The 72,089-nt window shown below is 46.3% G+C and overlaps 1 protein-coding gene across 1 annotated transcript; it reads right to left on the bottom strand.

Annotated features, from left to right (window-relative positions):
- Positions 1 to 34,507: 34,507 nt before the first annotated feature.
- LOC134928361 (threonine--tRNA ligase 1, cytoplasmic-like) lies at positions 34,508 to 58,305 on the bottom strand. Its single transcript, XM_063924430.1, has 2 exons — positions 58,194 to 58,305; positions 34,508 to 34,919 (listed from the first exon to the last, which is right to left on the bottom strand). Exons 1-2 carry the CDS (start codon positions 58,276 to 58,278, stop codon positions 34,771 to 34,773), a joined length of 234 nt encoding a protein of 77 aa, XP_063780500.1. The 5' UTR covers positions 58,279 to 58,305; the 3' UTR covers positions 34,508 to 34,770.
- Between the last annotated feature and the right edge of the window lie 13,784 nt (positions 58,306 to 72,089).

Here is a 72,089-nt window from a genome sequence, read left to right as displayed (position 1 = left end):
TTAATGTAGGTAAAACTTATAATTAATTGAAAATATGTAGTAAACTACTTACCTTTTATTCTGGTGTGATATAATTGAGAAGGTGATTAACTACAGATCCTTTCACCCAACCGGTAACCTAAAGAGAAATAATACGTGAAGAAGGATTGTTTAATTAGTATATTCAGATAACTATATATATATATATATATATATATATATATAAGTCGTATAGACAGGGTGTTCCCAAGTTTACCCTGAACCTAATTCAAGTTTATTGAATAGGAAAAATACTTGGGTGGAGGCACATTATTTTAATGAATATATATAGGCATAGATATAGTCAGATAAAACCCCAATAAATCAGGGTTACATTTGGAGGCACTGCTGAGATCTGAAGCAATAGATGGAAATGGAGCTTATAAAAGGAGAAGATATATATAGCTGGTGTAGAAGCAAAGGTGTAGAGGCACAGAAAAGTGTCAGCATTTTGGGAAATTTTATGGAAATACTAGATGAAGATATTGTCAGTGAAGTAAAGAAAATGTATGGAATCAAACAACCATATATTGTGGATAAATGGAGAGGAGTTAATGATGAAATATGTGCCATTCTAATTAGTAATGATAATCCGCTTGATGCTTCTGTAATCCCAGCTAATATTTTAATTGAAAAGGCCCCTGGTAAGAAATGGAAAGTAATGTGGCCTGTGGAGAGATATGCGGAAGGAGGGGAGAAGGCCATAATTAAGGAAGATAGTAAAGGAGAGAGTACTAGTGCGGGATGTTATACTAATAATAGTCAGACAGCTGAAGAAGAGTCTGGAGGTAACGAGAAAATAGATCCTCAAGTTGAGAATGTGATGGATAAAGTGGTTAGTCATTTTGAACGCTGGCATTATGAAGGGGGTTATAGGAGACTGAGAATATTTTCGGGAGTAAGTCCCGTTCCTACAGGAGAAGAGAGTTATGAAGTATGGAGAGAGGCAGCTATACAACATTCAGAGGAGTGGAGATGTCCAGAGCATATTAAACAACAAAGAATTGTGGAAAGTTTGAGGGGACCCGCGATGGGAATAATTCATGCTACCAAGAGAAGTAACCCAAAATCCACTTTGAAAGATTATTTTGAAGCCCTGGACTATTCTTTTGGAACTCTGGAAGATGTAGGGGACCTTCTGTCTAAATTAAATCAAACTTATCAAGAGCCACATGAAACCCTCACCAATTATATTTACCGCTTAGACAAAATTCTCTACAAACTTCTGGACAAAGGAGGGATTAATCCACCCGAAATTGATGAGAGGAGATTGAAGCATATTTTAAGAGGGGCCTTGACTACGAATCCTGTAGCGCAACGTTTACGGTGTAGTTTGCCCAGGGTGCCTGCTCCAACTTTAGGTGAATTAATAAAAGAAGTAAAACTAGAAGAAGTACAAATTGAAAACCGAGAGAAAAACTTAAAACGGGTTAAAGTGATTGTTCCTACCCCTGAAGTCTCTTCAGTAAATGATCAATTGTTAAAGCTAATAGAGGAACAAAATAAGAAATTAGATCAGCTTATTTCTTTACAAAATACACCATCGGCCCTGTCAAGAGTTTCATCTTCTGGTCGGGGCAGAGGATTCAGTAGGAGACCTGTGGATAATTCTAATATCACTTGTTTCAAATGTGGACAATTAGGACATCGGTCTTTTGAGTGTAGTCAAGGTAGAAGTTTCCTTTCACTCCCAGCTACAATTGATAGACGTCAGCCTGGACCGTCGGAAAACGTAGAAGGGAGGTCGATGAACCCCGCACCGACTCCCAACCCATAATAGTCTGCACAATGGGGAGTACTCAGTGGCCTACTATTATTCCAGATGGAATGATGGGGCAGGCCCCTCTGATGACTGTGGTAATAAATGGACAACCGTGTACGGCTTTGCTTGATAGTGGATCTCAAGTTTCCATTATTTTTGAAAGCTGGTATGCTCAATATCTATATGACATTCCCTTGATGCCTTTTGATGGATTAACTATTTGGGGATTAAGTGAACAGAAGTATCCATATCTAGGATATGTAATTACTCAAATAGAATTTCCTCAAAAACAATCTGGTTCTAATGACACATTACCTTTTTTGGCATTGGTGTGCCCTGACTCCCCTGGAGATAAAGGAGTAATATCCGTAATTGTGGGCACTAATTCAAATTTGTTCAAAATGCTATCTGATTGGTGTTTGGAGCAACAAAAGATATATACTCCAGCATCCATTGGTGTCCAAGAGATAGATTCGGGAAAAGTCCACCGGGTGGAGTGTGATGTAAACCCCACCCCCTCATTAATCCCTTTTACTCCATGTGACCCTGAAACGGAATTTATTAATAGAGTTTCCGAGTGTTTTCAGAACAGCGATATTACTATGGATGAGAAAAATCAATTAATTTTCCAATTCATGACTAGAAAGACTGTTTTTTCTCTCCATGAATGGGATTTGGGCACCGCCATTGGAATAGAACATCGCATACACCTGACCAACGAGGCCCCTTTTAGAGAAAGATCTCGCCGTCTGGCTCCCGCTGATTTTGATGACGTCCGGCAGCATTTGAAAGGATTATTGGAGAATCAAGTAATTGCTGATTCGGATAGTCCTTACGCATCTCCCATTGTAGTAGCTCGAAAGAAGAATGGAGATATCAGATTATGTGTGGACTATCGTACATTAAACAATCGTACCCTTCCTGATCAGTACACAGTACCCAAAGTGGAGGAAGCCTTAGATTGTTTGCAGGGCAGTAGATGGTTTTCTGTTCTGGATATGAGAAGTGGTTATTATCAGATACAGATGCATCCTGATGACCGACCTAAAACGGCTTTTATTTGTCCTATTGGATTCTTCGAGTTTCTAAAGATGCCACAAGGGATAAAGGGAGCCCCGGCCACTTTCCAGAGAACCATGGAACAAACAGTCGGGGACATGTGCTATAGAGAAGTCCTTGTATATCTAGACGATCTTATTGTTTTTGGACGAACTCTGGAAGAACATAACAACCGATTGTTGAAAGTTTTAGACAGGCTACAGAAAAGAGGCTTAAAACTATCTGTTGACAAATGCAAATTTTGCCAAACCACCGTGAAATATCTGGGCCATGTTGTTAGTCGTGATGGAATCTCTACCGATCCTGATAAGGTTGCGGCTGTACAGAATTGGCCACGACCCCATACTTTAAAAGACCTTCGATCCTTTCTAGGCTTCTGTGGGTACTACAGGAGGTTTGTGCCACAGTATTCCCGAATTGCCCGTCCTTTAAATGATTTAACGAAAGGATACCCTTCTCACCACCATAGACAACCAAAGGATATTGGAAACAATCATAAAGACTATCACAAGCCAAAAGAAGCTTTTGGTGACAGATGGACTTCAACCTGTGAGGAGGCCTTTGAAAAATTGAAATTTCATCTAACCCATTCTCCTGTTCTGGCTTATGCGAATCCTGAACTTCCCTATGAATTACATATTGACGCTTCGTTTGAAGGAATAGGGGGAGTTTTATACCAACTACAAGAAACTGAGTTAAAACCCATTGCCTATGTTAGCCGAGGTCTATCCACAGGCGAGAAAAACTATGCTGTCCATAAATTAGAGTTTTTAGCTTTAAAGTGGGCGGTAGTGGATAAGTTCCATGATTATTTGTATGGCGTACATTTCACTGTGCTCACGGACAATAATCCTTTAACCTACATTAATACTACAGCTAAATTGGATGCCACTGGGCATAGGTGGTTAGCCGCCCTTTCTAATTACCAGTTCTCATTAAAGTATAAACCTGGCATACAGAATATTGATGCTGATGCTCTATCCCGACTTCCCCATCCTCTTGTTGTGAGTACAAATGATGATTGGGTGGAAATACCTGCTCCTGCTTTTCAAGGATTGTGTCATCAAATTAGGTTGCTACCCAGTAGTTCCTCTGGAGCAGTACACTCATTGGGAGCCACTGAAAATTCAATTCCTTCCATGTACTGTAGGATTAACACTCCTGAGTTAGAAGACTTACCACTCATTTCTAAAGAGCAACTGAGAGAGGATCAACATCAGGACCCAGAGATTGCTATTGTAATGGAATATTTAAAAGATTCTAAAAGAAGGTTGGGAGGTAATGTTTCTTTCATCAGCAAAGCTTTACTGCGGCAGAGAAAGAGATTGGTATTCAAGCAAGGAATTCTGTTCAGAAAAACTATTACAAGAGAGGGGTATGATAAATATCAACTTGTTCTTCCCAAAATTTATATTCCTATGATTCTCCATTCTCTGCATGATAAACATGGACATTTGGGTGTGGATAAGACCTTACACCTAGTACAAGAAAGAGTATACTGGCCTTATATGAGTAAGGATATTGAATACTATTGTAAAACTTGTAAGAATTGTGTTCTGAGAAAAAAATTACCCACCCCTACAGCCACCATGGTCAGTTTAAGTAGTTCTGGGCCTATGGAATTGATCTGCATTGACTATCTATCATTAGAAGGGCCCAATGGGAGGAAAAGTAATATTTTGGTAATCACTGATCATTTCACACGTTATGCACAGGCCTATGTTACTCGGGATCAAAAAGCTTTGACAGTAGCCAAGACCCTTTGGGATCATTTCTTCGTGCATTATGGACTTCCTGCCCGCATTCATACAGATCAAGGAAGAGACTTTGAAAGCAAGCTGATTAAAGAGTTATGCATCTGTTGCGGGATAAAGAAGTCAAGAACCTCACCTTATCATCCACAAGGGGATCCGCAACCTGAGCGATTTAACAGAACACTGCTCAATATGTTGGGAACATTGGATCCCAAACACAAGCTCCAATGGAAACGTTACATCAATCAACTTGTTCATGCATATAATTGTACTCGAAATGAATCGACTGGTTATTCACCTTATTCCCTTATGTTCGGACGGGAAGCACGATTGCCCATAGACGTTTGTTTAGGCCTTTCTGTTTCCCCAAAAAATCCGTCTACTTATAATACTTATGTCAACAATTTAAGGAAGGAGTTAAAAGCTGCTCATGAAGTTGCTCAAAGAGCATCCCAACGACATGGTGATAAGAATAAACAGCGGTACGATGCTAAAGTCAAAGAACACGTGTTACTTCCTGGTGATCGAGTTCTCTTAAGACGACTAGGGACTCCTAGACGACAAAAATTATCTAATCGATGGAAAGAAATTCCCTACAGAGTACTAAAGCAATTACCCGACATTCCTGTTTATCAACTGGTACCTGAGGATAAAGATGGGCCCATACTAACATACCACCGCCAACATTTGTTGCCCATAAGTCAAGATATTTCTTTCATGGTGGAAAACAATAGTTTAAGTAGCCCCAGAGATCGAAATTCCAATAAAACCATATCCAATCCTCCAGATCCTCTCCAAACTGATAGTTCCGAAGCAGAAAGGATCGATCAGGGATTTTTCTATAAAGAAGTTCCCATTAGCATGAGTGCTGACATAAATGAGCCCGTAGTCAGTCCTCTTACTCCATCCGATTCTATACTTGAATTAAGAACCGAACCCTGGAATATAAATGAACCTAATGATCCTCCCTGGGAGGATACCTCATCCCATCTTAGTCCTGAGGGTGAAGTAACTACTCCTTCAATAGACATAGATATTAATGAAAACTTCAGACCTCAACGAGAGCGAAGACCCCCTTTGATTCTCACTTATGATCAGCTGGGACAGTCATGCAATGAACCTCGAGTGGTTTATCCTAGCATAGTATATACTTGGCCTTATTTTGGTTATATGGGAAGTCAATCAATCCCTATGTGTTAAATGTCTAGCATACAGATTTGACAAAGTGGTGATCTGGGTTTTTTAGAAATTAGCCATTCAGATCACCAGGGGGAGAAATGTAACCTTTGGTTTATAATTATAATAACAAATGTGTGGATATCCAGCACTGGTTGTATAGCTCGATATAAAGACCATAGTTATCTAAGGCTATATTTGTATATATATCTATAAATATGTTACAAGGTGGATATAATAGTGTCCTTTACACTAATATGATAATATTGCCTGTCATGGTGTAAATATGTGAAAGTAATGAGGTAAATTGTGGGACCCTTTCTATTATTATTAATGGAGGGTGTTAACTTGTTATAATAAATGTAATGACTCATTTACTTGTTCCCTTTGCTCTGCTTGGTTATATGATGTCTTTATTGACTATATAAAGACCCTTATCACTATAGATATAAAACCAGTACCCAGAAGGGCACGAGACACCTGTGGAGGGGGGCTCGTGCTGTCGGCGGGAAAAGAGAGCATTCACGAGGACAGAACATGCTCTCGTGGCCCTTGGGGCTCCTGTATAAAAAGGGGAGCTGAAGCGCTGAGAGGGACTTGTGTGTGCGCCTCTGAGGGAGACACAACTGCCTCTCCATGCCCGCCGCTAAGAGCTGTGCTGTAAACATTGGCGGCGCAGTGGAGATGGTGTGGCTCCCTAACGAGCGGAAGCACACTGAATAGAACAAGATCTCCAGCGGCTAGCGAGAGCCGTGAAGATCGGAGAGCCGGGGGAGCGGATACCGGTGCGGCTGGCGGGAGCCGAGAAGAAGCGGAGAAATAGCAGTGACTGGTGATAGCAGCGGCGGCTGGCGGAGCCGTGAAGATCAGAGAGATCCTGGTGAAGCTGTGACCGTCCAGAGCAGCGGCGGCTGGCGGAGCCGTGAAGATCACAGAAATCCTGGTGAAGCGGTGACCGTCCAGAGCAGCGGCGGCCGGCGGAGCCGTGAAGATCAAAGAGATCCTAGTGAAGCGGTGACCGTCCAGAGCAGCGGCGGCCGGCAGAGCCGTGAAGATCAAAGAGATCCTGGTGAAGCGGTGACCGTCCAGAGCAGCGGCGGCCGGCGGGGCCGTGAAGATCAGAGGGATCCTGGTGAGCGGTGACCGTCCCAAGCAGCGGCGGCCGGCGGGGCCGTGAAAATCAGACAGCTGGGAGAGCAGTGATCATCCGGAGCAGCAGCGGCTGGCAGAGCGGTGAAGATCTCAAGCACCGGCAGAGCAGTATCTAGAGTCGGTAACTAAGACAGCATCCAAGAATTAAGGCACTGTCCACCAATGAGAGGCTATGTGGGCAGCGCTATCCTCATCTGATGTTGTGAGTGTCAGGAGGCATTCATGGAAGACAACAGAGGTCTGTAACTGTTAATTATTTATAAGCACTCATTCACTATAAACATTAAGCCAGGCACACTATACTGCTACATAGCTACTGGAAATACCATTGACTTTAGTTATCAGCTACTCTGGTGTATACTGCTCTGAACTAAATTAACTCTTTATATGGCCAATTAATACAACAGGCCATAACACTGGAGCTTACCTACCCTCTGTTGGGAAAAATAACTATTTATAATTTTACAAACACAAATGGATGGCTCCTGTTATACCAGGTTCTTATAACAATGGTAGAACTATAACAGCTCAGGATGATTTAACTACAGCAAGGATCAGATTTAAAGCACCCAGATGCCACTGGCAAGTCTAGACAGTGAGGACACAGCTTGAGTCTTTTATGGCAACATTATTATAAAGTAATGTCTTCTGGATACTTTGTTGAAACAGCAAGAGGAAATGTTTTATTAGTTTACTGAATCATCCTACTCCAGGGATTAGTTAGCTACAGTTACCATATATTCCCTTAAAACAAGATTGGTAACAGAAACTGTTACATAAGAGTGTCAGCTGCATTTATTTAAAACAAAGAAGACAGGGATATATCCAAGATACCACTACTCTAACCAGGATATAGATATATCTATATGTGATTCCGTACAGAAACCAAACAGAAAACTGTTATATATGCATATATAATTCTCCAAATCTTTCCTAACGGAATAAGGACTTAGGATATCTAACTTTTGCATTGAGAAGAAGCCAAAACTCTGAGTGGACCATATTTAATTGTTGGCTTATAAGGGTATATATGTATATGGTTATTTAGTACCTAATTTATTATTAACTGCAAGGTTATGTATTTTTGTCAGTACCTTTAATATAACGAATTTTCGGAATGTATATGAGATGTAAATTAATCTTTGTAAAGTATAGTATCGTATTAATATATATATCTATATTGATGTGAGTTGTTATTAATGTAGGTAAAACTTATAATTAATTGAAAATATGTAGTAAACTACTTACCTTTTATTCTGGTGTGATATAATTGAGAAGGTGATTAACTACAGATCCTTTCACCCAACCGGTAACCTAAAGAGAAATAATACGTGAAGAAGGATTGTTTAATTAGTATATTCAGATAACTATATATATATATATAAGTCGTATAGACAGGGTGTTCCCAAGTTTACCCTGAACCTAATTCAAGTTTATTGAATAGGAAAAATACTTGGGTGGAGGCACATTATTTTAATGAATATATATAGGCATAGATATAGTCAGATAAAACCCCAATCCACAGGGTTACAAGCGTTGGAATCCTAGGGGTGGTCTTCAGGTTGCCAGCTGTCGGGATCCCGACGCACAGTATACCGGCGCCAGAATCCCGACAGCCGGCATACTGACACTTTTCTCCCTCTTGGGGATCCACGACCCCCCTGGAGGGAGAATAGATAGCGTGGCGCGCTTGCCACGCTGTCGGTATGCCGACGCCGGTATGCTGGTCACCGGCATATCCTACTACACCCGAATCCTAGACTTTGCCATGCATCCATTACCTGGGAGACACACTTTAACCACAGACTGTAGATCTGGAAACTCCGGTATTGAAAACTAAATAATGAAGTCTTTTTTAGCTGAATGTAACAGACTTGCCGAATCTCCCAGAAGGTACATCCCATCCTCTTTCTGGTGAAGTGGGCAGGATAATACCTGAAATCGTAGGTCCATATGGTGCAAAAATTACACGATTTGCATAATCTTAGCACCCTCCCTTCCTCATGGAGCCGCGATTCATGGAATTTGTTCGCGATGCGGGCAGGGCCTAATTAATAACATGAGTATCCGACCCGGCCACCCGAAGTAGCCAGCTATATCTTCTCTCCAGGATTCTCCCAGATAGAAGCAATACAAAGTGGCCAAGTACAGTATGGAATGTGACAATCAGAGTCGTTCCTCCCACGGAGGAGGGAGAACCTCATCTGAGGCAGCACCATCCAAGAAGTGCAATAGACCCCACATCACCTCCAGTCTCCCCAACACACCTTTCCTTACTTACTCTGTCGCTCCGGTCACTGAGCGCAGGAGCAAGCCTGGTGACTGACAGCTATGGGGAGTATGGAATAGGAGAGGTAGTACACATCCGCTCTAGCCCCTGTTAGTCTCCCTTCAGTATGTCAGTCACTGAGTGCGGGAGCAAGCCTGGTGACTGACAGCTGAGGATAGTATGGAATAGGAGAGGTAGTACACATCCTCTCCTGATCCTGTTAGTCTCCCCATGTCAGTCACTGAGCGCAGGAGCAAGCCTGGTGACTGACAGCTATGAGGAGTATGGAATAGGAGAGTTAGCAATCATTCTTTCTTGTCCCTATCAGTCACTGCAGTCACTTCTGCAGGGAGGAACAATTTCAGACAAAGGGGGGAACAGAAAGGTGAATCACTTTAAAAAAAACAACTATCTTTGTCTCAGATTCAAATTGGTGTATGATAAAGAAATATGGTTAACCCTTTACTGTAAAATTTAAGGCATTTATGAGCCATTGAGAAATTCTGTGACCATACACAAGCTCAAAGCTGCAGCTCAAATAAAATGTGCCAAGGGCCCAGGTAAAATGCAGATAGGTTAGACATAAGTGGCTTGGACTCTGAAAAATCCAGCAGAACTGAATTTGAGCAAAAATCTTGTACAAGGTCATAAATTATGAAACATCACCATTTGTGGTGGCGTGACTGGCAGTGGATTTTTCATTGATGATGAATGTAGTGATTTGACTTGTAGTAGTAAAATGGCAAACTTACCATACACTAACCACAGTGGCAACGAAAGGCTCTGACCATGGCCACTATTTTTTGACAGGGAATTAGTAGAAACAAGCCCAGGTCAAAAGTGAGTGGCCAACACGGTCATGCATGTTCTGCAAGTTCCCAAGCACTAGCTTCTTCCTTTAAGGAGGGGTCTATTCATGAAGCAGTGAAAAGAGTGGAGAAGTGAGCCTGTGGAGAAGTTGCCCATGGCAACCAATCAGCTGCTCCATACAATTGTATAGTATGCAAATTATAGATGCTACTTCTGTGCTGATTGGTCGCCATAGGCCATAGGCAACTTCTCCACTGGCTCACTTCTCCACACTTTTCACTGCTTCATGAATAGACCCCTTATTTATTACCATGCAGGTTAACAAATGTGACGATATTGCCAATAGCAACCAATCAGGTTCTTCAATACTCGAATAGGTGCTAGGTAGAATCTGATAGGTGCAATAGCTCCACATATGAAAACCTGCATGTCCTCCTACATGTAGTACTAGTAGTATGACTGGCGTCAGCTCCAAAACAGACATACTGTATCCATAGCTTAAAATAACACTAAGGCTGTGGAACAAAATGAGTGTCTGCAGAAGCATCATGAGAGAGTCCCAGGGTGTCTATGAGTGGCATGTGTGCATCACATGGTACTCGTTATGAGAGGGTGAGGTTTGATTGGGCGTTTTGCTGTGGTTGTGACTCATCATCTGCGGTTTTAAGGTATATAAAAATGATGAACCACACTTTTCCTCCACAGAGAAGGGGTTAAAGGGCCATTTCAATTAAATGCGATGATTGTGATGTGCCATTCGGGAACGGCCCATCACGGTCAGCGGCATTGCACCACAGAGAGATGTGCAGAAACCTAACGATGTTACAGGCAGGGGCGTCTTAAGAGAGGAAGGGGGCCTGTGTGCACACTCCGGCTGGGCCCCCTCCTCTCCACGGCGTCGTAGGCTCCAACAATATGCTGGAGTCTACTGCGCATGCGCAGGTCTCCCGAAACATGGCGCTCGCCATGTTTAGGAGAAAAAAGTCTTAATGCGCGTGCACGGTGGCCATTGTTGCTGTGTTTTATGCTGCGATGGCTGCCACTGCAGCGCTCGGTGGTCGACTTTGGAGAGGTGAGTATGAGAACAATGGTGCAATGTGTGCGGTGTGGGTCCCCCCCCTGGACCCAGGGGCCCGGCTGCACCGCACACATTGCACCCATGTCAGAAACACCAATGGTTACTGGTACTGTGATAGGCAAACATGCGCAACTGACCATCGGGGTAATGTTTGGTGGCATATTGCCATTACTGAATCAGCACCCCAAAATACTCTGAATTAATAAAATGGAACAGAAAGGTAATCTTTTGCTAATTACGGAAGGCAGAAAACAATTATTGTCCTATACTTTAATTGAATTGATGTAGTACAATACATTAGACCAGTAGTTCTCAATGATAATTAACCTTTGTCAACGTTTAAACAAACAGCATTCACACATGTGTAACATAAAACCCCACACACTATGGGGGTAATTCAGAGTTGATCGCAGCTGCAAATTTGTTAGCAGTTGAGCAAAACCATGTGCAGTGCAGGGGGGGCAGATGCAGAGCCGGCCCTACCCAATATGACGCCCTAGGCAAGATTTTGGCTGGTGCCCCCTAGCACCAACGTTAGTTCCCCCTCTGACCCTGCACCCCTTTCCCAGCACCATCACCCCTCACCCACAGCAATCCTTTTTTTGGTTTTCCTACCCCCTGTAACTTAAATAAGAACAATGTGCACATTCAGCGCACAGTCCAAAAAGGTATGTGTTCTTGCTGGGAAGGGGTATGGCCACACAATAGAACCCCCAATTCAGTACTGCAACTTTGTTCACAATTATCATGCGATAGTGTCCCTTATTCACATTACATCACACAGTAGTACCACTTTACCTTATATACGTTACTCCTCACAGTAGTGCCCCTCATTCACATAAGATCATACTGAATTGCTCCTTATTCACATTACACCACACCATATTGCTCTTTATTCTCATTACACCACGCTATATTGCTCCTTATTCACATTACACCACACCATATTGCTCTTTATTCACATTAGACCACACAGTAGTGCCCTTTCTATATGTTACGCCACACAGTAGTGCACCTTATACACATAATGCCACACATTAGTAATGCATTTATACACATAATAACACACAGTGATGCCCCTTACACATGACACACATTATTAATGTCCTTATAAACATAATGCACCTTACACACTATGCCAACCCTTATTAATGCCCTTATACACATAATGTCCCTTACACATATGACGCACATTATTAGTGCCCTTATAAACATAATGACACACATAGTGCTCTTTACACATTTGCTGCACATTATTAATGCATTTATACACATGAAACGCATAATGACCCTTACACATATGCTGAATACTATTGCACAACCAACCCACTCACACACACACAGCACTCACACGGCCGCTAACATTGTGACCTCTGCTTCTGCTTGGATACAGATGTGTCCTCATAAATCTTGTCTCCATACACCATGCAGCAGGAAATGCCTGACGCGAGTCAACTGGTAGCTCTGCTAACGTCGGGTGCCTGTTTTTGATGAAAATGTATCTTATTTGCATTGCTATGTGGCTAGGATGCACAAGCAGCTTCTCCTGATATGTGGCATGCCTATATACTGTGTGTGACTGTGGCTGTATCTGCATACGAAATGCTACACACAGAATATCAGCAGAAGCTGCTTGTGCCCCTAGGCATACCAGATGCCCTAGGCAATTGCCTAGTTTGCCTATACCTAGGGCCGGCTCTGGGCAGATGTAACATGTGCAGAGAGAGTTAGATTTGGGTGGGGTGTGTTCAAACTGAAATCTAAATTGCAGTGTAAAAATAAAGCAGCCAGTATTTACCCTGCACAGAAATAAAATAACAAACCCAAATCTAACTCTCTCTGCAAATGTTTTATCTGCCCCCTCCCTGCAGTGCACATAGGTGGTCATTCTGAGTTGTTCGCTCGTTGCTGATTTTCACTATGCTGCGATTTGTTGCAAAATGCGCATGCGCAAGGCACGCAGGGCGCATGCGCTTAGTTATTTAACTAAAAACTTAGTATATTTGCTGTGGATTCTGGGGCGCTTTTCAGTCGCACTGCTGATCGGTGAGTGATTGACAGGAAAGGGACGTTTCTGGGTGGTAACTGAGCGTTTTCCGGGAGTGTGCTAAAAAAACGCAGGCGTGTCAGGGAAAAACGCAGGAGTGGCTGGGGAAACGGGGGAGTGGCTGGCCGAACGCAGGGCGTGTTTGTGACGTCAAACCAGGAACTAAACGGACTGATCTGATCGCAATCTGTGAGTAGGTCCGGAGCTACTCAGAAACTGCAAAGAATTATTTAGTAGCAGTTCTGCTAATCTTTCGTTCGCTATTCTGCTAAGCTAAGGTACACTCCCAGCAGCTAGCAGCTAGCGAGCGAACAACTCGGAATGACCCCCATGGTTTTGCACAACTGCTAACAAATTAGCTGCTGTGATCAACTCTGAATTAGCCCCTATGAGCCTGAAGCATTGAATGGAAATTGATTGGATGTTGCATTTCTCTTGTGAGAGACTGACCCAAGGTTCAAAACAGTACTAATTATGATGACAATCAGCAGCGCTTCTGATTAATTAAGTGCATCTTGATCCTTCTGATTTTATTTTTTTTAAGATGTTTGCACATTATCTGCAGCAGGAAAGTAAATTCCACTTTTGTATTTTAAAGTTGAAGACAGCAGATGTATTGCCTTATATTTTAAATGCTAAATGTGACTAATTTATTAATAACACTCTCTGTGTGTACTGAAACTATAGAGTTCACTAATACTAGAGATGTGCGGCTGCTACTTTTCGTGTTTTGTGTTTTGGTTCTAATTCGACTTTCGTGTTTTGGTTTTGGCTTGGTTCTGCCAAAACCACCCTTTCGTGTTTTGGTTTTGGATCTGGATGATTTTTGAAAAAAACATAAAAACTGCTAAAATCACAGAATTTGGGGGTAATTTTGATCCTTTGGTATTATAAGCGGTCCATTGGTTTTATTCATACACTTGTCCCTTACCACCTACCACCTTTTCCCCCAATAATCACTCGGACAACTGAATTGCGATTTAAAAGGTCACAGCCAAATTTATTGATCGAATTAGAATTGGTACTCTATAAGTGGGTGGCGAGAAAGCAGTGCGTGCCCCCGGCTCCAGTCTCAATATTAAGTTTCTACTCAATTAAACAATGGGGCGGAACCGAAGTCCCGCCCTTGCGCAACTTAGCTGAGCGGTACCACTTCCCACCATTGGCATAGCACCGGTCCACCCTTAAGATGACGACCGTGTCGGCCCTTGAGGCCACGACAAACTCGCCGAGTATCTGGAGGAAGTGCCGGCCAACCGATGTTGCGCTACTACAGACCGCCGAGGAGCACTGCTTGCCGCGCCTGCTGGACCTCTCTTGTCAGGTGATAATTACACCTCGAAATGGCCTGACGGTGCCTCCATCAAAATTAAAACATTCAAACATTCCAGTTATCCAACTTTTGCACTGCTTACGTGCCAATACTGCCATGTCTTGTCAGTTGATAACTACACTTTCAAATGGCCTGACGGTGCCTCCACCGAAAATAAAAAATGTTTACATCCTGACGGTGTCTCCACCGAAAATAAAAAATTTCTACATCCTGACGGTGCCTCCACCGAAAATAAAAAATTTCTACATTCCAGTTATCCAACTTTTGCACTACTTACGTGCCAATACTGCCATGTCTTGTCAGTTGGTAATTACACTTCGAAGTGGCCTGACGGTGCCTCCACCGAAAATAAAAATTTTCTACATCGCCTTCACCGAAAAGACATTTTTTTCTACATTCCAGTTATCCAACTTTGCCCTGCCTACGTGGCAATACTGCTATGTCTTGTCAGGTGAATATTACGCTTCGTGCCAAAAAATGCCATACCACATGGGCGGGAGGGTGGGTGCCTTCTTAGATCCTTGTCCAGAGTGAAAGAGGAAGCCTGCCTGCCTTTCCTGACCTTTTGTACCTCCCAGGTAACTCTCCTCCCCATTTCCCTGTAGGATGTGCTCTGTTATCTCTCTGATCTACACTCCCCTTCCCCCTCCCCTCCCCCCTTTCCCAATTCCCAGCCCTAGGCTTCCTTCCTTAAAAAAACAGGACGCTTATTTATTCTTCAGGCCTATTTGGCCCTTGAATTCTTTAAGCCGTCCATTGGTTTTATTCATACACTTGTCCCTTACCACCTACCACCTTTTCCCCCAATAATCACTCGGACAACTGAATTGCGATTTAAAAGGTCACAGACAAATTTATTGATCGAATTAGAATTGGTACTCTATAAGTGGGTGGCGAGAAAGCAGTGCGTGCCCTCGGCTCCAGTCTCAATATTAAGTTTCTACTCAATTAAACAATGGGGCGGAACCGAAGTCCCGCCCTTGCGCAACTTAGCTGAGCGGTATTACTTCCCACCATTGGCATAGCACCGGTCCACCCTTAAGATGACGACCGTGTCGGCCCTTGAGGCCACGACAAACTCGCCGAGTATCTGGGGGAAGTGCCGGCCAACCGATGTTGCGCTACTACAGACCGCCGAGGAGCACTGCTTGCCGCCAAAGCCTGGTTCCTAGAACTAAGGCCCGCCACCCGCTGCGACCATCTATGACCCCTGCTGCCCGTCTCCTTCAGACTAAGGCAAATAGAGCCTTTTGCCCACTAAGTTTCTCCAAAATTAAAACAATCCTATTGCACTGAGGAGGACTGCTTGATAAACTGAGGGCCCCTAGGGGCCACTGCTTCTGTCTCCCATGCCTGCCCAGATGTTTACCAGCTGCCCTATGCCTGCTGCCCGCTAGCTATCGGAGTGACCTGCCAACCGTGCCCGCGTGGCCTAGCATGGACAGTGCTTTTGGGTGACCCATATGAAGGTGAAAACCACAAAACCTCTTTGAGGGCAAAATTGGAAAGTCCTTCATTCCCCCAAAGCGGCGGGCAGCATAATGCCTTGGGTTTCCCAAAAGACACTCAGGGAGCTTACTTCACCAGTAAAGGTGTCGCAATGAGACTCGGGTGAATGTAGGCTCCCTGTGCATAATCTCTCTTGTAATTTCGCCCCCAGTGGGACTGTTTAATTGACTTTTTATCCCTGGTACTTAAAAACTCCCAGCCTATTGCCGAAAAGCTTTCCTGACTCCTCCTTGGGCAATCCTGACTAACTCTTTAGCTCCATGAGGATCTTGGATGTCTAGTGGAAATCTGCTGATAGAGATTACCCTGTGAAGTAGAAAATCAATGTTATTTTGCGCTGTGTAGGTGCTTATACGAACGCTTTTTAAGTATCCTCAGGATCATTGCCTGGCTGCAGCTACCTACGGTGCCCTGCAGCCATGCTCATACCCTTAATGCGAGCCTTACCCTCTCATCCTGGGACAGGGCTGCTGCTCTGACTGGTTTTCATTCGTGAAGATTAATTTACTTGCACTTGACCATATATATATATTGCTCAGCGCCTACCAGAACATGCTTGGGCTTTTTCCCAAACTCATAACTTTGTTAATTCCCAGGCGCCTGTCGATTGCCTGGACAACCGCGGGCATTCCTGGCATATTTCTGGCCTGCTGTCGACCCCTGCAACTTTGAGTTACCTGCAACCTTGCGAACCAGAGAAGTTGTCTTCATTTAAAACTCATTTTAAATGCATATAACGTTGGCTTGCTAATACCATTTTGAGTTTCCCACTGGAGTATCCTTCCCTATTCCCCAATGGGTTGACCCCCCCTTATCCGAAACCGTTACTCACGGCATATCGGTAAAGAGATGTTACACTGTGTATTTATGGTATGGTTCAATCCGGTTAAGTATACTCACCATATAGCGCACTATGATCTATACCTAGCAACTGTCATATTAATTACGACACCCGAGAGAGCATACAAACTCCACAAATAATGCTCTAACTGTAATTGAACCCCTGATCTTAGCGCTGTGAGGCCGTAATGCTAACCATTGCTCCATAACTGGTGCGTTTACGCTGAATTGTTATTCACGCCTTGCGCCAGACTATAGTTGTCCTACGTTATCCCGTATACCGCTAAGGCACATGCAGCCTTGACCCCTACTTTATGCAGAGACAAGGTACTATTCAGCCCTTAAATACCTCGCTTTGCGCCTGGACCTTTGGTTTTCCTTCTCCTTCTGTCCTGTCTACCTTATTATGATACCATAAGTGACCTTCATATTGCACGTTCACTAAAGTAGCTTTGATGGTTTTTACTGTGATCGCTACCGCTACTTGCTTTGCCTTGCATTTTGTATGATAGTCTGGTTATAGAACAAACTTATTCGGCGCTTAAAGACATAGCTAGAAACTGTAATATGAATTAAGAACTGGGATTGAACCCATGACCTCAGTGCTAACCATTGCACCATAAATGGTGCGTTTATGCTGTTATGCTACCTAAGTGAACAAAATATTGCACATTCCCTAAAGCAGCTTTGATGGTTTTTATACTGTGAGCGCTATCGCTACTTGCTTTGCCTCCCAGGCCTGCATTTTGTATGCTGGTACCGGGGGGAAGGTGCGCAGAGGGGGCCAGTAATTTGCACCTTGTAAATTGTGGGCTCCCACCCAGGGGGGGGGGGATGCGCTGTGGCTGCTGCCCTCACCCCGCCTGGGGTGCTGATGGGTATGGATGCTGCGTAACCGCAGCCTGTCCTGGCTGTGTGTGGGGGGGAAAGGCTGCTGCGGGTAAGCTGTGGGGAAAAGGGCATGCTTATGTGCTGCTGCCCCCACCTCACTTGTTGTGCCGCTGTGTATTGCGGCTGGCTTTATGCAGCCTGTGCTGCCTGCGTGTGGGGTGAGAGGCTGCTACGGACCAGCAGCGGGGGAAAAGCCTGGCTTAGATGCGCCGTGCTCGGCGGCGTGGGGAGCAGATGCACGGGCTCCGGCGGTGGGGCCTGTCCCGCCGGAGCCGGGGTATGCGGCTGCTGCTGGCCGGCGCCGAGCGTGATGCGATCGCCCGACGCCGGCAGGGGGGGGGGGGACGCGTCCTGCGACGGGCTGGGAACTCGCGCGTCGGAGCCTGCCTCAGGCCCGCCGCGCGCTAGCCAGGTGTGGAGGGGTGAAGCGGGCGGCCGGAGCCCGCAGGGGAGAGTTGGGCCGCGCGCTGGCGTGGACAGGGATGCGTCTGACTGTATGAGTCGCCAGGGGGGGGGGGGGAGCATGTCTCCTAGGCCTGGGCATGGTGTGGGGTGAGGCGCTGACTAATACCGCTGCGGATGTTATATGGTGTCTGAAGGTGAGGTGTGGTACACGGCTGCAGTGTGGCTATACCTGCAGTATAGGAGAGGGGGAGTGCTAGGAGGATTAACAGCAAATTGTACTTATTCCTTCCTTGAGTCCAGGAGCCGGGAGGGGGTTTGCCTTCTTAGATCCTTGTCCAGAGTGAAAGAGGAAGCCTGCCTGCCGTTCCTGACCTTTTGTACCTCCCAGGTAACTCTCCTCCCCATTTTCCTGTAGGATGTGCTCTGTCATCTCTCTGACCTACACTCCCCTTCCCCCTCCCCTCCCCCCTTTCCCAATTCCCAGCCCTAGGCTTCCTTCCTTAAAAAACCAGGACGCTTATTTATTCTTCAGGCCTATTTGGCCCTTGAATTCTTTTAACCTCAATAACATTCATTTCCACTCATTTCCAGTCTATTCTGAACACCTCACACCTCACAATATTGTTTTTAGGCCAAAAGGTTGCACCGAGGTGGCTATATGACTAAGTTAAACGACACAAGTGTGCGGCACAAACACCTGGCCCATCTAGGAGTGGCACTGCAGTGTCAGACAGGAGGGCAGATATAAAAAAAAAAGGCCCCAAACAGCACATGATGCAAAGAAGAAAAATAGGTGCACCGTGGCTGCTGTATAACTAAGCCAAGCGACACAAGTGTGCGGCACAAACACCTGGCTCATCTAGGAGAGGCACTGCAGTGTCAGACAGGATGGCACTTTTCAAAAACTAGGCCCCAAACAGCACCTCATGCAAAGATGTAGAAGAGGTGCAATGAGGTAGCTGTATGACTAAGCCAAGCGACACAAACAATTGGTCCATCTAGGAGTGGCACTGCAGTGGCAGACAGGAGGGCAGATATAAAATAAAGGCCCCTAACAGCACATGATGCAAAGAAGAAAAAAAGGTGCACCGAGGTTGCTGTATGACTAAGCTAAGCGACGCAACCACCTGGCCCATCTAATACTGTCACGCACTGGCTGAATGTCGAGAGTGGGCTGCAATTGTGCGGTCCACTGACAGCATCTCCAGCACGCCCCTATCATTTTTAAAAGATTCTGCAATTGGTGGATTTATATGGTAGTACCCCAGGACTAATACAGCAGTACCCCTGGACTCATACGGCAGTGTCAGACAGGACGGCACTTTTCAAAAACTAGGCCCCAAACAGCACCTCATGCAAAGATGTAGAAGAGGTGCAATGAGGTAGCTGTATAACTAAGCCAAGCGACACAAACAATTCCAACTGGAATTATACGTCCAAATCACTGGAATTATACGTCCAAATCACTGGAATTAAATGGCAAAATCACTGGAATTATACGTCCAAATCACTGGAATTAAATAGCAAAATCACTGGAATTATACGTCCAAATCACTGGAATTAAATGGCAAAATCACTGGAATTATACGTCCAAATCACTGGAATTAAATAGCAAAATCACTGGAATTATACATCCAAATCACTGGAATTAAATGGCAAAATCACTGGAATGATACGTCCAAATCACTGGAATTATACGTCCAAATCACTGGAATTAAATGGCAAAATCACTGGAATTATAAATCCAAATCACTGGAATTATATTGCAAAATCACTGGAATTATATATCAAAATCACTGGAATTAAATGGCAAAATCACTGGAATTAGGAATTATACTGCAAAATCACTGGAATTATACGTCCAAATCACTGGAATTAAATGGCAAAATGGAGGTTGAGGGCTTCCATTGTCATGTGAAGATGAACCACTAGTCATGAACATAGGCCAGGGCCTTAGCCATTCCTTGCCACTCCGTGTCGTAATTGGCATATTGGCAAGTTTATGTTTCTCCTCAGACGATTTAAATTAGTTTGTTTGAGTCTTTTTACTGAACTGTTAGGCGCGGCGGTCTTCGGCCGTGCCCTGACTGAGCAGCGGTCACGGCCGCCGCGCCTCTCTCCTTCCCTGTCCCCCGCACGGCGCCTAGCAACGCCAGGACGCCGTGAGCACGATACCTGCCGGGTCCCTGGCAACGCAGGACGCCGTGCGTGCAGGGCCGCCGGGTGCATAGCAACGGGGACGCCACAGGTGGACCGCGTTCCCCGTTGCTAAGAATAGTTAATTAGGTTGCTCTGCAACTAGTAATTAGGGTCTGGGGGCTGGTCCTGCTGGCCCTCCTGTTATTGGCCAGCAGGGCCATTTTATGTGAGCCAGCACACTGTAGCCCCGCCGGTGATAGCTTCTTGTATGCTGTTCCTGCCTTGCAGAACTCTGTTCCTGTCAGCCGTGTTTGGTGGATCTTGCTCCCTGCCCTTTGGTACTTTGGAGGTCCGAAGCCGGTCCTGGGAATCCTTCTAGTCCTTGCGAACCTGTTTGTCATCTGGGGTTCTCGCCCGGTTTCGTGAGTAGCGGCTTCTGCCGCGTGTTGCGGCCTATGCCGCTTAGTGTTTACTTTACTGTGAATTGGTGCATTTGCGGAGGTTTCAGCTTTCACTGTCCTCCCCGGAACTCGGCGGTGCCGTGTAGGGGAGTGGACGGTGGTTTCTTTGTAGTTCTTTTTCCTTTGGCGGCGTGCCGCACATACGTTTAGTTTTTAGGTAGTTTATAGCCCCTAGCGTGGTTGTTTCAGTTAGAGGTCCCCTTGTTATTACCCTGTCTCAGTTCACGCCTTGTCTCTCTTTAAGACCTGAGGGGGCATCGGAGTTGGGCAGACCTAATCCGCCCTTCAAACGCGGCTGCCATGGGCCCAAGAAACCATAGTCGTTCAGGCGTGAATTGATAACACGGGTAAGACAACGGAGGTAGGGTGCTAGGGGCTATTTCCTTCCCATTTCCCAATCCCAGCATTCCGTCTTGGTGCTCAGGACTCACTACATAAGATCTCCACTGTCCTGAGCATCAGGATCGTAACATGAACTTTGGCTTTTTGGATTTTACATGCCCTCTACTATCACATTGGGCATCGGCCTTGGCAGACGACGATGGCATTTCATCGTCTATGTCATGGCTAGTAGCAGCAGCTTTAGCACTAGGAGGAAGTGCTTCTTGATCTTTCCCTATTTTATCCTCCACATTTTTGTTCTCCATTATTTTTCTGGAGTTATATAACACAATATGCGGCACAGGAATGACTGATGGCTGATGCACAGGACAATACCGCTGGTCTGATGCAGCACAACACAACAACACTGTAAGGGAATTGTTGTTGTCATTATTATTATTATACGGCAGCAGTGGACATATGGCGGCAGAGTATACCACTGTGACTGCCTGGTCACTGGAATAACTGATAGCTGATGCACAGGACACTACCACTAGTCTGATGCAGGACAACACAGCAACACTGTAAGGGACTTGTTGTTATTATAATTTATTATTATACTGCAGCAGTGGACATATGGCTGCAGAGTATACCACTGTGGCTGCCTGGTCACTTGAATAACTGATGGCTGATGCACAGGACACTACCACTGGACTGATGCAGCACAATACACCACCACTGTACTGATGCAGCACAACACAGCAGCAATGGACATATGGCAGCAAGAAGACACAACCACTGTGACTGGACAAATACAGCACAAGACATGGACACTGAGAGAATAGAGACACGTCCTCTCTCTACACTCTCTAATGCCAGAGTGAAAATGGCGGGGATGCGCGGCTCCTTATATGGAATCCAAACCCCGTGAGAGTCAGACAGCGGGATGATGACGTTTTGCCTCATTCTGGTTTCCGAGTCAGGCGGGAAAACCCGAGCCTGACTTGGATCCGTACATGAATGGTGAAGTTCGGTACAGTTCGGTTCTCTGAGAACCGAACCCGCTCATCTATACTAATAACCCTGTAAACCACATTTGCTGATGTAAACCACGCACATATACTACTGTTCTCAACTGATGCAACCCAGGCACATATACTGTACTACTGCTTTTTCCTGCTGTAACCCAGGCATATATAATACTACTGCTCTCTCCTGCTGTAACCCAGGCACATATACTACTGCTCTTTCCTGCTGTCACCCAGGCACATATACTACTGTTCTCTCCTGCTGTAACCCAGGCACATATACTACTGTTCTCTCCTGCTGTAACCCAGGCACATTTACTACTGTTCTCAACTGGTGTAACCCAGGCACATATACTACTGCTCTTTCCTGCTGTAACCCAGGCACATATACTACTGTTCTCTCCTGCTGTAACCCAGGCACATATACTACTGCTCTTTCCTGCTGTAACCCAGGCACATATACTACTGTTCTCTCCTGGCGTAACCCAGGCACATATACTATTGCTCTTTCCTGCTGTAACCCAGGCACATATACTACTGTTCTCTCCTGCTGTAACCCAGGCACATATACTACTGCTCTTTCCTGCTGTAACCCAGGCACATATACTACTGTTCTCTCCTGGCGTAACCCAGGCACATATACTATTGCTCTTTCCTGCTGTAACCCAGGCACATATACTACTGTTCTCTCCTGCTGTAACCCAGGCACATATACTACTGCTCTTTCCTGCTGTAACCCAGGCACATATACTACTGTTCTCTCCTGGCGTAACCCAGGCACATATACTACTGCTCTTTCCTGCTGTAACCCAGGCACATATACTACTGTTCTCTCCTGCTGTAACCCAGGCACATATACTACTGCTCTTTCCTGCTGTAACCCAGGCACATATACTACTGTTCTCTCCTGGCGTAACCCAGGCACATATACTACTGCTCTTTCCTGCTGTAACCCAGGCACATATACTACTGTTCTCTCCTGGCGTAACCCAGGCACATATACTACTGTCCTCTTCTGCTGTAACCCAGCCCAGGCAAATATATTACTGTTCTCTCCTGGTGTAATCCAGGCACATATACTACTGTTCTCTCCTGGTGTAACCCAGGCACATATACTACTGTTCTCTCCTGGTGCAACCCAGGCACATATACTACTGTCTCACCAGAAGTAACCCAGGCACATATACTACTGTTCTCTCCTGGTGCAACCCAGGCACATATACTACTGTCTCACCAGAAGTAACCCAGGCACATATACTACTGTTCTCTCCTGGTGCAACCCAGGCACATATACTACTGTCTCATCAGAAGTAACCCAGGCCCCTGCACTAGCTCTGGTTTAATGCATAATTTCTCTGATTATTTAAGTTTAGGAATTGAATTTTCTAATTCTCTCATCATAGCTATACTGTAGTCTAGTTCTGAGGTCTCTACTGGATATAGGCCCTCATTCCGAGTTGATTGCACCAAGCAACTTTTTGCTGCTGGTGCGATCAACTAATCTCCGCCTATGGGGGAGTGTATTTTAGCATAGCAGGGCTGCGATCGCTTGTGCAGCCCTGCTATGCTAAAAAAAAGTTTCACACAAAACAATGCACAATAGTATCACAGGGAAATAGATTCCACTGAGAAATTGGGCGCTATAAACACTTAAAAATAATTTAGCAATTAAAAAAGCACCTTTGTATAGTTTATTTTATTTTATAGCTGCTTCTATATGGCAAACTGGATGCCTAAACATATAAATAGCGTAATGTTTGTATAGACTCAAACAAGGAGCGCTTATAAAATAACATATATGTAATTTATTAAGAATTAGAGATGAGCGGGTTCGGTTCGCTGAGAACCGAATCCCCCCGAACTCCACGTGTCAAACACGGTTCCGAGCCCGGCTTCGTTGTTCCTGCTTGACTCGGAAAACCAGAACGAGGCAAAACATCATCATCCCGCTGTCGGATTCTCGCAAGATTCGGATTCCATATAAAGAGCCGCGCGTCGCCGCCATTTTCACTCGGGCATTGTAGATGGTACAGAGAGGACATGGCTACGTTCTCTCAGTGTCCATTCTCAGTATCAGTGCTCAGTATCAGTGCTTATTGCTGTTCAGTAATACTAGTACAGTGTCCTGTGCTGCATCTTGCTGCTGTAGGGTGCTGCATCGTGTTGCTCAGTAATACTAGTGCAGTGTCTTGTGCTGCATCTTGCTGCTGTAGGGTGCTGTGGTAGTAGTGTCCTGTGACTGTGCATCGGTCATCATCATTCCAGTTACAGTGGTATCTGGGGGGTGACAATTCCAGAGTGCTTTTGTGCTACTCACTAATACTAGTACAGTGTCTTGTGCTGCATCGTGCTGCTCAGTGTCAGTTCTCAGTAGTATCATCAGTGCTCAGTATCATCAGTGCTCAAAATCACTGCTCATTGTCTTGTGCTGCTCAGTAATACTACATTACTAATACTAGTACAGTGTCTTGTGCTGCATCGTGCTGCTCAGTATCAGTGCTCAGTAGTATCATCAGTGCTCAGTATCACTGGTCATTGTCTTGTGGTGCTCAGTAATGCAACATTACTAATACTAGTACAGTGTCTTGTGCTGCATCGTGCTGCTCAGTATCAGTGCTCAGTAGTATCATCAGTGCTCAGTATCACTGCTCATTGTCTTGTGGTGCTCAGTAATACTACATTACTAATACTAGTACAGTGTCTTGTGCTGCATCGTGCTGCTCAGTGTCAGTTCTCAGTAGTATCATCAGTGCTCAGTATCACTGCTCAGTAGTATCATCAGTGCTCAGTATCACTGCTCATTGTTTTGTGCTGCTCAGTAATACTACATTACTAATACTAGTACAGTGTCTTGTGCTGCATCGTGCTGCTCAGTATCAGTGCTCAGTAGTATCATCAGTGCTCAGTATCACTGGTCATTGTCTTGTGGTGCTCAGTAATACGACATTACTAATACTAGTACAGTGTCTTGTGCTGCATCGTGCTGCTCAGTATCAGTGCTCAGTAGTATCATCAGTGCTCAGTATCACTGCTCATTGTCTTGTGGTGCTCAGTAATACTACATTACTAATACTAGTACAGTGTCTTGTGCTGCATCGTGCTGCTCAGTGTCAGTTCTCAGTAGTATCATCAGTGCTCAGTATCACTGCTCATTGTTTTGTGCTGCTCAGTAATACTACATTACTAATCCTAGTACAGTGTCTTGTGCTGCATCGTGCTGCATCGTGCTGCTCAGTGTCAGTTCTCAGTAGTATCATCAGTGCTCAGTATCACTGCTCATTGTTTTGTGCTGCTCAGTAATACTACATTACTAATCCTAGTACAGTGTCTTGTGCTGCATCGTGCTGCTCAGTGTCAGTTCTCAGTAGTATCATCAGTGCTCAGTATCACTGTTCATTGTTTTGTGCTGCTCAGTAATACTACATTACTAATCCTAGTACAGTGTCTTGTGCTGCATCATGCTGCTCAGTGTCAGTTCTCAGTAGTATCATCAGTGCTCAGTATCACTGCTCATTGTTTTGTGCTGCTCAGTAATACTACATTACTAATCCTAGTACAGTGTCTTGTGCTGCATCATGCTGCTCAGTGTCAGTTCTCAGTAGTATCATCAGTGCTCAGTATCACTGCTCATTGTTTTGTGCTGCTCAGTAATACTACATTACTAATCCTAGTACAGTGTCTTGTGCTGCATCGTGCTGCTCAGTGTCAGTTCTCAGTAGTATCATCAGTGCTCAGTATCACTGCTCATTGTTTTGTGCTGCTCAGTAATACTACATTACTAATCCTAGTACAGTGTCTTGTGCTGCATCGTGCTGCTCAGTGTCAGTTCTCAGTAGTATCATCAGTGCTCAGTATCACTGTTCATTGTTTTGTGCTGCTCAGTAATACTACATTACTAATCCTAGTACAGTGTCTTGTGCTGCATCGTGCTGCTCAGTATCAGTTCTCAGTAGTATCATCAGTGTCAGTGCACCTCTTTTTCTCTTTTCTTTGCACCATGTGCTGTTTGGGGACTATTTTTTTTAAAAGTGCCATCCTGTCTGTCACTTCCGTATATGTCCAGTGGTACTGCCATTTGATATAATTCCCGTGATACTGGATTGTAATTCTAGTGATTTAATCATTTTCTTCAAGTGATTTGGACCAATAAATAATACCATTGATTAGAACGAATAATTCCTGTGATATTGAGGTGTTTGTGTCGCTTAGCTTAGACATCCAGCGACCACAGTGCACCTCTTTTTCTCTTTTCTTTGCATCATGTGCTGTTTGGGGACTATTTCTGTCTGACACTTCCGTATATGTCCAGTGGTACTGCCATTTGATATAATTCCCGACATTACTGCCATTTAATTCCAGTGATTTTGTCATTTTCTGCCAGTGATTTGGACCAATAATACCATTGATTAGAACGAAAAATTCCTGTGATATTGCCTTATAATTCACATGATACTGGAGTTTAATTATAGATGGGCCAGGTGATTGTGTCGCTTAGTTTAGCCATCCAGCGACCGCCATCCAGCGACCTTGGTGCACCTCTTTTTTTCTTTGCATCATGTGCTGTTTGGGGACTATTTTTTTAAGTGCCATCCTGCCTGACACTGCAGTGCCACTCCTAGATGGGCCAGGTGTTTGTGTTAGGACTAAAAATAATATTGTGAGGTGTGAGGTGTTCAGAATAGACTGGAAATGAGTGGAAATTATGGTTATTGAGGTAAATAATACTATAGGATCAAAATTACCCCCAAATTCTATGATTTTAGCTGTTTCTGTGTTTTTTTTCCAAAATCACCCGAATCCAAAACCCGAAAGGGTGGTTTTGCCAAAACGCGTCCGAATCCAAAACACGACCGCGGACCCGAATCCAAAACCAAAACACGAAAAATGCCCGCTGCACATCTCTATTAAGAATACACATAAAATAGCAATAATTACTGCATAAACATTTGTAACCAAAAATTAAAATCAATATAAACAATCTAAGATGGCAGTGAAGACGTTATGCTCACCCCTGACCAAAGATTAGTTCTCATCCGCTGCAGGTATTGACCGTACTTTACGTCTGCACTGCCATCGATGGGAAAGTATGGTCAATACCTGCAGTGGGTGGAACTAATCTTTGGTCAGGGGTGAGCATAACGTCTCCACTCCACTCTATTTACAGCTGTGGACTTCGTGCTTTTAGGAAAAAATCCTTCCCCCTGATTCTGGATTTACCAGCTTTATACTATCAATATATGGACCTCAACTCTGCTAATTTTATTTAAGCTTCATTTTATATTACATCTAAATCGCTATGCTTCATTCACTGCCATCTTAGATTGTTTATATTGATTTTTATTTTTGGTTACAAATGTTTATGCAGTAATTATTGCTATTTTATGTGTATTCTTAATAAATTGCATATATGTTATTTTATAAGCGCTCCTTGTTTGAGTCTATACAAACATTACGCTATCACACAAAACAAGACTAGCCCTAGACTTACTTACCCTGTGCGACGGATCCAGCGATGCAGGTCCCGGCATTGACGTCAGACATCCGCCCTCCGTTCGCCTGGACACGCCTGCGTTTTTCTTACCTCTCCCTGAAAATGGCTGGAAACGGTGAGTGTAAGCCCAGGAACGCCTCCCGCCTGTCCATCTTCCTGCGATCGCCGCTGCGATCACATTTGTTGCTGGCGTCGTCCGGCGACGATCGTCACCAGGCAACGACACGCATGCGCAATGTGTCTGCCGCACATGCTCATTTCCGACCCGTTCGCACCACATTGAAGAACCGCTGTGTGCGAACGGGTCGGAATAACCCCTATATTTCTTGTTGCATAACTGTATGTCATTTTACAGTTGATCCACAAAATTGAATATTAGTATAATATTAATGTCACCCTGAAGAAGTTCCTTGAATGAAATGCATTGGAGGGTGGCCTCTGTCACGTTGTTCTATGTGCTTCCAGTAGACCGGCAGCCAGACTCCGCACCCCCGTACAGTTCCACTATATCGCACTACATTTCCTCCTGGAGTGGTTTTGGTTTTACAGGACAAGCTCTGTTTATTTAACTTCTTCTACAAGTCTTTATTGAGATCTTCTAATGAGGTTTAACGCGAGGCTGTTTCCGTATAGTTATATATAGTATAACTGGTCGCCTGAGGGTGCTTCATTAGTCAAGTTCCTTATCACTGGGATATAGCCAAACAACTTTCACTAGAGTTAATGGAATGAGCTAAACACTGACATATACAAGTATGCAGAATATCTCTGCTATATTACTGAGTGTAAGATACATCTATTTTACGTCACTCTCAAAATAAACAAACTTCTCTGGGTGCAGTTTGTAAAATGTATTTGTTATTCAGTGTGCATCTTCCTGGTCGTTGTGCTGAAGGATGTTATACGTCATACACTGTGGGACTATGCCTATGTGTGTGGTGATGCTGCGTTTCTGGTGTGTAGTTACATCTAGTGGGCATGACACTATTGTCCTCATTCTGATGTGGTTGGAGGTACGGTTGTGTCTATGTTACCTTCGTGCTCAGGATCTGGAAGTGACACAACGAGAGGGCAGGGGAGAACTTCCTCCCTTACAGCACCTAAATGTTTTCTTCGTTCTCCGTTCGTTGGGGGTAATTTTTTTTTTCTATGCAGCATTGGACCCTCGCGGGCTCGCCGCGCTTCGGGCTCGGTGTCTCGCTCCGCACTCTACACTTTACTATTCCAAATAGATTGTGACATGGACCCAGGGGGTTATGGGAAAGGTCCTCTCCACAAAGAGAAACTAGACGCTACCTTGTAGGTACTATCGCTGCTGCTTACACAGAAGTAGCAGCCTTAGCTATAATATGGTAAAGCAGCAGGGGGCGTCACGTCTCTTGCTGCATTACTGATCTGAACTGTGTTCTAGAATGCAGTATAGGATCATCTCCGACATCATCAGCCGGCTACGCCTTGGAGTTGCACAAGCCAGCTGCTGCATTTGCTATACAGAGATCCTGGACAATTCACTTCCCCACAACGCTGGTGACACGGCTCCTTTTTTAAGAAACCTAGGCCATCTCTGCCCCCAAACAGCATCAGACTGTTAATCATGGACAGTCTTATGACGACCCGTGTCTGCCATCGCAGGCGTATACGCACATGTATAGTATGAGGTCCAGTGCTTGCTGCAAAGCACCGAACATTGGTACTTTGCAGCATGCAGTTGGAACAAGGGTGCTAGGGAAGGCACAGCGCTATGCTGCCATGAAACTGTATGGGTTCAAGAATTTAATACATACAGATGTAGCCACGCTCATCCAGTCTGCAGCTTGGCGTATTCGCGGCAAGCCAGACGCACCAAGTGTGCCTGCGAATAGGACGTGCACATCTAAGTACGCATGCCATAGGAATACATGGGCAGCATACTAAGGTGCAGCTAGGCGTGCTATGGCACAGGCACACCCAGGCATGGCACATGAGCGTGGCACAGGCTGAATGAGTATTTGTACAATATCTTTGTTCTACATGTTGCAAATTCATTATATGGAAACATTTTATTTGCTTAATTTTATGTTAAAAATACTTAAATGTTATATTTAAGTAGAGTTATGAACAAATTGAGAGGTTTTACATTCATTTTTTTATTGTATGTATATTGAGGGCATTTGGTGCTATGTTTCAGTACAAGAAGATATGCCAATGGATCATAAATGCCTAGCATCTAAAACACACATACCTCATAACAGTTTGTAGAATGATATGCCAATGCTGGAATTAATTGAAAACTTACATTCTGGATGTTCTCTATAACAAACCAGCTAAACTATTTCACACAGACTTTTTGCTTGAGAAAGTCACTTCTGATGAAACGCGCGGTAACTTTTTTGCCAATGGCAATGGTGCACGTGACATGTCATCTACATGATAAAAGCAATAGATGATAAATAGTTGAACTAATAGTGGTTTCTGTATATTTACTATAACAAAATAATACAACAGTCTTGCAATGTCTGAAAATTCTAATATCCTGCCTTTCTACTGATGTAATACAGTTTTTCAGTCAAAATACTCTGGAGTTGACAGTTTTACATGAATTACAGCAAAATGACATACTGTACAGACTTCTATATATTTTTTTACTTACAAATAAAGATTGGCTTTGTAATGACTCATGCAGTACATTATACCCCTTTTCCACTACTGTAGCACGGGTCACAGCCGTGTCGCCTGACACGGCTGTGACCCGTGCTACAGCCCCCTAATGACAGCCCTCACCAACCCGGCAATTGCCGGGTTGGTGACGCGGCTAGTGACGCAGCAGGGGCGGCGCTGGGAGATCACATGATCTCCCATCGCCGCCCTCCCATACACAGTGAACGCTCCCGTTCACACTAGACAGCTAGCCGGGTTGAACACGTGTTCAACCCGGCTAGCTACCCGGGTAGGATTCCCGGATCACTTGATCTGGGAATTTGCCGGGGAACCCTTTTCCACTAGGGAAAAACACGGGTAAATGCGCGCCCCCGCGCATTTACCCGTGTTCTAAAAAGCTAGTGGAAAAGGGGTATTATTGACATTGGGTTTACCATGTATGTAAGTCCTGTGAGTGATAGCCAATGAAAATGCACAATCCAGAGAAGAAAGAGTTAATGAAGACTGTGATCGGCGTGACACACATCATAACCGGCAGGACTGTTCTCAGCAAGTTTCATTGTTAACACCATCGATCCCGTATTGCTGATTTTGGAGTGAGACGTGTGTGCGGGCAGAAATTCTTTCATTCTTCTGTAATTCTCTTTACAGCTAATTTTTATAGTTGCCCCTCTCATTTCCTGAGATGCTTCAGCGGCTTTTTTCGTGGCACATATGAAATGCTTTCAGGTAATCATCTAAACTAGTGGTTCTCAACCTTGGTCCTCAAGTACCTCCAACAGTTCATGTTTTCCAGGTCACCTAGCAGTTGAACAGGTGTATTCATTACTCACTGACACATTATAAAAGACCCACAGGTGGAGCAAATTATTTCACTTGCAATCCTGTGAGGAGACCTGGAAAACATGAACTGTTGGGGGTACTTGAGGACCGAGGTTGAGAACCACTGCTCTAAACTAGTAGGAAAGTCCCTTTTTGCATTTACATTTGATTATATAATACACTACATTTTCCATGGGGTTAGACATTGACATACAGTAAATCTACTACTCAGTGGTTCTTAAACTCTGTCCTCAGGACCAGAAACATTTCCAGGTCACCCAGCTGGTGCCAGGTGTATTCTTTACTCACTGACACATTTTAAAAGGTGGAGCTAATTATTTCACTTGTGATTCTGTGAGACCTGGAAAACATGAACTGCTTGGGGTCCTGAGGACAGAGGTTGAGAACCTATGTAGAGCCTGATTTAACTTTCTGTCAATGCCGATCCAATGATAGGTGGACATCGAGGGTCAGTGATTTGGCAAAAAAAAAAAAAAAACAGCACATTAAAATCCCTGACTTGCCCATGCCAATCATTTTCTTGGGGGTATATTTACTAAGGTCCCGATTTTTTCCGAGTTTTTTTTTTTCTTCTAAGTGTCATCTCGGGAATTTACTAAACACAAATCTCGGCAGGGTTGGGGCTATTCGTATTTTTTTTCCCAGCTGAGTTCACAAATACGAATGCATAGACCATCGGTCAAACACGGCTGTTATTTGATAGGCCGGGAGCGCACAGCCAATCAGGAGAGCGCCATGACGTGGCGCACCCTGATTGGCTGGCGGGATCTCGGTGACAGCAGTCACGGCGGGTCTCGGCATTTAGGAAAAGGGGTTTCATATGTAAACATGGAACCCCTTTAGTTGCGTGACCGGATTTTCATTTTTTTTTATTCTATCCTTTGGATTACTACAGGACCGAAGAGGACCGAGGTTCACTGGATGAGTTGTAAGTATAATTTTTTTCATTACAGGTACCCCGTGGATTCTACTGGACAAGTGGATGTGATTCTCGGCATGGGATGTAGGTAAGTATGTATGAGTATGTAAGTGTGTTTGAATAAAATTATACTTTCAAAGTGTGTGTGTTTTGTTTTTATTTGGGTATTTTTGTTGTTGTAGTACTACAGGAACCAGTGGGCCCGTTATTTCCCTGCATGCTGGTACTTGTGGTTCTCCAAGTACCAGTTTGCAGGGGAGGCTTGCTGGGACTTGTAGTTCTATGACAAAAAAATAATATTTTTTTTACTTAAAAGACTATGAGCCCCCCATCCACCGCCCAGGGATGAGGGGGGGGGGGGACAGCCTCGGGCTTCACCCCTGGTCCTTGGGTGCCTGGAGGGGGGGACCCCTTGATTTAAGTGGTCCCCATTCCTCCAGGGAACCCCGGAAAGGGGTTACTAGTTGGGGGGGTAATGCCACGGCGCAGGGACCTATATAAAAGTGTCCACCGGCTGTGGCATTATCTCTCTGGCTAGTGGAGCCCGGTTTTGGTTTTAAAAATACGGGGGACCACTACATCTTTTGTCCCCCATATTTTTGGAACCAGGGCCGGCCCAAGAGCCCAATGCTGGTTCTATAAATAAGGGGGGACCCAAGTAATTTTTTCCCAGGTATTAAAACAACCAGGGCCGGCTCAAAGAGCCTGAGGCTGGTTATGCTTAGGAGGGGGGACCCCACACAATTTTTTTATTTTACATTTTAACTGTTTAAATACTTCTCATACTACACACAATGAAGCCCTGCACGAATCTCACTGATCCGGCCGGGCTTCATTGCGTTATGTCCGGCAGTGTTTTACTAATCACTCCCGTAAAACACTGTCTGACAATACGAATAACTTCGACATCAGAACATACGAAAAACTAAAACTCGACAGCTTAGTAAATCACCGAAAATAATTTCAAAAAGTTGCAGAAACATACAGCCGATAAAATTTGAGTTTAAACTCCCACCAATTCGTCAGGAACATGAATCTTAGTAAATAAACCCCCTTGGTCAGAAACTATTGCAGGGCATGCTGAAATGTGTAGTTCAACAACAGCTGGAGGGTTCCCCACCCCTGCCGTAAGGGATGGGATGTTCCCTACTAATACGAATAAAAGGATTTAGTAGGTAAGGACAGAAATCTCCTTTTCTTCTTCAACCATAGGGAACACAGGGATAACACTATTCCCCTAAGGCAGGGATGCTCCTCAACTGTGCTAAGAACCAGTCGCCCAAAGGCCGCATCCATGGAGGCGAATGTGTCAAAGCAATAGAACCTGATGAATGTACGGGCAGAGGAACATGGGGCTGCTTTACAAAGCTGCTTCGCAGAGGCGCCACATTGTGCCACCCAAAAAGTCACCTCTGGCCTGGTGGAATGAGCTGTCACCACGGCAGGAGCAAGAAGCTCCACGTCAATGTCTGGTAAAGTCCTCCATGGCAGCCTACTAGTTACCCTGACAGTTTGTGTTTTCTATAAGCAATATGTTTTAGGCTAACTCAGATGAGACACTTACATGTAAGGGGAACCGGAGGAGCTACGCTATAAAGGAAATCAATGGACTGGAGCTTTTCCCTGTCTACCTATAGGGAATGGGTTATTATCCCATAGTAAGGTCACCAAGCAGAAACAGAATTACCGGTAAGAATAATCAACTTTTAATGTTGTTTTTTTGATAAGCTCTTGAATAAAAGTGACTGACATGGTATGTAACCTTTTACTACTACTGCGTTATGTTACCGGCTCAGTGTTTCCCTGCCGTGTTTCAGCATTAATACAAAAATTACAAAAGATTAAATAATTGTGTTAACAGTATTTTTTCTTTCAACCTTGGCTGCCAAATGAGAGATTTTTCTAAAAATAAATCAACGGAATGTCGTTACTATGGAAAATTACCGTAATGCTTTACAGATCACGCAGCCAACAACCCGCATTTACGGTCTTTGAACTTAACGTGCAATGAGTACAAGATAAGGGGGATTATGTAATAACCTTCGAGATTGAGGCTGCACAGGAATTCCGACGAGTATGCCTGTATTTTTAAAGTGCCAATCATTTACAAAGCAAAGCCAGCTTTGTTTTGCTTGTAAACAATTGCCGCTTTAAAAATACAGCCTCACCCACCGGAATTCCCGCACAGCCTCAATCTTACAGGCTATTACATAAGCCCCTAAGTGTTTTGTGTTGAAAGGTCCACAAAGGGTGGATACACACAAACATGGACGTGTTCCGAACTTCCGATACAACATCTAAAAGGAAAAACCAGACTCATTCATTCAATGTTTTTCGTGTTTATTCAATGTACTGTATGTGGTGTTAACATATTCCTAGTGAAAATTTTGTTCTCACCAATGTAACATTAAAAGAATATTGTTCGCTGAGCTTCCAGTGAATAAAGTAGATACTGCTGGAAAACATCGATGACCATCATTTTCAAGATATTCAAAATAATATACGGGTGCCAGGCAACCAGACTGAGAAGTCAAAAGGGCGGGAACAAAATATCTAACAGTATACTATTACAAAAATAACAATAATAGCCGATGGCAAGCTGATATATTGTAGCAAGAAAAAGTCACATAAGTCCCAAAAATAAAAATATTACCGTTCCTGAGAGACTTTTGATAAGCGCTAGAGAACTTAATGGGTTTGGCTTTGTTTGGTTTTGGCTCAATTAATTTTACCTCATTTGTAATCTGTATAAAAGAATGAATATTATTCCTTGCACAGAGACATCTTTAGAACTTAATTTCCCTTTAAAAAAAAAAAAAAAAGTTTATTTAAAATTCCTCTTCTGCGTTTTTAGATCGCGATTCTTTCAGCTGAAGAAGTCTCTCGATTGTCTGTGCCACTGTCCGCTCTCCGTGCACCTTGTTATCTCGCTTGCGGATGTTCACTGTTCCACTGGCCTTTTCCTTTTCTCCGATCACTGAAATAAAGTACAAAATAGTTATGCATGGTGTAAAAGGGCTGCCCCCTAGTGGTTACAGGTGGAACACAAACAGAGTCAAACGCTATTTGATTCAATTATTCTACTAATCCTCAAATGCATATAGAGAAATAAATCTGCATTTAAACAAAGATGGAAGATACGCACTATAGGGTACAAAGCAGCTACTGTATTTGTTTAAATAACCAATTTCTATTCCTTGAAGGAGCCAATTCTATGTGTTATAAAAGGCTATCATTATAGCCATTTTTATCACAAGGAAATTAATACATGTTTGGACCTGGTACCTCTATTTTTTTATTTTTTAAGGGGCATATTTATAAAAAAAACTAAATTTTGCTGTATTTTGGTATCACAGAAATGTATGAAAGGACAATTAAACGAAAACCCAGCACTTAAATTCACCTTTTTTTTTTTTTTTTTTTTTAGTAAGGCAGATTGCATTTCCCATACTTGCAATGGGAAATTCAATCTGTCCAAATTTACTCAAACAAAAACTGTAAAAAAAAAAAAAAAAAAATTTGTGGAGGGAGCCCTGTGATAATAACCTCATCTTCAGATGGTATTATACAAGGCCTCCATCTGGTTCGCCTACTCCAGCTTTGCTATGACAGGCAGAACAGCGCAAGGAGCCAGCGCCTGTTATCAGCCTTGTTTGTCTAAACAGACCACAGACGGATCACTAAAGACAATTAAAAAAGTAAAAAAAAATCTAAAATGAAACTCACCTGCGGCAGCCAGGGACAGATGCCAGGAATTCTCTCTGTGACCCCGGTCTGCGGTGAAATTCCCAGCCCAGTTCACAGAGAGAAGTAGCTGGACACAGATTCCTAAGTATAGGTAAGTGTTAGCGTGGAGGTGGGGGGTGGGGTAGCCGGCGGTGCATGTGTGGTCACACGCCTGGTATTGTTAGCAAAATATACCCTGAGAAGTGCAGGGGAGAAATTTGCAGGGACACCGCTTTCTTGCAAGCTCTGCCCCTGCATGTGATATACATACTTGCAATGTATTCAAATATCGCAATGTGAATTTCTGCGAATGTATCACATCCCATCCGTATCTGAGATACGTACTGTGATAAATACGCCCCTTAATGTTAGTATCAGATTATTCATTGTGTCCGAAAGTCATTACAGAAGTGCACAACAATTATCAACATTTATTACGCCTGCTGTATTTATACTATACTGTATATGAATTCTATGCTCTGGTTTTTCATTTCAGTAGAGAATAAATTTACATTGTTTCACTTATAGACGCGTGCTCTGTATCTCCTTCTGCCACGCCATAGTTATTCATGAGCACAAACCCCCTCTGTGTTTTTCTCTGTTTGTTGAGTTTTATTTATTTATTTATTTATTTTATTTTTGGGGGGGATGGGGGGTTTGGGAGATATAATAGTCACCCCGGGGATTTTTGCAGCTTCTTATTTATTCAGTGTTACTACAATTTTAATTTATTTTGTAAACTTCAGTAGCGCCTGGTTCTTCTTGTGTCATTATCACATTAAGTCACGCTAAGCAGAGCTGGTTCTCCACCACCTCTCCTTCCTGTGCATCACTTTCCCAGTCCATGCTCCTTGCTGGCAGGGAGTGCTACTCTGGAGGAGAGGGTGCAGCAAGAGCCGGCCCTAACCAATATGATGCCCTAGGCAAGATTTTGGCTGGTGCCCCTTAGCACCACCGCTAGTTCCGCCTCTGACCCTGCACCCCTTTCCCGGCCCCATCAGCAGTCCTCATTTTGATATTCCTACCCCCTAAATTTTAAATAGGAACAGTGCACACATTCGGCGCACAGCCCAAAAAGGGATGTGTTCTTACTGGGAAGGGGCATGGTCACACAAAAATACCCCAATTCAAATTACACCACACAGTAGTGCAACTTTATTCACATTGTATCATGCGATAGTGTCCCTAATTCACGTTACATCAAACAGTAGTATCACTTTACCTTATAAATGTTACTCCTCACAGTACTACAGTAGTGCCCCTTATTCACATTACACCACACCATATTGCTCTTTATTCACATTAGACCACACAGTAGTGCCCTTTCTTTACGTTACACAACACAGTAGAGCACCTTATACACATAATGTCACACATTAGTAATGCATTTATACACATAATACCACACAGTAATGCCCCTTACACTTAAGACACACATTATTAATGTCCATATAAACATAATGCGCCTTACACATTATGCCAACCTTTATTAATGCCCTTATACACATAATGTTCCTTTCACCTATGTCGCACATACCTAGTGCCCTTATACACATAATGACACACATAATGTTCCTTTTACATATGCCACACATTATTAATGCTCTTATACACATAGGGCCATATTCAATTAAAGTCAGAAACTGTCATCTTGTCGGAAAGACGGCATAGGTTGGAAGGGGTTCCGATTTATTCAATCTGGGCTCAGTTTTTCCGACAAGTCAGGAAATCCTACTTGTCGGAATGCTGTCGGAATACACGCGGATCGGCTGCTTCAGCCGCCGAGCCGCATGTATTGTCGGAAGCAGGGCCAAACCAGACAGGTTTTAGCCCCGTTTCCGACAATGTCAATCCAACTTTTAAAAAAGTCGGATTGACACTGTCAGGATGGGCCAAACCTGTCGGGTTTGGCCCAGCATTCAATAAAGTGCTTTCGGGTCTTTTCCGTTGGAAAGGACCCGACAGCTATTGAATACGGCCCATAATGACACACATAATGTCCCTTTTACATATGCTGCACATTATTAATGCCCTTATACACATAATGACACACATAATGTCCCTTACACATATGACGCACATTATTAATGCATTTATACACATGACAAACAAAATGCCCCTTACACATACATGTATGCCGAACACTACTGCACAATCAACCCACCCACACACATCACTCATATTACCGCTACACAGTGACCTCGGCTTGGATACTGATGCGTCCTCATACATCTTGCCTCAATACTCCATGCAGCAGGAGATACCTGGCGTGAGTCAGCTGGCAGCTGTGCTAACGTCAGATGCCTTTTTTGTTGAAAATGCGTCTTATTTGCATTACTATGTGGCTAGGATGCACAAGCAGCTTCTGCTGATGAAAATGATATGTGGCATGCCTTTATTCTGTGTGTGACTGTGGCTGTATCTGCATACGAAATGCTACATTACAGTGATATACAGGAATACGCTGTAATGTAGCATTTCATATGCAGATACAGCCACAGTCACACACAGAATATAGGCATGCCACATTTTAATCAACAGAAGCTGCTTGTGCCCCTAGGCATACCAAATGCCCTAGGCATTTGCCTAGTTTGCCTATGCCTAGGGCTGGCTCTGGGTGCAGCTGAATTCTAGATTTTATATATTGGGCACTCCGACAGATCATAAGTCCTGTTTGTAACCGAGATCTAGGCACCTCACACCTCATTGAGGTTGCTGGTTACTACTGAATGGATCAGATGAATTTTGGGTCACTCCACACAATGGCAGCCCCTATGTTCCCTTTACTGTAACACTGGATAACCTAAAACCTGATAGATTACATCCAATAGCATTGCACCATTATATGTCTCAGAAATACACGGAGGCTGCTCTATCGCTATAACCATAAAATGAAGTTAATGTAAATAATAGAGATGTGCACCGGACATTTTTCGGGTTTTGTGTTTTGGATTTGGATTCGGTTCCGCGGTCGTGTTTCGGATTCGGACGCGTTTTGGCAAAACCTCCCTGAAAATTTTTTGTTGGATTCGGGTGTGTTTTGGATTCGGATGTTTTTTTTCCAAAAAACCCTCAAAAACAGCTTAAATCATAGAATTTGAGGGTCATTTTGATCCCATAGTATTATTAACCTCAATAACCACTCATTTCCAGTCTATTCTGAACACCTCACACCTCACAACATTATTTTTAGTCCTAAAATTTGCACCGAGGTCGCTGGATGACTAAGCTAAGCGACCCAAGTGGTCGGCACAAACACCTGGTCCATCTAGGAGTGGCACTGCAGTGTCAGATAGGATGGCAATTAAAAAATTAGCCCCAAACATCACATGATGCAGAGATAAATAAAATAAAAAAAGAGGTGCAAGATGGAATTGTCCTTGGGCCCTCCCACCCACCCTTATGTTGTATAAACAGGACATGCACACTTTAACAAACCCATCATTTCAGTGACAGGGTCTGCCACACGACTGGCTGAAATTACTGGTTGGTTTGGGCCCCACCAAAAAAGAAGCAATCAATCTCTCCTTGCACAAACTGGCTCTACAGAGGCAAGATGTCCACATCCTCCGATTCCTCACCCCTTTCACTGTGTACATCCCCCTCCTCACAGATTATTAATTCGTCCCCACTGGAATCCACCATCTCAGGTCCCTGTGTACTTTCTGGAGGCAATTGCTGGTAAATGTCTCCACGGAGGAATTGATTATAATTCATTTTGATGAACATCATCTACTCCACATTTTCTGGAAGTAACCTCGTACGCCGATTGCTGACAAGGTAACCGGCTGCACTAAACACTCTTTCGGAGTACACACTGGAGGGGGGGCAACTTAGGTAAAATAAAGCCAGTTTGTGCAAGGGCCTCCAAATTGCCTCTTTTCCTGCCAGTATACGTGCCTACTTGGATGCGGTCACTCATATAATCCTCCACCATTCTTTCAATGGTGACAGAATCATATGCAGTGACAGTAGACGACATGTCAGTAATCGTTGGCAGGTCCTTCAGTCCGGACCAGATGTCAGCACTCGCTCCAGACTGCCCAGCATCACCGTCAGCGGGTGGGCTCGGAATTCTTAGCCTTCCTCGCAGCCCCAGTAGCGGGAGAATGTGAAGGAGGAGCTGTTGACGGGTCACGTTCCGCTTGACTTGACAAGTGTCTCACCAGCAGGTCTTTGCACCTCTGCACACTTGTGTCTGCCGGAAAGAGATACAACGTAGGCTTTAAACCTAGGATCGAGCACGGTGGCTAAAATGTAGTGCTCTGATTTCAACAGATTGACTACTCGTGAATCCTGGTTAAGCGAATTAAGGGCTCCATCCACAAGTCCCACATGCCTAGCGGAATCGCTCCATTTTAGCTCCTCCTTCAATGTCTCCAGCTTCTTCTGCAAAAGCCTGATGAGGGGAATGACCTGACTCAGGCTGGCAGTGTCTGAACTAACTTCACGTGTGGCAAGTTCAAAGGGTTGCAGAACCTTGCACAATGTTGAAATCATTCTCCACTGCGCTTGAGTCAGGTGCATTCCCCCTCCTTTGCCTATATCGTAGGCAGATGTATAGGCTTGAATGGCCTTTTGCTGTTCCTCCATCCTCTGGAGCATATAGAGGGTTGAATTCCACCTCGTTACCACCTCTTGCTTCAGATGAGGGCGGGGCAGGTTCAGGAGTGTTTGCTGGTGCTCCAGTCTTCGGCACGCGGTGGCTGAATGCTGAAAGTGGCCCGCAATTCTTCGGGCCACCGACAGCATCTCTTGCACGCCCCTGTCGTTTTTAAAAAAATTCTGCACCACCAAATTCAATGTATGTGAAAAACATGGGACGTGCTGGAATTTACCCACATGTAATGCACGCACAATACTGGTGGCATTTTCCGATGTCACAAATCCTCAGGAGAGTCCAATTGGGGTAAGCCACTCTGCGATGTTGTTCCTCAGTTTCCGTAAGAGGTTGTCAGCTGTGTGCCTCTTATGGAAAGCGGTGATACAAAGCGTAGCCTGCCTAGCAACGAGTTGGCATTTGCGAGATGCTGCTACTAGTGCCGCCTCTGCTGTTCTTGCTGCGGCAGGCAATACATCTACCCAGTGGGCTGTCACAGTCATATAGTCCTGAGTCTGCCCTGCTCCACTTGTCCACATGTCCGTGGTTAAGTGGACAATGTGTACAACTGCATTTTTTAGGACACTTGTGACTCTTTTTCTGACGTCTGTGTACATTCTCGGTATCGCCTGCCTAGAGAAATGGAACCTAGATGGTATTTGGTACCGGGGACACAGTACCTCAAGCAATTCTCTAATTCCCTGTGAATTAACGGTGGATACCGGACACACGTTTAACACCACCGCAGCTGCCAAGACCTGAGTTATCCGCTTTGCAGCAGGATGACTGCTGTGATATTTCATCTTCCTCGCAAAGGACTGTTGGACAGTCAATTGCTTACTGGAAGTAGTACAAGTGGTCTTCCGACTTCCCATCTGGGATGACGATCGACTCCCAGCAGCAACAACAGCAGCGCCAGCAGCAGTAGGTGTTACACTCAAGGATCCATCGGAGGAATCCCAGTTAGGAGAGGACTCGTCAGACTTGCCAGTGACATGGCCTGCGGGACTATTGGCGTTCCTGTCTAAGGAGGAAATTCACACTGAGGGAGTTGGTGGTGTGGTTTGCAGGAGCTTGGGTACAAGAGGAAGGGATTTAGTTGTCAGTGGACTGCTTCCGGGTCATTTTACTGAACTTTTGTTTTTTGGATTTTACATGCTCTCTACTATGACATTGGGCATCGGCCTTGGCAGACGACGTTGATGGCATTTCATCATCTCGGCCATGACTAGTGGCAGCAGCTTCAGCACGAGGTGGAAGTGGATCTTGATCTTTCCCTATTTTACCCTCCACATTTTTGTTCTCCATTTTTTAATGTGTGGAATTATATGCCAGTAATATATCAATAGGAATGGCCTACTGTACTGTACTATATATGTATACTGTTGGTCACCAAAATGCTGCACTGTAATACTAGAAGCTATAGAAAAGTATATATATTATTGTATATATCAGTACAGAGCAGTGTAACTGTGACACATGTGTTCTGACAAGCAGAATAGAAGCTATAGAAAAGTATATATATTATTGTATATATCAGTACAGAGCAGTGTAACTGTGACACATGTGTCCTGACCAGCAGTATAGAAGCTATAGAAAAGTATATTATTGTATATATCAGTACAGAGCGGTGTAACTGTGACCATGTGTCCTGACCAGCAGTATAGAAGCTATAGAAAAGTATATATATTATTGTATATATCAGTACAGAGCAGTGTAACTGTGACCATGTGTCCTGACCAGCAGTATAGAAGCTATAGAAAAGTATATATATTATTGTATATATCAGTACAGAGCGGTGTAACTGTGACACATGTGTCCTGACAAGCAGTATAGAAGCTATAGAAAAGTATATATATTATTGTATATGTCAGTACAGAGCAGTGTAACTGTGACACATGTGTCCTGACAAGCAGTATAGAAGCTATAGAAAATGATTTAAAATTATTGTATATATCAGTACAGAGCGGTGTAACTGTGACACATGTGTCCTGACAAGCAGTATAGAAACTATAGAAAAGTATATATATTATTGTATATATCAGCACAGAGCAGTGTAACTGTGACACATGTGTCCTGACAAGCAGTATGGAAGCTATAGAAAATAAGAAAAGTATATATATTATTGTATATATCAGTACAGAGCGGTGTAACTGTGACCCATGTGTCCAAACAAGCAGTATAGAAGCTATAGAAAAGTATATATATTATTGTATATATCAGTACAGAGCAGTGTAACTGTGACACATGTGTCCTGACAAGAAGTATAGAAGCTAAAGAAAAGTATATATATTATTGTATATATCAGTACAGAGCAGTGTAACTGTGACACATGTGTCCTGACAAGCAGTATAGAAGCTATAGAAAAGTATATATATTATTGTATATATCAGTACAGAGTGGTGTAACTGTGACCCATGTGTGTCCTGACAAGCAGTATAGAAGCTATAGAAAAGTATATATATTATTGTATATATCAGTACAGAGCAGTGTAACTGTGACACATGTGTCCTGACAAGAAGTATAGAAGCTAAAGAAAAGTATATATATTATTGTATATATCAGTACAGAGCGGTGTAACTGTGACCCATGTGTCCTGACAAGCAGTATAGAAGTTATAGAAAAGTATATATATTATTGTATATATCAGTACAGAGCAGTGTAACTGTGACACATGTGTCCTGACAAGCAGTATAGAAGCTATAGAAAAGTATATATATTATTGTATATATCAATACAGAGTGGTGTAACTGTGACCCATGTGTGTCCTGACAAGCAGTATAGAAGCTATAGAAAAGTATATATATTATTGTATATATCAGAACAGAGCAGTGTAACTGTGACCCATGTGTCCTGACAAGCAGTATAGAAGCTATAGAAAAGTATATATATTATTGTATATATCAGTACAGAGCGGTGTATCTGTGACCATGTGTCCTGACAAACAGTATAGAAGCTATATAAAAGTATATATATTATTGTATATATCAGTACAGAGCGGTGTATCTGTGACCATGTGTCCTGACAAGCAGTATAGAAGCTATAGAAAAGTATATATATTATTGTATATATCAGTACAGAGCGGTGTATCTGTGACCATGTGTCCTGACAAGCAGTATAGAAGCTATAGAAAAGTATATATATTATTGTATATATCAGTACAGAGTGGTGTAACTGTGACACATGTGTCCTGACAAGCAGTATAGAAGCTATAGAAAAGTTTTTTAAATTAATGTCTATATCAGTACAGAGCAGTGTAACTGTGACCATGTGTCCTGACAAGCAGTATAGAGGCTATAGAAAAGTATATATATTATTGTATATATCAGTACAGAGCGGTGTATCTGTGACCATGTGTCCTGACAAGCAGTATAGAAGCTATAGAAAAGTATATATATTACTGTATATATCAGTACAGAGCGGTGTAACTGTGACCATGTGTCCTGACAAGCAGTATAGAAGCTATAGAATAGTACATATTATACTATCCCCAGTACCCACAATGCAGCACACTGAGCACAGAGATTTGCAGCACACTGAGCACAGATATGGAGCGTTTTCAGGCAGAGAACGTAGATATTTTCAGCACACTGAGCACAGATTATTTGCAGCACACTGAGCACAGATATTTGCAGCACACTGAGCACAGGTTACGGAGCTTTTCAGGGAGAGAACGCTGCCACGTCCTCTCCGTTCAATCTCCAATGCACAAGTGAAAATGGCGGCGACGCACTGTTGGTCACCAAAGTACAGGCTCCTTATATAGAATACGAATCTCGCGAAAATCCGAAAGCGGGATGATGACGTTCGGGCGCGTTCTGGTTAACTGAGCAAGGCGGGAAGATCCGAGGCTGCCTCGGACCCGTGTAAAATGGGTGAAGTTCGGGGGGGTTCGGATCCCGAGGAACCGAACCCGCTCATCTCTAGTAAATAACAGATAAAACAATACAAGTTTTTATTACATTACGGACACGATAATACCGGTAATTCATGACATAATAGTCCTTGCTGAGCACTCACATACTTCATCAGTATCCGCACACTGTACTGTTCCCCTGTCAGATATTGCATTTCACATTCACTGTGTTCTATGCAAATCACTAACATTCTTCTGAATGGCTGCTGCCAGGTGCTGGATTCTGATTGGGATCTCTCCCCAGTGGTTTACCACAGAGCAGCGCCGTAACTAGGTGTGTGCGGACGGTGCCTAGCACACAGCGCATTTGCCCTGTGGGCGCACCGTCTGCAATCACACCATTTGTCCGCCACTGCCCGCTGTAATGTAAAATAGTAGCGTTGCACCCCGACTCCTCCTCTGCCGGACGCACCGCTTCTATTATGCATCACAGCGGGCAGCGTTGCGCTTGGCAACCTGAGTCTCTTCCCCTGTGTGTGTGCTCTGCTCCGCACCTCTCCTCCTGCAGCGTCTACACTGAAGAGGGACTTCCGTGACCTGGGCTGGAGCTGGGCTGTGCTGCTGCTGCTGCCGCTCATCAAGGTAAGCCACATGGAGAATTGTATGGAGGAGTGTAGCTCTTATCTCTCTGATAATGTGGATGCTGGGTGATTTCTGAATGAATCTTCTGTCTGTGTAAACGACATGCTTGCCGGCTTGCTCACATTCCTCACAATAGGAATGTTAAACATGGTCAATCTGACAAAAGTAACCTGCCGACCTCTAGCCATGTCTCACCCACGCGTCCTTGAAACACAAGTTGGACTCACAGTAAGCCATCCATCGGGCTTTTTTTATCGTTGCTGCAGTAGGTTCAGTGTCTGCCGTAATGTGTAAAAAAAGGGACACTGTCTACCGTAATGTGTAAAAAGGGGGACGCTGTCTGCCGTAATGTGTAAAAAAGGGGACGCTGTCTGCCGTAATGTGTAAAAAAGGGGACGCTGTCTCCCGTAATGTGTAAAAAAGGGGACGCTGTCTGCCATAATGTGTAAAAAGGGGGACGCTGTCTGCCGTAATGTGTAAAAAGGGGGATGCTGTCTGCCGTAATGTGTAAAAAAAGGGGACGCTGTCTGCCATAATGTGTAAAAAGGGGATGCTGTCTGCCGTAATGTGTAAAAAAGGGGGATGCTGTCGGCCGCAATGTGTAAAAAACGGACTCTGTCTGCCATAATGTGTAAAAAAGGGGACGTTGTCTGCGTAATGTGTAAAAAGGGGGACGCTGTCTGCCGTAATGTGTAAAAAAGGGGACGCTATCTGCCGTAATGTGTAAAAAGGGGGATGCTGTCTGCCATGATGTGTAAAAAGGGGGACGCTGTCTGCCGCAATGTGTAAAAAGGGGACTCTGTCTGCCTTAATGTGTAAAAAAGGGGACGCTGTCTGCCGTAATGTGTAAAAAAGGGGACGCTGTCTGCCGTAATGTGTAAAAAAGGGGACGCTGTCTGCCGTAATGTGTAAAAAAGGGGACGCTGTCTGCCGTAATGTGTAAAAAGGGGACGCTGTCTACAATAATGTGTAAAAAGGGGGATGCTGTCTACCGTAATGTGTAAAATGGGGACGCTGTCTGCCATAATGTGTAAAAAGGGGGACTGTCTGCCGTAATGTGTAAAAGAGGCTCTAGCTGGTGTAGTGGCGCTACTGTGCAGCGTAATTTGAATAAAGGAGACTACTGTGCACCATAGTATGAATTGGTATTATTTTGTGGCCACGTCCCGTCCCCATGAAGCTACGCCCCTATGTATTTTCCGCACGCCTACGGCGCGCACTGCACCTATCTTACATTGGGGGAAGGGGGCGCCAATGCCGTTTCTTGCACACAGCACTAAAATGTCTAATTACGGCACTGCCACAGAGTGATTGCTTTACTGCTGCATAGACTTTGCTGATGTGAGGACTTTGTTCCTCTGCTGCTATGAGAATAACATGAACTTCTGTGCATCTGAAGTCACAATATTCCCACATCAGCTGTCACAATCCTGACTGTAGGTTTCATATTTGGTGACTTACCCCTGCCATCTGTCCCGGATCCTGTGTCTTTTTACTCACTGAGTTAAACAGCTTGTCAGCACTATGAGTTTTCCTGAGTTCTCTGCCTGAAAGGTAATAGTTAATTAGCTCCACCTGTGGTGATCTCCTGTGTGAGACTGAATTCAGTAATATGAAGTTCAGGCTTCAGTGTTCTCTCGGCCTGCTAGGCCTCATTCTACATCACAGCCTAGTCTGGAGTAGTCACATGACAGTGACTGTTCTCCTGATCCAGAGTTGTCCAATCCTCTGCCAGCCTGAGACTCTCTGCATCACCTAATCCTGCTCACCAATCACCAAGAACCAGGAAGTATAAGTTTGGAGGCTGAGTTAGAAACTGGGCCAGTTCCTTGTGTCCAGTGCCAGATTAAGGTGCTCATGGGCCTGGAGCTGAAATTTATGATGGGCCTATTGTGTGCTGTTGCAGGGGCGGGGGCGCTGGTGTATCTATAATGGGTGCAAGGTGTACAGTGCTTATGGGACACTGGGTCCAGGGGGACCCACACACTGCACCCATTTGATTATACTCACCGCTCCATCAGTCCGACTCCAGCTGCAGAGTTCAAATATCACTCAGAAAGTGGCAGCCGTGGCCATTTTCCTGTGATTCGTGCATGCACAATGAAGTTGTCCCAGGGAGCGCAGAGCGGTGTGTGACCAGCATGGCGTGGGGAGGGTAGTGGGAGGCTACTGATACGGGTATGTCACCAGTTGTGCATTTAATGTGTGTGTGTGTGTGTGTGTGTGTGTGTGTGTGTGTGTATAGAGGCAAGTTTGAAAAATATAAAGATGTATCTATTTATCAAGAAAGGTAGATATAGAGCAGTGATCGCAAAATACGCGCTATGGCGCGTTTTTACGCGCTACGGGCAGAGAGGGACTCAGATTTTAAAAGTGAGCGGGTCCCGCAGGACGCGCTGTTTTTCGCTGACCGTCGCCTTACATCCAATAGAAATCCCCAAGCCCTGCCTCACCAGCCAATAGCCGCCGGCAGCGTCTCCCAATGCAAGCGCCACCTCAGACGTCTGTCCCTCCTCCCTACCCTGCCTTCAACCCATTGAATGTGCAGCTGGCAACCGGGCGGGGACATCACGATGACGGGGCGGGCATGTTAGATGCAGGAGGGAGCCGAGGACACGGAGAGGAGCGCCTTCACCACGGACAGCCTGGTGGGTCTGCTTCAGAGAACATGAGCTGGGGCCAGCGGAACATCTCAGTGCGGTCGAGGACACCGCAAAGTATCAAGAGGTCAGAGCGCTGCGAGCAGGCTCAAGAAGAGAGCGCGGGGTCTGGGATCAACGAGACAATCTACAGTTTCACATACATGCGGGTGGCTGTCATGACTCACGAGTGATAAATAATGCGACCTGGGGGAATGGTGTTAAATCTTTCGTTTCACGAACGTGTGGGTGGGCCTTTCCTATATGTATTTAATGGCCAATACCTGCACATTATACCTGTGAGGGTGCAGTCGGGAAACTAGGTGCACTTCCTGTTACTCTGCATCTTATTCCCCCAGCGTCCATTCCACTCCCAACTACTAATGCACACATCCTGCCCCCTGCTACCACTACTGCACCTATCTTACCCCCTGCTACCACTACTGCACCTATCCTACCACTACTGCACCCATCCTGCCCCCTGCTACCACTACTGCACCTATCTTACCCCCTGCTACCACTACTGCACCCATCCTACCACTACTGCACCCATCCTGCCCCCTGCTACCACTACTGCACCTATCTTACCCCCTGCTACCACTACTGCACCTATCTTACCCCCTGCTACCACTACTGCACCTATCCTACCACTACTGCACCCATCCTGCCCCCTGCTACCACTACTGCACCTATCTTACCCCCTGCTACCACTACTGCACCCATCCTGCCCCCTGCTACCACTACTGCACCTATCTTACCCCCTGCTACCACTACTGCACCTATCCTACCACTACTGCACCTATCTTACCCCCTGCTACCACTACTGCACCTATCTTACCCCCTGCTACCACTACTGCACCTATCTTACCCCCTGCTACCACTACTGCACCTATCCTACCACTACTGCACCCATCCTGCCCCCTGCTACCACTACTGCACCTATCTTACCCCCTGCTACCACTACTGCACCTATCCTGCCCACTACCACTACTGCACCTATCTTACCCCCTGCTACCACTACTGCACCTATCCTACCACTACTGCACCTATCTTACCCCCTGCTACCACTACTGCACCTATCTTACCCCCTGCTACCACTACTGCACCTATCTTACCCCCTGCTACCACTACTGCACCTATCCTACCACTACTGCACCCATCCTGCCCCCTGCTACCACTACTGCACCTATCTTACCCCCTGCTACCACTACTGCACCTATCCTGCCCACTACCACTACTGCACCTATCTTACCCCCTGCTACCACTACTGCACCCATCCTGCCCCCTGCTACCACTACTGCACCTATCTTACCCCCTGCTACCACTACTGCACCCATCCTGCCCCCTGCTACCACCACTACTGCACCCATCCTGCCCCCTGTTACCACCACTACTGCACCTATCTTACCTCCTGGTACCACTACTGCACCTATCCTACCCCCTGCTACCACTACTGCACCCATCCTGCCCACTACCACTGCTGCACCTATCTTACCCCCTGCTACCACTACTGCACCTATCCTACCACTACTGCACCCATCCTGCCCGCTGCTACCACCACTACTGCACCTATCTTACCCCCTGCTACCACTACTGCACCTATCCTACCCCCTACCACTACTGCACCCATCCTGCTACCACTACTGCACCCATCCTGATACCACCACTACTGCACCTATCCTACCCCCTGCTACCACGTCACCTATCCTACCTCCTACCACTACTGCACCCACCCTGCTACCACTACTGCACCTATCTTACCCCTTGCTACCACTACTGCACCTATCCTAACCCCTACCACTACTGCACCCATCCTGATACCACCACTACTGCACCTATCCTACCCCCTGCTACCACGTCACCTATCCTACCTCCTACCACTACTGCACCCACCCTGCTACCACTACTGCACCTATCCTACCACCTTCCACCTCTACTGCACCCATTCTACCCCACATACCCACACAGTGCCCATTATAAACACCCCCATACTGCTAAGTATTCACACCCCCATAGTGACCATCATATGCACACCCCAATACCGCACAGTGTCTATTATACACCCCCCATAGCTCTCATATCACTCTATACCCACACAGTACTCATTATACACACTTACAATGCTCATAGCACCCTCTATTACCCACACACACCTGCACAGTGGCCATCATACGCACAACACATGCCCACACAGTGCTCATAATACACCCCAACCCCCCCCAACCCCACACACACACAGCGCCTAGCATATTGGTACTCAATACCCACAGTGCCCAGGATACATCCCCCCCCATACACAGTGACCAGCATACATAAAATCCCATATCCACACACAGTGCTCAGTATAGATACAATTGCCACACCCACACAGTGCTCAGCATACACACAAACAATCCCCAAACCAAAGCAGTGCCCAGCATACGCACCAACCCCATACTCAGACAGTGCCCAGCATACGCACCAACCCCATACTCAGACAGTGCCCAGCATACGCACACACCTCGTGTTATAGCGGTAGGGCTTCAAGAAGGACACGGAGAAGCTGATCTTAAAAGTTGACGGGGAGCAGGAAGCATCGAATCCTCGGTACTGATGCCTCCCTACCCCTAACACTGCCTACAGCACTACCTGCACCTAACCCCCTACTTGCCTCCCAATACTGCCATAACTGCTATCTACCATGTTGGGTGGTCTAATGCTATGTGGGGAGGGATAAGGGGAGCTCAAAAGCATACAGTGCTATGGGACCCAGAAACTGTGAAGTAGGACCCCAATTTTTTAAAGTGAGGGGTCCCCGGGACCCACAATTTTTTCTGCTCGGCGCGATCACTGTAGAGAAGACAGACAGAAGAGTGTCACTGGGTGGGGGGGAATTAAAAAATTTTGATCGCCCAACAGAACTAATAAATTGTTTTGCTGATAGCGCATGACTGCATGATTTCCGCTCACAGCTTCTGCAAAAAATTGCCATTTCATCAGCATGCTGAATAGTTTATATGGGTTTAGCGATTTACGTAGCTAAACCCAGTGCTTTTGGGTGTGATAAGTAATGGGCGTCCACGATACTCGCTTCCATTACCGTTGAATAGTTGTAGGGCACCCAAGGACCATTTGGATTTCCCCAACTATGTTCAAGGACACAGTGCGTCTCATACAAAATACTGTTATACACATTTTGCACAACAATAGTAGGACCCCTTATACTATCTAGTACTGGTGCCCCTTTCACATTATACCACACAGTATGAGCCGAATTTCACATTATAGCACTTAGAATGAGCCGAAATTCACATTATAGCACACAGTAGAAGCCAAAATTCACATTAGAGCACGCGGTATGAGCCAAAATTCACATTAGAGCACGCGGTATGAGCTGAAATTCACATTAGAGCACACGGTATGAGCTGAAATTCACATTAGAGCACACGGTATGAGCTGAAATTCACATTAGAGCATGCGGTATGAGCTGAAATTCACATTAGAGCACGCGGTATGAGCTGAAATTCACATTAGAGCACGCGATATGAGCTGAAATTCACATTAGAGCATGCGGTATGAGCTGAAATTCACATTAGAGCATGCGGTATGAGCTGAAATTCGCATTAGAGCATGCGGTATGAGCTGAAATTCACATTAGAGCACGTGGTATGAGCTGAAATTCACATTAGAGAACGCGGTATGAGCCAAAATTCACATTAGAGAACGCGGTATGAGCCAAAATTCACATTAAAGAGCGCGTTATGAGCCAAAATTCACATTAGAGAACGCGGTAGAAGCCAAAATTCACATTATGACACATATCTACATACTCACACACAGCCACATACAGTAGATACACACACGCACACATATATACATATACACACAGCTATATATATATATATATATATATATATACATACATACACACACACACACTGTATATACATTTACATACAAAGTCACATATATATACACACACACACTGTCCCCACCATGACACTCCATGAGTTCCCCACTGCTCACCAGTTGCCGGGTAGCCGGGGTATCAGCATGCGGGTGCCGGGCAGCTGTGCTATGGAGCGTGAGCTGGCCATCCGGGTTGTCATCAGGCGAAAGCCGGAGATGGCAGCGGAGCTGTCAGGGGGGCGGGATCCGGAGACCTGGCATTATCAGGCCGCATGCGGAGAGCCGAACCACCACACTTTTGACAGGGCCCAGGGAAGGGAGCTGGACACTGTACTATTTCAAATCTGCCGTAGCCGCTCCTGATTGGCTACCGGTCCTCGGCTCCACGGCAGATTTGGAATAGTAGCGCTGCGGTCAGCTTGCTGCTGCGGTGGCCCGTCACCTCAGAGGGATCAGTCAGTTTCCCAGGTAGTGGTCACTGGTCGGGATGGGCAGCCCATTTGCGCCGTCACTCGTTTCCCGTCACTCTCTCCCTCCCTGCGCGGCTGCGCCTCCTGTAAGCGTATGGGGTGCAGGGAGGGGGGCTAGTGAAGCCTTTCCGCTGCGGCTCCATATAGATTACGCCGGTGGCCGTGTTTAGTTCGGCGGTGCGACTGGAGGGGGGATCACAACTTCTGTGCAGGGGGACCGCGGACGGGCAGTAGCAGGCTGCTGTAGCAGGAAAAATTTTTTCCTGTCTGCAGCAGCAGCACAGCTGAAGCTATGGGCCTATTTTGATGGGGGGCCTGGAGCTGCAGCTCCATCCGCCCCATTGTTAATCCGGCCCTGCTTGTGTCACACTCACAGCTATGTGTGAGTCTTCAAGCTGAGCTCCCTATAGGTAACCTTTATACTCTAGTTCCTGTGAAAACTTTGTTCCTTGTTACCCTGTTTGGTTTACTTTTGTGTTGCCACTGATGATTACTATTTCCACGTGTCTCAAAGTAAAGGCACAGCTGCAGTGGTTCATCTTAAAGGCACAGTATTATATTCCATAGTCTCAACTGAAAACCACAGCTGCCGTGGTTCATCTTTACTGCTGTTGTAGTTGTGATCTCCAGAGCTCCCGTATCCCTGCAGCATCTCTGTGCCTCAGCACCTCCGTGCCTCAGTACCTCCGTGCCTCAGTATCTCCGTGCCTCAGTATCTCCGTGCCTCAGTACCTCCGTGCTTCCCAGCACCTCCGTGCCTCAGCACCTCCGTGCCTCAGCATCTCCGTGCCTCAGCACCTCAGTGCCTCAGTACCTCCGTCCCTCAGCACCTCGTGCTTCCAGCATCTCCGTGTCTCGGATCCTCGTGCCTCCGTGCCTCAGCATCTCCGTGCCTCAGCACCTCCGTGCTTCCAGCATCTCCGTGTCTCAACACCTCGTGCCTCCAGTACCTCCGTGCCTCAGCGCCTCCGTGCTTCCAGCACCTCGTGCCTCAGCACCTCGTACCTCCAGTATCTCCGTGCTTCAGCATCTCTGTGCTTCCGGCATCTCAGTGCCTCCAAGCACCCCAGTGTCTCTACGCACCCCAGTGTCTCTACGCACCCCAGTGTCTCTACGCACTTCCGTGCCTCCTAGCACCTCAGTGTCTCCAAGCATCCAGTGCACTTTAGCGCAGTTGTACCTGGTATCTTCACTGATTCATCAGCGCCTTTCCAGTTCTGTCTTTCAGGAGACCTTCAGCGTGCCTCCTGTCTGCCGACCTAATCCTGCATGAGGAGAACCTAGATTCGGCCATCTCTGCTGCGGTTCCTCTTCCCAGTCACCAGAAGAAACTCCGAGTCCACAACACTCCCAAACCAGGTCAGTGGTAGTATTCATATAATCCTCCAGTCGCCCGCACAGACTTCACTAACACCGGGTTCACAAAACCTCAGTCTTGACAGTAGGAACTGGCCACATGGACCCGGCCGAAAGTGTTTGTCTGACGCAGGACCTCCTAAGCAATATTGCAGGACGCTTGGAAGGTCTGGAGTCGACTCAGCATCAATTAGCACAGTGTCTGCAGCGGAATTCTTTCTCCAGAGATTCTCTGACGTTCTGCACTAAGACTCCTGACCAACTGCAGTTTTTCTTCCAGATGTTATTACAGTTACAAGAACTTTTGTCTAGTATTCTTTCTGTGATGCCTGATCTCTTCAGGAATACTACCAACGTTGTTGATCCTGTTTTGTCCCATCCAGTTAATAGAGTCTCTTCCTCTGTGCAAGGAAAAGTTGTTCATCAGAGCTATCCACGGCCCAAACTCTCTGAAGCTGAACGTCAGCGGCGTAGGGAGCTACACCTCTGTCTTTACTGTGAAAATTCCAGTCATTTTGTTAAAGACTGCATTCTTCATAAGCCAGGGAATGGTGACAAATCTCAGTATCACAGTGCTCATGTCTACAAGTCATCCACAGTACTCCTGCTACTGCTGACAGGGGTATCAAGATGGCTACTCTGAAAGAGACTCAAATTTATGACTGGGGTCCGGTGATTAAAGGACCTTATCCCAAGTTGGGTGTCCAGAGAAGAATATTCAAGCCATTTAGAGTCACAGAGGAGTCCGTGTCTTTAGCCCAAGGAGGGGCATCCGTGTCTTTAGCCCAAGGAGGGGCGTCCGTGTCTTTAGCCCAAGGAGGGGCTTCTGTGTCTTCAGCCCAAGGAGGGGCGTCCGTGTCTTCAGCCCAAGGAGGGGCGTCCGTGTCTTCAGCCCAAGGAGGGGCGTCCGTGTCTTTAGCCCCAGAGAGGGGTTCAGAGGGTCCAGCTCCAGAGAGTCTACAGAGTGCTGCCCAGTCAGAGAGACTACAGAGTGCCTCAGCCCAGCCCCGTAAAGTGGGGGCTCTTGCCTCAGCCCAACCCCGTGAAGTGGGGGCTCTCGCCTCAGCCCAGCCCCGTGAAGTGGGGGCTCTCGCCTCAGCCCAGCCCCGTGAAGAGGGGGCTCCTGCCGGTCCAGCAATACTCCAGGCCCAGCCTGGTCAGTCCGTCCCGGTTCCAGCCGGTCCAGCAATACTCCAGGCCCAGCCTGGTCAGTCCGTCCCGGTTCCAGCCGGTCCAGCAATACTCCAGGCCCAGCCTGGTCAGTCCGTCCCGGTTCCAACCGGTCCAGCAATACTCCAGGCCCAGCCTGGTCAGTCCGTCCCAGTTCCAGCCGGTCCAGCAATACTCCAGGCCCAGCCTGGTCAGTCCATCCCGGTTCCAGCCGGTCCAGCAATACTCCAGGCTCTGCCTGGTCAGTCCGTCCCGGTTCCAGCCGGTCCAGCAATACTCCAGGTCCAGCCTGGTCAGTCCGTCCCGGTTCCAGCCGGTCCAGCAATACTCCAGGCTCTGCCTGGGTAGTCCGTCCCGGTTCCAGCCGGTCCAGCAATACTCCAGGTCCAGCCTGGTCAGTCCGTCCCGGTTCCAGCTGGTCCAGCAATACTCCAGGTCCAGCCTGGTCAGTCCGTCCCGGTTCCAGCCGGTCCAGCAATACTCCAGGCCCAGCCTGGTCAGCCCGTCCCAGTTCCAGCTGGTCCAGCAATACTCCAGGACCAGCCTGGTAGGTCTCCTTTGGCCCCAGCCAATTCAAGTATCCTCGGATCCAATCCAGTCCTACTCGTCCAGCCAAAGATTTCTCCAGTTTCAGTCTGTTCAAACTCATCTGGACACAAACCGATTCCAAGCATTGGTCCGAGTAAAGAACTTTTGTCTGTTGGTCGCAGTAAAGGACTTCCACCATCTAGTTCTAAAATTAGACTTCAGTCTGTCTCTGATTCTGTTTCCTTGTCTTCCAGCACTGAGTCCACAGCTTCTGCGGGGAATTCTAATACCTCTTCTCCTTGATGTCGGGATAATTCTGCTGTAGCATCTAAAGTCAAGAAAAATACCAAGGCTATTGACCTAATGTCTGAATGGGTACCTCAGTCTAATGTTGTTTCAGTGGCATCTGTTTCCTTGAGTCCAATTTCATCCTCCACTCAGTCTTTAGAACATTCAGCCAATGCTCTGTTTTCTGACCCATCGCTTTCTGAGCAAGATAATGCCTTGATGAACCAATACATTAGGAATTTCAGGAATCTCAAGAATTGGAAAACAGTACAAAGACAACAGCCTGTTGATTTAAGTGTTGGTTATGTTTCCATTGATTCCACTCCAAGTTCCTTGTGTTGTTCTGAACTTGTTATTGCAGCTTACAAAGCGGATGTAGTTACTCCCAAAGAAGATTGGTAATAGACTTGGACTCAGACTCTGAATTTGATCCAGTTCATGATGCTACTTCTTTCAGGGGAGGTCCCATGTTTTCTAAGGAAGTTTTTTCTTTACAGGAGATTCCACTCTCCCTGGTCAAAACCAAATGTTCCCGTAAGAAGAAGAGGCATCAACGAAGGTCCTAAATTCTTCCGTATGAATTTCTCAAGTTCCTCTAAGATTCAAGATGGGTGTCCGGAGTCCACCCTTGAAGAGGGGGATACTGTCACAATCCTGACTGTAGGTTTCATATTTGGTGACTTACCCCTGCCATCTGTCCCGGATCCTGTGTCTTTTTACTCACTGAGTTAAACAGCTTGTCAGCACTATGAGTTTTCCTGAGTTCTCTGCCTGAAAGGTAATAGTTAATTAGCTCCACCTGTGGTGATCTCCTGTGTGAGACTGAATTCAGTAATATGAAGTTCAGGCTTCAGTGTTCTCTCGGCCTGCTAGGCCTCATTCTACATCACAGCCTAGTCTGGAGTAGTCACATGACAGTGACTGTTCACCTGATCCAGAGTTGTCCAATCCTCTGCCAGCCTGAGACTCTCTGCATCACCTAATCCTGCTCACCAATCACCAAGAACCAGGAAGTATAAGTTTGGAGGCTGAGTTAGAAACTGGGCCAGTTCCTTGTGTCACACTCACAGCTATGTGTGAGTCTTCAAGCTGAGCTCCCTATAGGTAACCTTTATACTCTAGTTCCTGTGAAAACTTTGTTCCTTGTTACCCTGTTTGGTTTACTTTTGTGTTGCCACTGATGATCACTATTTCCACGTGTCTCAAAGTAAAGGCACAGCTGCAGTGGTTCATCTTAAAGGCACAGTATTATATTCCATAGTCTCAACTGAAAACCACAGCTGCCGTGGTTCATCTTTACTGCTGTTGTAGTTGTGATCTCCAGAGCTCCCGTATCCCTGCAGCATCTCCGTGCCTCAGCATCTCCGTGCCTCAGCACCTCCGTGCCTCAGTACCTCCGTGCCTCAGTATCTCCGTGCCTCAGTATCTCCGTGCCTCAGTACCTCCGTGCTTCCCAGCACCTCAGTGCCTCAGCACCTCCGTGCCTCAGCATCTCCGTGCCTCAGCACCTCAGTACCTCCGTGCCTCAGCACCTCGTGCCTCCAGCATCTCCGTGCTTCCAGCATCTCCGTGTCTCGGATCCTCGTGCCTCCGTGCCTCAGCATCTCCGTGTCTCAGCACCTCGTGCCTCCAGTACCTCCGTGCCTCAGCGCCGCCATGCTTCCAGCACCTCGTGCCTCAGCACCCCCGTGCCTCAGCACCTCGTACCTCCAGCATCTCCGTGCTTCAGCATCTCCGTGCTTCCGGCATCTCAGTGCCTCCAAGCACCCCAGTGCCTCCAAGCACCCCAGTGCCTCCAAGCACCCCAGTGTCTCTACGCACCCCAGTGTCTCTACGCACCCCAGTGTCTCTACGCACCCCAGTGTCTCTACGCACTTCCGTGCCTCCTAGCACCTCAGTGTCTCCAAGCATCCAGTGCACTTTAGCGCAGTTGTACCTGGTATCTTCACTGATTCATCAGCGCCTTTCCAGTTCTGTCTTTCAGAAGACCTTCAGCGTGCCTCCTGTCTGCCGACCTAATCCTGCATGAGGAGAACCTAGATTCGGCCATCTCTGCTGCGGTTCCTCTTCCCAGTCACCAGAAGAAACCCCGAGTCCACAACACTCCCAAACCAGGTCAGTGGTAGTATTCATATAATCCTCCAGTCGCCCGCACAGACTTCACTAACACCGGGTTCACAAAACCTCAGTCTTGACATCAGCTGGATAACAGCCTTGCATAAATACTCTGTGCTGCTGGGGACCCTGCTCCTTCCACTATATAACTCTCAGTCTGTGGCTGTCTGCTGCCTCCATTCCCCTTCCCACATCACATCACTGCTCCTGCCACATGCAGCCCTGCCCTCACAAACATATAACTCATCTCCTGAAATAATCTGTGCTGCTGGGGACCCTGCCCATTCCACTATATACTCCATTCCCCACATCATGTCACTGCCCCTTTCATATGCATCCCTGCCCTCACTGACACATCACAGAAGAGAACAGGTCACTGTCTGTCATAAAATCAGCACACTGGTCTCCCGAAATAACATGTCCTGCTGTGAATATCTGAATGATCTTATTGGCTATATCTATCCCCACCCACTTCAGACAAGACGGAGATGATCACGGACTACAAGAAGGTTCTGAGACCATAGTCAAATACAACTAAGAGCTCAGGTATAAAACATCAGGAACATGAGTTTATTAGAAGAGGTTTGCTATTAATCTGAGGATATATGTTTGCTCTTACCAACTGAAGCAAATAAGCTTTGCCACACCACCCAGTGGCGTAACTAGAAATTTTTCTCCCCCAAGCCAAAAAATTCTCAAGTGCATTTCTCCATATGGCAACCAATCACATGGGGTGCTTCCAAACACAGGGAGACTGGTGCCACAGCCGTGCGAGTGAAGAAGCAATGCCGCCCTGAATACATGTATTTGATAATATTCTATTTCTCTATTTGTCACAGTGGGAGACATTGGGTAATCATCTAAGCATCTCTCTTGAGCAAACACAACAACTAGCAATGCACACTACCATAATTACTGCACATGATGGCACATTGTCAGTACGACTAAGGGAAACAAAGGACTTCTTTCTTACCAAGAATAAAATTATACTGTGCCAGCTGTGCGTTCCTGATCTTCTTATTGAGAGTGGAGCCTTGATCCAGATCTACATCAGCCATGAACCCAGCGTGGTGGAACTGCTCCTTGACCTGCAATGTAAAGAACAAGAGATTTCCTATTGCAGAAGTAAAATGGAGAGGTGAAAGCTATTCTGAGTAGCTGCCTGGCAGTACAGGCCAGGAATTCGGACGTAATTATACAGCATCCTACAGGGCCATAGAAAACAACGACCCCACCGCCTGGTCTCATCCACAGTCACTCCCCAGTGTGAGGTCAGGCAAGGTCAGTGGGACAGAAGAGAGAACTCTCCTAATACGGAAACAAGTCTGCACTGTGTACTGTGCCTGGCCGGTAAAAGCAGAGATGGAAGAGAGCGCAGGACTATGGGGGAGATTTATCAAAGTTTATAGAGAGAGATAAAGTATAACCCACTCCTGTCATTTATCAAATACAGCCTGTAACATGGCAGTTTGAAGCTGATTGGTTGGTACATTATCTCTCTCCACTTTATCTCCCTTTAAACTTCGACAAAAAAGTTGATCAGTATAGTGTCAGGGAGGCTGTGTGTAGGGACAGGTCAGTTACAATGGGGGACTAGGGAGGTGCTCGGGGACACTGGAGAAATTAGGATCTCTCTGATCTCAGCAATGCGTGAGCTCGGTACCATGCCCGGTAAGATCTCTATTAGACGCACAGAGTCTTTTCATCATCGCAACACGATTTCTCCAAGGGCAATTCATTTCCTTATGTGTCAATAAAGTATCAATATGCAGTTCCACACAAGAGTGTGTCCCACAGGGCCCTTCATGCTGAGAGATGCTGAGGCCTGCTGCTGAGAGAATACGGATACAGAAATACGCTTCCCATTCCGGGCAGGGATTCATTAGATCCCTCCCCCCATCTAGTGACCGCTGGCCCATCCGCTTGTAGCTCTCACAGTATCACATGTAGGACTTCTTTATATTCTCTTTTACACTTGGGGATTTCATTGAAATTTTTCACAAAACTACCAATGAGCCGGAGATCCCTAAATCCTGTGTTACATAACATTTCTATGGCAGTGATATTAACATTATTGCTGTTTTAAATCCCACGGACAAAACCGCAAACAAGTGGGGCCTTGCAGAGCGCAGAAGTTTTTGACCCACAGTTCAGACAATTATTTTAAGCAGATACTAAATGTGGGGAGAAATGTAGTGCGATCCCAGGACACGCGCTTTAACTGTGCCGCCGTCTCACACAGATGCGGACTGGCTGGAGTAAATGTTTGGTACAGTCAGAGTGGTGTCGGTATGTTTCGTCAACAATCACAAAGTCACAAATCATTATATAGACACCATAATGAAGACAGGTTCACAGTGTCACTTTAAAGCCTAAACCTAAAAAGTATTTTGACTGCTTTGACATTTATTGTGTTGGCATTATAATCATGTCAACATTATGACATTCAACATCATGGTGTTGACCGTTTGACGCTGACATGACTACATCCCATCACAGTATATAGTAGAAGTAGACGGAGCGGCTTGCAGCTGCTCTAGCTCATTACCACCAGGATATGAGCTGTGACAGCGCTGAAATACAGGACTGGACCCCTTACATGAAACCCCCTCTGTTCTGCTAACAGGTGGAGCAGGGCATTACAGCCAGAGCCCTATACAGAGGTTAATATTGCATTATATAGTCTACATATATTATAATACATCACAATTCTGTGATAATGATGAAAACTCCCTGATATCACGCCTGCATTTTCTCCCAGAAACATATCTTACATTTCATCCTACAGTACGGTGACGTTTTACCTCTCTGCATTCACCGGTAAGATATTTATGTAGCAGACATAGTGTGACCTCTTCTGGTTAATCAAGGAACTACACTATAGTCTGTCAGACTAGATATCTATGGCATAGTGGGGATCATTCCGAGTTGATCGCTAGCTGAAAATGTTCGCTGCGCTGCAATGATGCAAAAAAAGGCACTTTTGTGCATGCGTATGCGGCGCAATGCGCACACGCGACGTACTTTCACAACGACCGATGTAGTTTCACATAAGTCTAGCGAAGATTTTAAGTCGCACTGCCGGCTGCAGAGTGATTGACATGAAGTGGGCGTTTCTGGGTGTCAACTGGCCGTTTTCAGGGAGTGTTCGAAAAAACGCAGGTGTGTCAGGAAAAACGCAGGCGTGGCTGGCCGAACGCAGGGTGTGTTCGTGACGTCAAAACAGGAACTGAATAGTCTGAAGTGATCGCAAGCGCTGAGTAGGTCTGGAGCTACTCTGAAACTGCACAAAATTATTTTGTAGCCGCTCTGCAATCCTTTCGTTCGCACTTCTGCTAAGCTAAAATACACTCCCAGTGGGAGGCGGCATAGCGTTTGCACGGCTGATAAAAACAGCTAGTGAGCGAACAACTCGGAATGACCCCCAGTGTCCCATATTCTGCTATACTGTCCAGGTTGTAAGAAATATCCATGCTTGAGCACAGGTGACTTAATGAGTACCTCTGCCAGTTTCATTTAACCATCAGGACTTATGGATATCCTTAAAACCTGGACTGTAATGGCAGTCTTTGGGAAACTGTGCTCTATGGCATGTTGCAACTATTACACAGTTATTTGTTCCGACGTGAAAGGATCACTACAACCAGATGACACATGTAATGTATAGACAGTCACACACCTGTTCGCTGTCCAAGGACCGGAAAATCAGAGAACCTCAATATCTAATCTAGGATCCAAAAATATATTTTAAGGAGCCCGAGAGACGTTGAGCTTGAGACAGAATGGATTCCCACATGTAAGCTACTGTAGTGGTGATTGTATTTAGCATTGGCTACCTGGCTCCAATATTTATTAGAGCCTTCACTTTAAGTAATATCAGTCTTAAGCTGGGTACACACTAGGCAATATATCGGTCGCTCGAGTGAACGACCGATTTATCATGAGCCTGTCGGCGGGTGTGTACACCAAATATATCAGTGAACGATGACGTTCACAAACATATCATGTCGGCAGTGCAGCACATCTGGCTGTGTGTACGGGTGGTCCATCGAACTCCCATACACTTGGTGCAGGGGGCAGGATGGATAAATTCAAATGCCGCCCAGGTGGGTGTCCTGACTGACACGTCGAGCTGCAGATCGGCAAGTGTGTATACTCTGTCAGATGGTCCATTGTCAAGTCGTGATGGAGTGTACCCAGCCTACAAATGTAAGTTTCACTATTTTAGAGCTGAGGTTTAGGGAAATTCTTGTCAGAATGCCAGGTTATATCACCTCATTGCTGTAAAGACTGGAAAATTTAAATGGTTCTCACTTGAAGTTTGATCCAAAGCTATGAGGCCACGCCCCTACCCAAACTTTATTATGGTGCTTGGCAATGCCTGATCCACTTCACAGCATTCAGACATGTGACATTGGGACAGAATAAGCCTCGCAACACTCCACTCATTTTGGTTTAAATATTGCCCCTTTCATGGTGTCTGAATTGGGGCAGCTGGGAGATATGCTATTCCACCCCTGCTTACCCCTATACACAGGCTGATACTTTATGGCATACACATATTTGCCTGTATGGCTGCTGCTAATGTCTGTGCGATGACATCATAATGGTCCTACAATGACACAATGAGTTCTAAGCCAGGGCAGCACAATAGGGTTCATCCTGTCTCGTGCAACCGCTAGAGAGGGACGCAACTGTTCAGTTCTCCTGACATTTGCTTTCATTTTATTAGTAAATAGATCAGTTACAGCTTTTATTTTAGAATTTTTGTTAGTGTAAAGTTTAGAGGGCACTGTAGTGTCATATATTTATATATATTTAGTTTGTATATTAGATTTAGTTTATATTAGAGGCGAGAGGAGAGGAGAGAGGGGATTAGGGAGCAGCCATGAGCTGCATCCCGTTCACCATCCGTTGGCCATTCGGCAAGAGGGAGGTAAGTGCACCATTAATTTTATTTTTACTTTGTTGTTTACACAATTAGGGCTTTTCATGGACTTCATAAGAGACGGGTGATCACCTGAAAGTGGGCGTTTCAGGGCATAGAAGGAGGTTTTGTCCCAATTTAGTAGGAGGTGTCTCTGCCCAAATCTGACTTAGCTAAGTGTTTATTTTTTATTACAAGGGTCGCCACAGGTACTAGTCCCAGTCTATGGGTGTCGTGGACCCCCACGAGTGGAAATATTCCCTCTGGTCGGCATGCCGACCGTCAGGATTGTGAGGGGGCGGGATGTAGGGGGTGGTAATGTGACTGGCGGTCTCATGACCGAGACCGCCGGTCACATAACTACATCCCCAAATAGGGTGCACAAGCAGACTCTGCTGATTAAAATGACATCTCATAGAAAGTTACCACACTTATCAAACGACCCTCGTATTTATAGTGTTGCCGGTTCTCGAAGGACGCAAATCAAGGCACTGTATGAGCTGAAATGGTTTTTCTAGTCCAGTGGGTTCAACATGCCCTCCAGAGTAACCACACTCCCAGCATGCCCTGCCACAGTGCTGCTATTAGTGTGCTCTTTAATAGATTCAGGTGGCATATAACAATGGGCCTAATTCAGAGTTGATCGCAGCAGCACATTTGTTAGCAGTTGGGAAAAACCATGGGGGTCATTCCGAGTTGTTCGCTCGCAAGCGGATTTTAGCAGATTTGCTCATGCTAAGCCGCTGCCTACTGGAAGTGAATCTTAGCATCTTAAAATTGCGAACGATGTATTCGCAATATTGCGATTACACACCTCGTAGCAGTTTCTGAGTAGCTCCAGACTTACTTGGCATCTGCGATCAGTTCAGTGCTTGTCGTTCCTGGTTTGACATCACAAACACACCCAGCGTTCGCCCAGACACTCCCCCGTTTCTCCGGCCACTCCTGCGTTTTTTCCGGAAACGGTAGTGTTTTTTCCCACACGCCCATAAAACGGTCTGTTTCCGCCCAGTAACACCCATTTCCTGTCAATCACATTACGATCGCCAGAACGATGAAAATGCCGTGAGTAAAATCCTAAGTGCATAGCAAATTTACTTGGTGCAGTCGCAGTGCGACATTAAGCGGAAAATCGCTGCGATGCGAAGATTTTTACCGAGCAAACAACTCGGAATGACCACCCATGTGCACTGCAGGGGGAAGGGGGGGACAGATGTAACATGTGCGGAGAGAGTTAGATTTGGCTGGGGTGTGTTCATACTGAAATCTAAATGGCAGTATAAAAATAAGGCAGCCAGTATTTACCCTGCACAGAAACAAAATAACCAACCCAAATCTAACTCTCTCTGCACATGTTATATCTGCTCTGCAGTGCACATGGTTTTGCCCAACTGCTAATAAATTTGCTGCTGCGATCAACTCTGAATTACACCCAATGCTATTCTGTGTGCTAATATCGTGACCACATTGCACTGAATTTCTATTACTACTGGGAAGGGAGTGGGAGGACATGAATGCTATTTTGTTGTCCAGGGCTTCCATTAACTTAACGGAGAAGGGTCTGAATGGGTAAAAAAATAAAAATAAAAAAATGCGTGAGGTCCCCCCTCCTAAGTATAACCAGCCTCGGGCTCTTTGAGCCGGTCCTGGTTGTTTAAATACTGGGAAAAAATTGGACAGGGGTTCCCCGTATTTAGACAACCAGCATCGGGCTCTTAGTCCGGTCCTGGTTCCAAAAATACGAGGGACAAAAGATGTAGGGGTCCCCCGTATTTTTAAAACCTGCACCGGGCTCCATTAGCCAGGGACATAATGCCACAGCCGGGGGACACATTTATGTAGGTCCCTGCGGCCGTGTCATTACCCCCCCCCAACTAGTCACCACTGGCCGGGGTTCCCTGGAGGAGTGGGGACCCCTTAAATCAAGGGGTCACCCCCCCTCCAGGCACCCAAGGGCCAGGGGTGAAGCCCGAGGCTGTCCCCCCATCTGTGGGCGGTGGAAAAAGAATATTGTTTTTTGTTGTGGAACTACAAGGCACAGCAAGCCTCCCCCGCTTGCTGGTACTTGGAAAACCTCAAGTACCAGCATGCGGGGATATAACGGGCCCGCTGGTACCTGTAGTTCTACAACAGAAAAAATACCCAAATAAAAACACAACTCACACACCGTGACAGTAAAAATTTATTAAAACACACTTACACACTCACACATACTTACCTATATCCCACGCCGGTCACGTCCACTTGTCCAGTAGAATCCAATAGGGGTACCTGTAAAAATGAGAGACAGATTACTTACCTACATCACACGCCGGTCACGTCCACTTGTCCAGTAGAATCCAATAGGGGCACCTGTAAAAATGAAAATTATACTTGCAAACTTCAATCCACAGGAGGAGAGAGAGAGAGAGAGACTAACCTGCTGCTGCTGGGGAGAGCCGCACACACTGCAGGGCCACGCCAGGAGGACGGAGCCGGCGGAGGAAGGGGAGAGCCGCACAACATCGCTCCTGTCAGCAGCGGAGGAGGATGGGGGACGGGGCGCACACTGCAGACGCCACTCACCGCCGGGACCCGTCTCCTCCAGCGCCGCGTGTGGGTGATTGGACAAGCGGATCCAGCACTGGATCCGCTGTCCAATCACAGGTGCCTCGCTGACATGGGGGTGGTGTCCCTGTCAGTGGTGTCCCTGTCAATTAACACACACGCACACTGTCCCACACACACACAATTAACACACACGCATACTGTCCCACACAAACACAATTAAAACACACGCACTGTACAACACACACAATTAACACACACTCACACTGTCCCACACACACAACACACACACACACACAATTAACACACACGCGCACTGTCCCACACACACATAACTAACACACACTCACACTGTCCCACACACACAACACACACACACACAATTAACACACACGCGCACTGTCCCACACACACACAATTAACACACACGCAACTGTCCCACACACACACACACAATCAATTAACACACACACACACAATTAACACACACTCGCACTGTCCCACACACACACAATTAACACACACGCACACTGTCCCACACACACAATTAACCCACACACACACACAATTAACACACACACACTGTCCCACACAAACACAATTAACACACACACTGTCCCGCACACACACACAATTAACACACACGCACACTGTCCCATACACACACAATTAACACACACTCGCACTGTCCCACACACACACAATTAACACACACGCACACTGTCCCACACACACATACAATTAACACACACTCAAACTGTTCCACTCACACACACACACACTGTCCCACACACACACAATTAACACACACACACACTGTCCCGCACCCCCCTCCCCTCCACTCCCCTCCCCTCTTCTCTCCTCTCCAGACAGGAAAGTATAAACCCCACTCAGCACTCACCTGCACTTCTGAGGCCGCGCACCCCCGTGGTCGTGCACGCGCGATCACGCAATGTACACTTTGCAGGGGGGGGAGTAGGGGGAGGCTCCTGGCTGCCGCTGCCTGTCCAGTGTGACAGGCACAGCAGCCGGGGAGACAGGGATAGCGCCGGCGGAATCCCTGTCCAATGGGGCGAGCGGGCCGTGCAGGTGCCGGTGGCGCCCCCCTCTGTTGGGGCTGCCACGATGCCCAGGGCACGTGCCCTGCCCGCCCCATGCTAGATACGCCTCTGCTCTGTACTGGAAAAGGACTTAGGTGTTCTCATAGATAGCAAACTAAGCAGCAGTACCCAAAGTAGGATTGCAGCAAAGAAGGCTAATAAAATATTAGCATGCATAAAACGGGGAATTGATGCAAGGGACGAGAGTGTTATACTCCCGTTATATAAATCACTAGTAAGGCCACACCTTGAATACTGTGTACAATTCTGGGTACCATACTACAAAAAGGATTTCCTGGAGCTAGAAAAGGTTCAGTGGCGGGCAACCAAACTAATTAAGGGCATGGAGATCCTGGAATACGAGGAAAGGCTTGCAAGACAAGGCATGTTTACACTGGAAAAGAGGAGACTAAGAGGGGACATGATCAACATCTACAAATATATAAGGGGACAATACACAGAGCTTGCGCAGGACCTGTTTTTGGTTAGATCAACACAGAGGACTCGTGGACACTCGCTTAGGTTAGAGGAGATTCCGCACAATACGGCGTAAAGGCTTTTTCACGGTAAGGACAGTACGTGTTTGCAGTGGTCGAAGTTGAATTTTTGAAGGCGGAATGAAAGAGTGCAGATAGCAATTATGCACGCGCCGAAGGCGCGCGCTCCAGAAAAGGGGCGTGGTCACTCAAAAGGGGCGTGTCCTTCAGTGTAGTAGGACCCCTTATACTATCTAGTACTGGTGCCCCTTTCACATTATAGCACACGGTATGAGCCGAAATTCACATTACCCCACACGGTATGAGCCGAAATTCACATTATAGCACACAGTATGAGCCGAAATTCACATTACCCCACACGGTATGAGCCAAAATTCACATTACAGCACACGGTATGAGCCAAAATTCACGTTACAGCACATAATATGAGCCAAAATTCACATTATAGAGTGAGGGTATCCTACCCCCAGAATTAACAAGGCCTGTGGGGCACTATGGTGAGGGGAGCCCACCCCCTTAATAGACTAATTGCAGAGTTTAGCAGCGGAAGGGCTGCAGCGGATTCTCACCCCAAGCTACGGCGCTTCTGCCACCTCCGACACTCCACATCTTCGGCACCACCCTGGATGCAGAGCACCGCACCGGGTATGCACCCTTTTCAGTGTGGTCTGCTGCGCTCCGAAGGGGTTCTTCTCTCCTGCTGCAGGATCCCGATGTGCGCCGTCCTCCCCGCTGTTACTGTCATGGTAAGCATTAGTATCGTTTACCGCAGAGGCCATTTACTGAGGCATATGTGTTAAACCTCGGGAACTGAGATGCCCTTCTCACCATACAGCTGTGTGGCCGAGCCGGGCGGGGGGAGAGCCAGCAGCAGCAGCATGCCGGATATCAGCAGCAGAGGGTGCGGGCTGTACATACTTGAGGCAGCTGGATATTCAACAGTGCTGAAAGACTCCGGAGCTCGCACCCCTGGAGCTGCAGTACAGCGGCAGAGGACACCCATCCCCCGAACCCTGCGTAGCCCAAAGCCGGAGATCGGCAGCATGTTGAACGCGGAAGCAGAAGCTGCTTATTGCCGGTCAACATGCTGCTGATCTCCGGCTTTGGGCTCCGCACCGCTCCGCACCGCTCCGCACGTGCCTTACAGCCCCCACCCTTGGCTGCTGATATCCGGCATGCTGCCCCTGCTGCTGACTTTCCACCTGCCCGGCTCGCTCACCCAGCTGGATGGTGAATTAGAAGGGTATCTCCATGCCCGTGGTTTAATACATATCCCTGTTCGGTAAATGGTCATTAGTACATCCCGCCCACACACACAGACTGCCCCTCCCCCTTACTTACACACACACACACACTGTAGATTACACACACACAGACTGGCCACCCCCAAACACCACACACACCCACTCAGACTACACACACATTCTCATACTTTCCCCTCCCCCACACACACTGGACTGCAAAAATGTACACACACTCACACTGTCCCACACACACACAATTAACACACACGCACACTGTCCCACACACCAGTGGCGTGCGGTGAGGTCAGTGGCTGGTGAGGCACTACAGCCATAATGTCCGCCGAATCCTGCCGATGACCCCTACCGCCACCGAGCCAATGCCCGTTACTGCCTCTGAGCCAATGCCCGCTGCCACCACCAATGGCTTACAAACTTAACACACACGCACACTGTCCCACACACCAGTGGCGTGCGGTGAGGTCAGTGGCGTGCGGTGAGGCACTACAGCCATAATGTCTGCCGAATCCTGCCGATGACCCCTACCGCCACCGAGCCAATGCCCGCTACTGCCTCTGAGCCAATGCCCGCTGCCACCACCAATGGCTTACAAACTCGCCCACCATCAACTGACCCAGCCCTCCGCCACTAATTTGTATCTCAGTCCGATGCTGCCAATGCCCGCTGCCTGCCTGCTCTTCATACTTGTGATATATTGTACATTTTTATAGAAAAATAATAATTCGTGTTTGGGACTGGGAAGGGAGTGGGAGGAGGACATGAATGCTATTTTGTTGTCCAGGGCTTCCATTAACTTAACGGAGAAGGGTCTGAATGGGTTAAAAAATAAAAATAAAAAAATGCGTGAGGTCCCCCTTCCTAAGTATAACCAGCCTCGGGCTCTTTGAGCCGGTCCTGGTTGTTTAAATACTGGGAAAAAATTGGACAGGTGTTCCTCGTATTTAGACAACCAGCATCGGGCTCTTAGTCCGGTCCTGGTTCCAAAAATACGAGGGACAAAAGATGTAGGGGTCCCCCGTATTTTTAAAACCAGCACCGGGCTCCACTAGCCAGGGACATAATGCCACAGCCGGGGGACACATTTATGTAGGTCCCTGCGGCCGTGGCATTACCCCCCCAACTATTCACCACTGGCCGGGGTTCCCTGGAGGAGTGGGGACCCCTTAAATCAAGGGGTCACCCCCCCTCCAGGCACCCAAGGGCCAGGGGTGAAGCCCGAGGCTGTCCCCCCCATCTGTGGGCGGTGGATGGGAGGCTGATAGCCATGTGTGTAAAAAAAAGAATATTGTTTTTTGTTGTGGAACTACAAGGCACAGCAAGCCTCCCCCGCTTGCTGGTACTTGGAGAACCTCAAGTACCAGCATGCGGGGAAATAACGGGCCCGCTGGTACCTGTAGTTCTACAACAGAAAAAATACCCAAATAAAAACACAACTCACACACCGTGACAGTAAAAATTTATTAAAACACACTTACACACTCACACATACTTACCTATATCCCACGCCGGTCACGTCCACTTGTCCAGTAGAATCCAATAGGGGTACCTGTAAAAATGAGAGACAGATTACTTACCTACATCACACGCCGGTCACGTCCACTTGTCCAGTAGAATCCAATAGGGGCACCTGTAAAAATGAAAATTATACTTAAAAAACTTCAATCCACAGGAGGAGAGAGAGAGAGAGAGAGAGAGAGAGGGAGGGGAGGGGGAGAGAGAGAGAGACTAACCTGCTGCTGCTGGGGAGAGCCGCACACACTGCAGGGCCACGCCAGGAGGACGGAGCCGGCGGAGGAGGGGGAGAGCCGCACACCGCCGCTCCTGTCAGCGGGAGGACGGAGCCGGCGGAGGAAGGGGAGAGCCGCACAACACCGCTCCTGTCAGCAGCAGAGGAGGATGGGGGACGGGGCGCACACTGCAGACGCCACTCACCGCCGGGACCCGTCTCCTCCAGCGCCGCGTGTGGGTGATTGGACAAGCGGATCCAGCACTGGATCCGCTGTCCAATCACAGGTGCCTCGCTGACATGGGGGTGGTGTCCCTGTCAGTGGTGTCCCTGTCAATTAACACACACGCACACTGTCCCACACACACACAATTAACACACACGCATACTGTCCCACACAAACACAATTAAAACACACGCACTGTACAACACACACAATTAACACACACTCACACTGTCCCACACACAACACACACACACACACACACAATTAACACACACGCGCACTGTCCCACACACACACAATTAACACACACTCACACTGTCCCACACACACACACACACACAATTAACACACACTCGCACTGTCCCACACACACACAATTAACACACACGCACACTGTCCCACACACACAATTAACAGACACACACACACAATTAACACACACACACTGTCCCACACAAACACAATTAACACACACACTGTCCCGCACACACACACAATTAACACACACGCACACTGTCCCATACACACACAATTAACACACACTCGCACTGTCCCACACACACACACAATTAACACACACGCACACTGTCCCACACACACATACAATTAACACACACTCAAACTGTCCCACTCACACACACACACACACATACACACAGTGTCCCACACACACACAATTAACACACACACACACTGTCCCGCACCCCCCTCCCCTCCACTCCCCTCCCCTCTCCTCTCCAGACAGGAAAGTATAAACCCTGCTCAGCACTCACCTGCACTTCTGAGGCCGCGCACCCCCGTGGTCGCGCACGCGCGATCACACAATGTACACTTTGCAGGGGGGGAGTAGGGGGGAGGCTCCTGGCTGCCGCTGCCTGTCCAGTGTGACAGGCACAGCAGCCGGGGAGACAGGGATAGCGCCGGCGGAATCCCTGTCCAATGGGGCGAGCGGGCCGTGCAGGTGCCGGTGGTGCTCCCCTCTGTTGGGGCTGCCACGGTGCCCAGGGCACGTGCCCTGCCCGCCCTATGCTAGATACGCCTCTGCTCTGTACTGGAAAAGGACTTAGGTGTTCTCATAGATAGCAAACTAAGCAGCAGTACCCAAAGTAGGATTGCAGCAAAGAAGGCTAATAAAATATTAGCATGCATAAAACGGGGAATTGATGCAAGGGACGAGAGTGTTATACTCCTGTTATATAAATCACTAGTAAGGCCACACCTTGAATACTGTGTACAATTCTGGGTACCATACTACAAAAAGGATTTCCTGGAGCTAGAAAAGGTTCAGTGGCGGGCAACCAAACTAATTAGGGCATGGAGATCCTGGAATACGAGGAAAGGCTTGCAAGACTAGGCATGTTTACACTGGAAAAGAGGAGACTAAGAGGGGACATGATCAACATCTACAAATATATAAGGGGACAATACACAGAGCTTGCGCAGGACCTGTTTTTGGTTAGATCAACACAGAGGACTCGTGGACACTCGCTTAGGTTAGAGGAGATTCCGCACAATACGGCGTAAAGGCTTTTTCACGGTAAGGACAGTACGTGTTTGGAATCCCTGCCTGAGAGAGTTGTAATGGCGGACTCAGTCAACACCTTTAAGAATGGGTTAGATAAATTCCTAATGGATAAGGATATCCAGGGTTATGGTGCATAATCACGTACTATAGTTACTATAAAAAGAGGGATAAAACGCAACGGCTGACATCAACATCAGTCAAACTTTAAGACCAAATAATCCTGCATAGGAGACCACAAATAGGTTGTACTCAATGGACAATTGTCTTTTTTCAACCTTAGATACTATGTTACTTTGTTACAACCTTCGTAAGAAATTTCTGACGCGTTCTGAGCTCAGCACTATCCTCTTGTGCGACAATGCCCCAAACCTGACACACGTCTCGCAGACGCCAATGCCAACAGTGTGACAGCCTTCCAAGTAAGTGTTAGGCGCCGCGTTGCCCGGCGCCTAGCAACTAGGGACGCCGTGCGCGCTGAGCCGCCGGGTCCCTAGCAACGCTAGGACGCCGTGCGCGCTGAGCCGCCGGGTCCCTAGCAACGATAGGACTCCGGGTGCGCCGAGCCGCCTGGACCTTAGCAACGGGGACGCCACAGGCGGACCGCATTCCCCGTTGCTGGGTTAATTAATTAGTGTGCACACATGTTTCTCTGGTCGTGCAGCAAGGCAGCTGCACGACATTTATTGTAATCAGGTTCTGTACTCTGATTGGAGGATTCCCTGCTAAATGCCTTCTCAGGATCTCACACAGACGCCGGTGATAGTTTCCTGCATGCTGCTCATGTTGGTGAACGTCTGTTCCTGGTCTGCTGTGCACGGTCATTCCAGTCCTCTTAGTTCCTGAGTCTTGGTGTTTGTCATCTCATCCCAAGGAGTTCTCCTGGTCCTCATTTACCAGTGACAGTCTTTAGAGGATCTCGTTTGGTTTCGTGAGTGGCGTCTCTGCAGCGTGCTGCGGCCTAGGCCGCTTAATATTGTGTTCTGGTTTTGGAGCATTTGCGGAGGTATCCGCTTCCACAGTCCTCTCCGGAACTCGGCGGTGCCGTGTAGGAGAGTGGAC

The sequence above is a fragment of the Pseudophryne corroboree genome, chromosome 1, assembly GCF_028390025.1.
Source record: "Pseudophryne corroboree isolate aPseCor3 chromosome 1, aPseCor3.hap2, whole genome shotgun sequence".
Classification (NCBI taxonomy): Eukaryota; Metazoa; Chordata; class Amphibia; order Anura; family Myobatrachidae; genus Pseudophryne; species Pseudophryne corroboree.
The sequence above is the reverse complement of the archived record's forward strand: the minus strand, read 5'-3'. Positions and strand labels throughout refer to the sequence as shown.

What these genes read in the sequence shown, in the direction of transcription:
- LOC134928361 (XM_063924430.1), bottom strand. Translation starts at nt 58,278, where the DNA reads ATGGCTGATGTAGATCTGGATCAAGGCTCCACTCTCAATAAGAAGATC. An exon ending in ACAGTATAATTTTATTCTTG is followed by an intron (nt 34,920 to 58,193) that starts GTAAGAAAGAAG and finishes ACTTTATTTCAG; the next exon opens with TGATCGGAGAAAAGGAAAAG.